The following is a 72,089-nucleotide window of genomic DNA, read 5'->3' on the forward strand; positions in this document are numbered from 1 at the left end:
TCACCATCTTATGGCACCACTTAAGTCCTAAATCTCTGCGAGGCAATAGAAACCCTTGTCCTCACCTTTTGAGACCCCGCCGCTTGATGTGTTTTGCAAAGGCAGTACCATACCTGCGACGTGTAGAAACCGAAAATCGCAGCTTGCGGTTCACGGGTTTCAAAAACGTTGCAGCACCAATTGAGAGCCTGCGGGAGGGTAATAAGGCCGTATCACATTTCGCTTGACCCATATAGACTCGCCTTGCTAAGCTAAGTCACCAGTGGTACAAATGAAATAGGTGCTTTACTTATTCCTGCTCTTGTTTAGTGAGACAGGAGGGAATAAAGAGGGAGCGTACCGAGAGTCGCAGCCGTAAAATTCCAGGATTGCACTTAAGTCTGCTTAAGAGCGGAAATGCGAAGGCCTTTCCCTATGCTCTCTTTCTCCCTCTTTTTTAAAAATCTTTTTTTTTATTTGTTTTTAACATTTTGTTCTATATTTATTTATATTTTTTCTTGTTTTCCATAAGTTCTTCTTTTTCACATCGTTGATTTCATTACATATAGGTTGCTGCTGCATTCGCATTTTGTTTTATTTACCATACAACTCATGATTGACAGTTCTTGCGGACAACTTCCGTCCACGACCCTCATGAGCCAAGAAAGGCTTACGCATTAATAATAAATATGGAGTACATTTGGGGTAGACCAATGCTGCCTAACAGTGAGCATGTTTCATATTTGCCATTTGTGCACCTGCGCATAGCTTGGTATTTGCTGTACGCTGCGCTAGACAAGCGATGATTGCGGAGTTGTGGTGAGGGTTATTCTCGTAAGGTGCGAGTGGGTGAGTAAAATAATATTAATAATAATAATTGGTTTTTTGGGGAAAGGAAACGGCGCAGTATCTGTCTCACATATCGGCGGACAAAGGAGGGAGTGAAAGAAGAAAGGAAGAAAGAGGTGCCGTAATGGAAGGCTCCGGAATGCTTTTAGACCACCTGGGAATCTTTAACGTGCACTGGCATCGCACAACACACGGGAGCCTTTGCGTTTCGCCTCCATCGGAACGCGTCCGCCACGGTTGGTTTCGAACTCGGGTGCTCCGGATCAGTAGCTAAGCGCTCTAACCACAGAGCCACCGTGGCGGGCGAGTCCATCCCGATTTTTCGTGGAATATGCGTAACGACGGCAAAGAGCTGGTTGTTTACACTCACGCAGGCACTCTCTCTCTCTTTCGCTTTTTCAGAAGTCGTTACAACATTGCGGCAATATTTATTGACTCGTTGCGTTTCCCACCGTCCCAATACTGAGCGTCCTCGGAACGCTGCTGGCCTTTTCTGGTTGCAAGTATCGTGGGCCATTTCTGATGCTTCGATTCATTGGTGGTGTACGTGAATGGTGGACTATGTCAGTGTACGCTGCCGCCTATTTCACTGTGGCTACGGCTGGCGCGCGCCGAACTCTTCTTGCCTGTGGTATAAATCGTGCGCCAAACTGCGCCATTCAATTTAGCCTGGTACACGTCGCCACCAATTAAGTATTCCTGAAAAAAGGTAAAAGGCCCGCGCAGCTGCAGAATCCAATCAAAATAATTTGGAGCTTTTGCCAACTAGAGGTGGAGGGAGCTGTCGCCCCCTAAAACTGGTGATGGCCAGTACCCGTATACTCGATGGATGGGTTCGCGATGCTCCAGCAGTCGGTCCGGTCGACGCTATTCTGGGGACGAACACAGGCAACAGGAACTCCGTGGCCTCTTTTCACTTTACAGGTTGAAGTCGTTTCACGTACCGCTGTTCGCAATATTTCAAGTATTTTGTTTTTCAGTTGTCTTATATAACGGCCCACATGGTCGTCGAAATGAGTTTGACGCATTTGAAAGCACGTTTTTGGCCACTATATAGTCTCAAATGGCGGACATGAGAAAGCGTCTAAGACATGTAACTAAAGTATAGTAGCTAATAGGAGTTTTTACCATCGCGCGGATTTCTGCTCCTGTTGTTGTGTTTTGCTTCATTTAAATAAAGTTTAGAAATTCATGCTGTGTGTGTCTGGATAGTACATTTATACTGACAATAAAACTTGCTCTTTAATATTTCTTAACACTACATCCATGGCGCCACAGCGTTCCTAGGCGTATGTTTGTAACTTAGTACAATTTGTAGGATATAGTGCAAAAGTGAAATTAGTACAGTTTGTCTCCAGCAGTATGAGAGCTTTTTTCTTTTCAATTATAACGACGTGGGCTTTTGCTAGGTCCGTCGCAGTAGTGGCTTCTGGACCCCCTTCGGACTGGCGGTGTGCGCAGGCATGACCCGACCGGTGGCCACCGAAGCCAGTGTTGTTGACGAAGCGGACAGCGTTGAGTGCAGCGCTGTGGTGAGGGTGGTTGACGTGCTCCTTGGACGTTGGCGCCGGTCTGCGCGCGTCCCGCACAGCCTGTCCCGAACCTGCACGGGACATTCATGTCACTCAGTAGCCAATAAAATCTGTAAATGATCATGATCATGGATGTATGGATGGATGGGTGGGTAGATGGATGGATGGATGGATGGATGGATGGATGGATGGATGGATGGATGGATGGATGGATGGATGGATGGATGGATGGATGGATGGATGGATGGATGGATGGATGGATGGATGGATGGATGGATGGATGGATGGATGGATGGATGGATGGATGGATGGATGGATGGATGGATGGATGGATGGATGGATGGATGGATGGATGGATGGATGGATGGATGGATGGATGGATGGATGGATGGATGGATGGATGGATGGATGGATGGATGGATGGATGGATGGATGGATGGATGGATGGATGGATGGATGGATGGATGGATGGATGGATGGATGGATGGATGGATGGATGGATGGATGGATGGATGGATGGATGGATGGATGGATGGATGGATGGATGGATGGATGGATGGATGGATGGATGGATGGATGGATGGATGGATGGATGGATGGATGGATGGATGGATGGATGGATGGATGGATGGATGGATGGATGGATGGATGGATGGATGGATGGATGGATGGATGGATGGATGGATGGATGGATGGATGGATGGATGGATGGATGGATGGGACTGAAGCCTTTAAATCTGGCGGTGGCTCAAACCACCTAGCAATGACTAATGAAATTTTACTCTTCTTGATTTTAGGATATATGCCTTTATGATACCATCCCCCTCCCAAAAAAAAAGAAAACGTTTATCCCCGCATACTTGCTAACCTCTTCCGGCCCCCTCCTCGCATGACTTCTCTTGGAATTCACTCTGTTATGCTGAACCACCATCGGCATCCTTTCCCGATCCGGAGTTCCCGGGTTCGAACCCGACCGCCCGTGTGCTGTGCGATGTCAGTGCACGTTAAAGATCCCTAGGTGGTCGAAATTATTCCGGAGCCCTCCACTACGGCGCCCCTTTCTCCCTTTCTTCTTTCACTCCCTCCTTTATCCCTTCCCTTACGGCGCGGTTCAGGTGTCCAACGATATATAAGAAACAGATACTGCGCCATTTCCTTTCCCCAAAAAAACCAATTAAAAAAATCATTTCCCCTATCCTCTCTTCCTGTCCCCTCACCTCTTTCATTTCGTTTCTCCATTCTGCTTGCTGTCCTTTATTTCCGCTGCCCCAGCTCAGGTGCTTCAGTATCGATGGCAGATGCCGGGACTAGCAAAAATCTATCCCTTTTTGTTCTTATTTTAATAAAACCACTTACTACTACTACTACTACTACTACTACTACTATTACTACTACTACTTTCCTGCCCATTACATGCCCTGGCCAAGCCCATTTCTTATTGATTTCGACTTCGGTACGTTTTGTTCTCTGAGCCGCTCTAGTATGTTCATATCTCTCGGGTTTCTCTATGCGTTCTCCTAAATTGAAGTTTAAGTCGCAGCTGGTGTTAAATTGATATTCTTGTAGAGTTCTTACTTCCCATTTTTACCACTGCAACCGTTTGCGGAAAAAGCTGCGTTTCTCCCTGCAAATTTCGGCCCATTTCCCTCGTGATTGAGGGACACGGGTGTACGACGATATGTTGGCTTGTGCGAATAAATTATCGCGTTAGAGACACAGCTACGTTTCTCGAAAAGGAAAGAGTGGAACCGTCGCCAGCGCGCGTTCCCGTAGTGGAACCGGAATGCTATCAGGGTTTTTTGCCTGTCTATTTCGGAGGTCGGGATGCACTCCACTCGCTTAAGCTACATTCAGTGACCGCGGAGCGTATTTCACCAACACTAGGCAAAACAATACCCCCTTTATTTAAAAGCAAATTTTCTCATTACCGATTACGATGAACATTAGCCGCAAAGTGCCAAATATTCTTTTAAAAAATAAAGCTTGGATAGATCATGCTTATTTTAAATCATGTCAAATTCCCTGCATATCGCCTATTATACGAAGCGCACTAACATCTCTCGTTTTAATTTTTGCTCTAAATACAGCATTATGTTCTTCGCATTATTACACAAACCACATTTCCAAAGCATTGCTAAAAGCAGGATCATAGCCTTAGCACCTCTTATGTGGAGAACATAAATAAAATTACTGTGTGCAAAAACAGTTCCCGCGAAAATGCCCAATTGCTGAGCGTCCTGCTCATAAGTCGTTGATGGAAAGCCGTTTTGTCATTAGTGGACCTAATTACGGTTTTGGGCATGCGCGCATTTCTTTCGTTTTGTGACGCTGAAAATTTAGCCTGTTTTGAACCCGTCGCGGTGGCTCAGTGGTTAGAGCGCTCGGCTACTGATTCGGAGTACCCGGGTTCGAACCCGACCGCGGAGGCCGCATTTAGATGGAGGCGGAACGCAAAAAGGCGCCCGTGTGCTGCGCGTTGTCAGTGCACGTTAAAGATCTCCACGTGGTCGAAATTAATCCGGAGCCTTCCACTGCGGCACTTCTTTCTTCCTTTCTTCTTTAAGTCCCTCCTTTAACCCTTCCCTTACTTCGCGTTTAGGGCGTCCACTGAGAATGTGAGGAAGTTACTGCGTCATTTCCCTGGCTCAACATCACTTTTCTATTTTAGCCTGTTTTGGAAATTTTTGTTTCGTAAGGGGGGGGGGGGGGGTGACTCTGCCGGAATGTAAAGGCGAAATGCTGAGAATTTGAAGCTGTTACCTACATTTCAGTCAGCTGGACATTATTTATGGGGTTAACTGCCCGCCCAACTGCTTACCAGCTGGAGATTGCTCTGTATACTCGGCCATTTTATGTAGAATTTTTCATGTAATTACCATGGTTCCAACTGCATTTGCGTTTATGCAGAGGATACATAGTGGAGGCAACACGCTAATTTATACTTGGATCTTATTGCGGCACAGGCTAAACTTGCGTGTCACTCACGTACGCACTCATCTGCAGACGTAAGGACTGCACAAAAAAAAAGACATCGCACAGCACACGGGCCTCTAGCATATCGCCTCCATCGAAATGCGACTGCCACGACCGGGATTGAACCCGTGTCTCTCTGGTCAGCAGCGGTGTACCATAACCACTGAGCCACCGCGGCGCCGATTCGGCGTTGTAATTATTATGCTAGGGCACAGGGTTTTGACAGCGCCCTCCTCTGGACTCGTGTATTTTCCGACGTACGTACTCAAAAACAGTCGCAACGAATCACTTACCATGCGAAACACACTCCTCTTGAATGTGAATGCGAAGAATATGAATGCGCCCTGCAGGCTGCAGAGCACGATGAACGGGTACCAGAGGCCGCGCACACCGCTTAGGGCAGCCGCGAAGCCAAACACCCACGTCAGCCCGAACACCACGGCAAGCTTGACGTAGAGCGTCAACCGGCTCTGCTCACTGTTGCCGCCGTTTGGCACCGACCGCCGGGCCACCTTGGTCTGCAAGGGACCACCAGTGTCGAACGTTCGTTAATACCTTTATCGTGGGGCTAGAGGTTGCGAACTTCGCACCTCGCCTGTGGTGCAAAGGGTACACGATTTGATTTGGAGGGACTTCCCAGTCGACCATCGCCAGACACGTTCATAGTCGTCGATCCAGCTAGGTTCTGTGTGGGGAAGTTCCTCCCCCATTATCTCTTGCGCCGGCTCCGGCCACCCTATCTTAAACGTTTCATCTCATCCGTGATCAGTTCAGGGCGCTCTCTTGTACGTTTGGCTTCTCCTGTGGTGCCTGTCCTCGCGTCACATTACTTCCCCTGTCCAGTCACTCGTTTTGATTTCGGCTATAACAACAAGCACTCCTCTTTGTACCCTCTTTCTCTTAACCTAATTCCTATGATTTTTTCTTTTTGTTTCCTGAAGTTCAGAACAAGTCTTTTCTGTAGTTTCAAGGTTTCTGCCCCTATTGCAGCACTGGCGGAATTAAACTTTTATAAAATTTTGCAATTAAACATTCTCGTTGTAAGCTGCTATTTACTAACTGAGAGCGCTTGCCGAGTGTACACCGACTTATCCTCGTAGTTCTCTCGCACTGCCGCGGTTTCTCACTACTACTACTGTTGATTTACATCTTAACGTTGTTCTTAATTTGGAGGGATTATGCGCTCTTTCCATACTGCTAACGGAGAAAAGTCAGCTCACTTTTTGTGTGGTTAACCCTTCCTTCATCTAGTTTTTTTCTTCGCTGTTCACATGAAAAAAAAAAGATCAGTGACGCCTAGGTGATTATTCGCTTATTTGTTTAAACATGTTTTGAAACCATGTCCTTAAGCGGCATTGGACGTCACCAGTTTCTTCAAACAGGAGATGAACTCTATTCGGGTACTTAAAAATACATGACTAAATGTCAGAAACAACAATTAAGACACTTAAGCTCCGCCTGAAGGGTATAACGTGGTTGTGTAGTTGGTTAGGCTTTCCATTCTTAGCAGTTTCACACCTTTGCACGCATTTTTGCTTTTTTTAATTGTGTGAGTTAATCAATTGACGCGCTATAAATTGTCTGAATTAGCGTAATCATGCTTTGTATTTTCATTGTCAGGATTTTGGCACCTTTGAACCCCCTTTTTCATTTCTTTATTCAATTATTTGCAGTGATTTCAATAACTCGTCGTCGCCTATCACACGCCAAGAAATCATCAATCCCTAGTACCACAAATTACCAGAATACGATTTTTTTACGCAGTCCCCGAATATTTCCGACACGCGGTGCCGACTACCACTACGCCGACGGCTTTTCGACCTAATGAGCTGTATACGATATCGCGTAATAGTGCTCTTGAAGTCCGAGGTGGGCACATTTTTCATATAGTCAGTTACGTGGGAACAGTTATAACAAGCCCTGTTCGTGAGAAACGGTTACCTGTTGAGTGGTTTGATGAATGCTGCGTGCTGTCAGTAGGAACAGAACGATGTTGGAGAGCAGCAAGAGAAGTACGGGCGCCCCGAAGAAAGCAATGAGGCTTAGTGGCCGATTGATCCAGCAGTACGGCCAGCCATACGACGGACTCCAGGGTGAGTCCGGCATAACGTACTGTAGGGTCGATGACGCCGCTATGAGTAGCGCCGGGGCGAACCAGGCGTACGCTGAGTACGCGGCAAACGCGCTCCCGGCTCGCGAGCTTCCACTGACACCCTTGCGGAAAGTACGCTGGACGTCCATAGCCATCACGTGCATCCAGAAGAACGCTGCTAGGTGGGCGGCGTGAGATACGACAGCACACACGCTGCAAACTGCCGTGCCGGGTGACAAGAAGAGTCCGCCGGCCACGAAGCTACCTTGGGCCACGAGCACCGAAAGCGCGAGGCAAAGGACCAGTCTGGACGGCCCAGTTCGCAGTTTCGGTAGCAGGGCGTACGCCATCACGTGGAACACTAGACACACCACGGAAATTAGTAGCAGGGCAGTGGACAAAACTTCTTCGAAGCCTACTGGCCTCAGAGCTGCCGGTGACGTTGACATGCACGCCATCACTGCATCGGGTCCGTCTCGGTGCCAGCGGTCTGGTTTCAGTTCTTCAGAGCCGGACGATGGAAGAATGGTCGCGCCGTCTCGCACGACGACCTGGTTGAGCCCGAGCCGAGTCCACTGGCAGTCATCGTGTCGCACGCAGACGTCGGTCGGGCAACCGATCGGCACGCACCGTTTAGCGAAGGGCTCGTAGATCTCTTCGCGACCGCAGTTGTTATCGGGAGCTTCGACTGAGAGGGCTGACGCGTGCCAGTTGCTGAAGTCCATGACGACCGCGTAAGACACGGCCCCAGGCGGACCGGCTCGGAGCGGCGGGCCGAGCTGCGCTTCCTGATCGCAGCGAAGGCTTTCCGGGTTTCGACCGTTGCAGAATGCGCAGTGCAGGTTTCTGTAGACTAGGAGCTGATGTTTGTCTTCTACCATGCTCGTGTAGCTATGGCACTTGGTTCGAACCGTTGCGTCAGCGTATTCTTCTGGGCACGTCATTACAACGCGCTTGGGTGTGCAAGACGTGACATTGAGTTTTTGTGCGAAGTCTTTCTCAAGGAGCTCCTCGATTGTGATGTAGCACCGGGCCCTGCCTGTACCGCCGCCCCAGCGGAACGTCACTGCTCGTAGGCTGTAAGAATAGCGCACGTCTGTGGCCGTTCTTTCTTCCAGTGCCTACGACAAAAAAATTTGCAAATTATAAGCTTCCCCACCTTATTTTTTGGCTCTTGCATGCAGATAAGTGCCTAAAGATATGCCGATTTTTTTAGTTCCAGGTGTCAGTGGTTTATATTGGGTCTATAGATTTAGGTTTAACGACCGAAAGCGGCTCAGGCTATGAGGGAGGCCGTAGTGGAGGGCTCCCGATAATTTCCACCACCTGGTGTTCTTTGACGTGCACTAACATCGAACAGGACAAGAGCCTCCACAATTCCACCTCTATCGAAATACGACCGCCGCTGACGGGATTGAACTCACGTCTTTTGAATGAGCAGCTGAGCACAATAACCACTTCAGCTACCGTGGCGGCTTCATTTCTAGGACAGTGCTAACTTCCTGAGAGGTGACAAGGGGAGAACCAACAAAGAAAGGTAGCGCTCCGATTTTTTGTGTATCACGTTCCATTTCTTCCCACGTTATTGTACGACTGTTAATCATATCATGGGAGCGCATGCACTAGAATTTTGAAATAAGCTATTGGAACGCATCATTTTTCCGAGAACGGTTGAGGAGCTCACTTCTCTTAATCGCTGCTCAAGTATGAAGCGAGGTTAAAAAGATCAATGTGAGGTTTTTCGCACAAATGGAATATGATGGTCATGGGCACGGGGTTAGTGACCTACTGCGGATTAATGGAGCCTGTGCGGTTACGAAGTCGTCCTCGCACACTAGGCGAGACCGCGTAGCCATTGGCGGGCTTTTTGCCTTTTCTTCGAAGAGCGATGAAGAGGTAGAGGTAGAAAAAAAAAAGCCTCGCTTCGGCCCTAACAATGACTAGTGTAGCCTATGTGAGGGCATCCTTCGAGGCAGCTTGTGTCCTTACCTTAAAGGCTTTTTCTGGAGTGCAGTTCATCAGATTCAGCTGCCAGTTGCGCAGGTCCCTCGTGTCGCCGTTGCAGGACGCGCAGTAGGCGTTCCGGTAGAGCACCCCGGAACGCCTACTTAGTACGGGCAAGTCGTCCAGGAAGGTGAGCGTCAAGTTTATCCGTTTCTCGGCCTCGCACCGGAGCTTGGTTTCGTCTTTCTCGTCGGCGGGGGTCCACCATTCCGGGCACAGCGCCACCGCCAGCAAGTCGTGCCTGAATCCAGCCGGAACGCAGGCGAGCCGCGGTCTACGCACTGGTTCCAGGAATCTGTCCGCGCAACAGTCGCCCCTCTGCAAGCACTCCTGCCGCGTCCGGCACGCGCACATGCTGGGCTGCTGCCCACTCGCGTCGCAGCGGTCTCTGCAAGTTGTGTCGTTCAGCCCCGCGGCGATCCGGTCGGAGAGGAGATCCTGAGGAGTTACCGCCTCAGCGCCGAGGGACGCAGAGGCGAAGACTAGCAGCAGCGCAACGCAGGCGCGGAGGGAGGTCCCGAGCGACCGAACTGGATGGCGGCGGCACTGACTGGCGGCCGCCATGACTGGGGTTGCGGCACGAGCTGGTTTCCTCAGAGCTCAGTGGCAGTCCAGGGCTGGGTCTTTTACGGTGGCACGGCGCAGCTTCCAGGTCTGGCGGGCTGCGCGGAGGCGATGTGTTTATTTTGCCGCCGCCGCGGTTGTTTCTGCTGCCGGAGGATTGCACCGTCGCCCGCGGTGCACATGTGGTTGCGGGTAACAGCCGCCATTGGTGCCGTCATTGCCAGCAATGATGATGCGCCGGCTTCCTAGAGGCGACTTCATTGCGGTCCCCCGGGTCGTTTCCAGCTTTTGGCCTTGTGGCCGGGCCTGCAAATAACAGGGAGGGATTGAGGAGGATATATGAGCGATGAGTGCAGCAATTGAAGATTCACTGCCGGTCCCCAACGAGGCCAGCCTCGGAAATCAGCAGCGCTTATTCTTTTCGTCCGCCAGGAAACGGCCAACTAGAACTTCGTGCCGATGCTCACGTAAAGCACGTAAAAAAATGGCATAAATGAAGTGCGGGCAGCGTGTCTGAATATAGCACAATGCGGCCGCCAAACTTTGATCGTAAAACGTGGCCGCGAGTCGTAAAGAGCGAGGCCCGTCGCATCATCGCTGCAATTGCGGCTGCTTAGAAGCGAAAGTGCGCCGTACTGCACACGATCAGCGAAAACATATCCATAGCTCCAGCTGCCGGGATGAGCATGCCGATACATAATCTCCATGGCTTGCGAAATGAAAATTATTGGTATCAAGGGGACTTCTGAGGTACAGCAGCTGTAAACTTCAAATCTCGAAACACTTAACTTACACTTAGGCGGAAACCATGACTGGAGGTTGTGGGATGTTTACGAACATTTGCGCACTACTTTGTAGCTTGCAGGCTGGACGGTTTGCGTCGTGCGTTTAATTAACTATGCCTCTGGTAGGAGTGGCGTTTGTATTTTTCGAGAGGTTTTGAGACCTTTACTAAACGGCGAATGTTGTTGCTTAACTCATGTATGTGTTTTGTCCAAGTGTACTTCCTTAGCCGCACGCCTCTATGGTGCCCGTGTGGTGGGGTTCAGGGCTCCTCTAGCTGCTTCTCGCAGCTTTTACCTGCCCTTCTCGTAACCTTTTTTTCTTGTGGAATAAATTTGATTTGAATTGATTTGATTTTCTATCAAAATATAAGATCGGTACTTTAAAGAAGGATCTGATCCTTGCCTTCCTTGTGTCGGCGGGCTAACGGAAACTGCAATAGAACTGCGAAGGGGATTGCAATTACCGGTTCATAAGCAGGCCTCTTTTGAGGCTGTATGGGTAGTGTGGCATAATCGGGGCAGCGAAGTTGAACAGACGAGCGGCCTGCTTTGGCTCACGGATCAAGGCCGTCGCGAACGTTTTGACGTCGATAAGGCAAACACTCGGCGTGTTTACTCCAGCACGATGCTGCGCACCAAGCCCAGGTCAGAAGCGAACAACTAAGTTCTTGTTTCGACAGCCAGGAACGTGTGGTCGCTGGTGAGGAGAGGGCACAGTTTATAGCAGAACGCGACATGGTTTCCTTCAGGCGAGACGAGGCATAATCTGTTTCGCATAGAGAGGGCTATACCCTTCTATTTTTGTTGTTCATGGGGGGTCCTCAGCAGGGAATGCTGCGGGTCCGAAAGGAATGCAAGTTTCCTATATATTTGCTTTCCGGATTGGGACGTCTAAACCTTGTTGCCTTTGGTAGCTGAAGTCGCTGCGCGCCTTAGTAGGCGTTCGTATCGGGAGTTCAGTTTTCTGGGCTAAAATTCTTTTTTTTTTCTTCACAAATCCTGCGTTGCGAATATTTAATGCAGTCAAACGTTAGACCCCAAAACTTGTTAGTGAATTCACAAGCACCCTTTTTTGTATATTCGCATTTACGAATGTTAGAAACTAACTAAACGAGCATTCTAAAACACTTTGGGAAAAAATGTGGAATCCCTGGTCAACGTATAAAGTCGTACCAACCGACGACTTGCAAATTCCTTGTTTCAGGAAAAAGATCTTGTGTGTTGTCAAAGGCTGCATTTTTTGCCTGTTGAATCTTTTTCTTTGTGCCGTGAGCAAAAGCGCAGGCATATTTGAAGCACGAATGATCGGCACCGGAAAAAAAGTGAGTTTTTGAGAAAGACAGGGACGATGACATATCGCCGACGGCTTAACAGGGGGAAAATGTCGATAGGTGCTCTATGACGACCCGGTGTGTTTGTATCTTTATTCGATTTGTAATATATTAGCTTGCATCTTATAATTCAAAAGAGGTGTTTGCTCTGGAGGGATTAAATATTTCTCTAGTGCTGCAAGAAATAAAGTACCTTATTGATGCCGTTGTTTGTGATACTGGGAAATGTATGCCTTCCTTCCGAACTCATCCACTTACGAGTATTATCTCGAGGAGGGTTGCGAAGTATTATAGCCCGTGCGTTGGCTGGACAACGATAGTTAGTGTTCCATTGGTATTTGAAGAGAAGGATTCATAGAATATTATCTCGAGGAGGGTTGCGAAGTATAATGGTCCGTGCATTGGCTGCTGGACAACGCTAGTTGGTGTTCCGTTGGTATTTGAAGAGAAGGATTCAGATAGTATTATCTCGAGGAGGGTTGCGAAGTATATTAGTCCGTGCATTGGCTTGGCAACGCTAGCCAGGGTTCCATTGGTATTTGAAGAGAAGGATTCATGGAGTATTATCTCGAGGAGGGTTGCGAAATATAACGGTCCGTGCATTGGCTGGACAACGCTAGTTAGTGTTCCATTGGTATTTGAAAGAAAGGGTGCATGGTTTATATGCGCTTCTGTTCATTCCATAAACTCAGTCTTATCCGAACTTTGTGGCCATGCGTTTACCTGTTTTTGTGCCAACAGTCTAATTTTCAAAATTTCCGTACATACTCCGCATACACGTGCTCTGTTTACTGAGATAGAGGCGACTTTTGCAAGTAGTAAAGTTGCTTGTGCTCCGATGTTCCCTTCTACAAGACCGCGAACAGCTCTGCCTGACGGTTTCTGATATCATGTGGTTCGCTGTCACTCTTGCAGTGGTGTTGCATGCTCAGGATGTACAGTATTTTGACATCTCAAAATATTCTTTCAATTGATCGGAACAGTCTTCGAATATTTCGTATTGATAGGAGCGCGACTAGAAGGCGTAGTTAGTATAGCGCGTTGTAAGCAGCATGTTTGGCATTGCACAGTCTAAAAATGAAGGGGAGGCTGGCGTAGCACTGGCGCCCCTGAATAATTAGAGCAACTGGCCAGTGGCGATATCAGCAAAAATACAGGCGGCCGTCGCCCAAGGTCGTCAGAACGCCTGCTCATCTCGGCCGTGCTGACTTCATAAGTGATGACGGACTTTTGAGAAAGGTTCCTACTACATCGGCAAGAATCTCTAGAACATCGTAAGAAACCTCCGCGCGTGATGTTTCTTGCATAGCTCTCCGCTATCGCCTAGCTCAGCAATCCACACCGATAACGCCGCGTGCCGTTGGTGATAACTATAGCACATAAAAAGATATCACAAAAACTTTCGCGGAAATATTGGAAAGTTGTTTTCTATGTATGCCATTTTTTTTTCTCTGCTATGCGCCTTTGGGTTTCTAAATATATTCCCTCTGCACCTAGCGCTCAGTGTGCTGCTAGTTTTTTTCTTCCTACGAAACGGCGCAACGCTGCGGACTAAGGATGCATGTGGGGTCCTTGCTCCACCAGCGCCTGCGAGAATGCGAAGACGAAAACGCACATGTGGCTCCAGGGCCGTTCAGCCGCGAAGGACACGCTGGAGTGCCGCGCCGCAACGAATCGCCAGAGCCGCATGATCTTCAATACTTGGCGCTGAGACTGCGGCCAAGTCTGCGTTGTTTCTTGTGTTCATCCTGGCCACATCAGATAATATGAGCGGAAAGTGTGTGGCAAATATGACAGTAACAATCTTCCCGTTATCGCGGTGGTGCCATCGCGTTTGTGTGTGTGTGTGTGTGTGTGTGTGTGTGTGTGTGTGTGTGTGTGTGTGTGTGTGTGTGTGTGTGTGTGTGTGTGTGTGTGTGTCGGAAAGTAGCAGTAAAGAGCGACTAAATTGCCACTCTAAGGGCCGGAATACAAAACACACACTCCGTTCAGGCACACCTGTTGCTTCTCGCGCAAGGCATGCGTCCTTTTTCCAGTTGCCGTTCGTATTGCCGCGAATCTTTGCAGTGTTTGTTTGTTCATTCTTCAAAGCTGCCGGCACGTCGCTTTGTTTGCGATGCAAGACGCGACCAGATTTATCCCGATTGTTCGCACCCAGGCGGAGCCGATTCTACTTTGTTCCAGAATGGTATAGTAGCTTCGCACGCCGTGTCTCCAAAGTTCGCTGCCAGCATTAAGTTGAGCATGGCCGAGAGCGGTGGGCATTATGTTCGATGACCGCCGAACACGCTTGTTGCTACGCCGCCGCCGAGTGATTCAGTCCACTGTGGGTGCCAGTCAGCCCAAATAGAGAGTTTTGTTTAGACGCCATTTTCGCTGTCGTTCTGCGCCCCTAAATCAGTCACCACTTGGTGACAGTATTGTGTGCACGTGTTTTGAGAAAAATCAACAGCGTTGATCTTTGCAGGTTCTGTAGAAACTTTTCTTTTTCTGTTCCGAATACAAATAATCAACCTCGCCTCGCGTAAGCGATAACGCGTTCCACGCCGTCCTGCCACTGGATAAGTACCGCCCCAAGGCCAACATTGCTGGCATCGGTGTGTATGTCGGTGGCGGCGTCTTCATCGAAATGGGCGAGTATCGGGGGGCTATGTAGACGGTTGCGGAGCTCCTGAAAAGCTTCTTCTTGGTCGCTTCCCCACAGAAAGGGTATTTCGTCTCTAGTCAGTGCTGTCAGCTATTCTGGAGAAATCGGGCACAAAGCGTCGGTAGTAAGAACAGAGGCCCAGAAAACGTCGAAGTGTTTTCTTGTCGGTTGGGCGCGGAAAACTGGAGACGGCAGCAGTCTTGTCGGGGTCCGGGAGAACGCCTTGTGCGCTGACAACATGGCCAAGGAAGCGAAGTTCCTTGAAACCAAAATGACATTTCTCGGGCTTGATCGTTAGTTGCGCGCATTTCAGGGCTCGAAGCACAATGCGCAGCCGGTCCAAGTGTTGATCGAAGGTAGGCGAGAAAATGACGACGTCGTCCAAGTACGCCAAGCAAAACTGCCACTTCAGACCGGATAAAACGGTGTCCATCATACGCTGGAACGTGGCCGGCGCCGAGCAAAGACCAAACGGGAGCACCTTGAACACGTATAAACCGTCTGGAGTCACGAAAGCCGTCTTCTCTCGGTCTCTCTGGTCCACCTCTATCTGCCAGTATCCGCTTTTGAGATCTAATGAGGAGGAAAACCTGGCGTCACGTATTTGGTCGAGGGCGTCGTCAATCCTGGGAAGCGGATAAACGTCCTTTTTGGTCACGTTGTTTAGTTTCCGGTAATCAACACAGAATCTCAAGGTGCCGTCTTTCTTTTTGACGAGGACCACGGGCGACGCCCATGGGCTTGTTGACGGCTGAATAACATCGTCTGCAAGCATTTCATCGACTTGCGTTTTAATGGCTTCGCGTTCCTTAGGAGAAACACGGTATGGGCGCTGGCATACAGGCGGCGTGGCCTCGTCTGTGATGATGCGATGCTTGGCGACAGGTGTACGACCGACCCTGGAGCTGGTGGCGAAGCAATCTGCAAAATCTGCTAGAAGAGCAGACAGAAGATTCTTCTGCTCAGGTTCCAAGTCCGGGTTGATTTTCACGGTCTGCAGGGCGTGGCATGGTGCGGCCTCGTCTTGAGGGCTGGCCCCGACGGCGCATAAATCAGGCAACACAGTAACTTGGTGAAGTAAGGCAACAGCCGTGTCCCTGGCGAGGTGCTGAACCCCGTTGGCGAAGTTCGTGAGTAGGACACTAGTACATCCGTTATGCAACTGGACGAGGCCTCGAGCGACGGCTATTCCCTTCGCGAGCAGCAGCGGGAGGTGGCTATCCGCGATAACCTCGTAATCGTGGAACAAGTCATGTCTCACGAGAGAGAACCAGGACGCTAGACCGTGGTGGCACCATCACGTCATCGTCGACTATACGCAGAGCGTTGATTCCCGGATCTCTGTCGGTATGCGCCACGGCCTGTTTCGTCGAGAACGTAATCCGGGCTTCTTTCAGATCAATGACAGCGCCGTTCGTCTGCAGAAAGTCGAGGCCCAGGATCAAGTCCCTCGAACACTCGGACAGTACCACGAATTCACAGACGTACAGAAAACCACGGATGCCGACCCTTGCAGTACACTTGCCAGCAGGGGTAATCAGGTGACTCCCAGCAGCATGAATGCTCGGCCCAGACCATCGCGTCAAAACTTTAATTCTTGGGCGAGGGCACGGCTCATTACGGAGTAATCGGCACCGGTGTCGAGTAAGGCGGAGACGTCGACTCCATCAATTGTTACGTACAAATCGGAGGTAGCGTGTCGGATGCTGTCGCTACCTGCCCCCAGCGAAATGGCGTATCGGCGTGATGGTGGCGGAGGATCTTCACATTTCCCTACAGCAGCGGCCTTGCCTCCGGAGGCCGCCGGCATTAGTTTTCCCGGCGTGGGCTGGGCGAACGGCGTCCTGAATAGCTTTGCGCTCCGCGGGGACTTGGAGAACGGTAGCGCATTGGGGACGGTGATCGAGACCCGCGGCGACCGGATGTGACGAGATTCTGCCGCTCTAATAGGTGAGAGGCTATCTCCAGTGGCATTTCGCCATTGCGAGGGCAGGGGTCGTCCGGGGCGAAACCCCGCAGGCCCACGCGGCGGTACGGGCACGCCCTATAGAGGTGACCCGCCTCGCCACAATGATAACAGAGGGGCCGACGGTCTGGGGCCCGCCACACTTGACTCTTACGCGTCCGCTCGTAGGCTGGCAGAGCGGGGTCACGAGGGGGACCCGGTGGCCGCACTGATGGAGCCGCGGCATTGATGGTGTAGCCCGACGTCGGAGCTTGACGGAGTACAGACGCGTACGTGGGTCTTGCGTCAAGCTGGAGGGGTACCTCAGATGCTTGTTGTTGGGCTGCGAGACGCACCTCGTCGCGGACGACGTCAGTCAGCGACGCGAAGGATGGCATGTTAGAAGGCGTCCGAAGGGCTTGGAGTTCCTCCCGGACGACGGAACGGATGAGTTCGCGTAAGTCGTCCGGGGCGCTTCCGAGATGCATAGAACAGGTGTCTGGCCCGAAGGCGTTGACGTCACGATTGTATTGGCGGGCTCGTTGCTGTAGAGTCTTCTCCATGGTGGCCGCCTCGCTGAGAAACTCGGCCACAGTGCGCGGTGGGCTGCGCACGAGTCCCGCGAATAGCTCCTGCTTGACACCACGCATTAAATGGCGAAGCTTCTTGTCTTCCGACATAGAGGGGTCCGCGCGCTTGAAAAGGCGGGTCATGTCCTCAAAGAACATGCGGACACTCTCGTTCGGGCGCTGGTTGCGCGAGTGTAGCGCAGCTTCAGCTCGCTCCCGGCGGTCGGCGTTTGGAAAACTGGCGAGCAGGTTGCGGCAGAAGGCCTCCCAGGATGGAAACGAAGCCTCATGGTTTTCGAACCATGTCCGCGCCGACTCTTCGAGAGCGAAATACACGTTGTGGAGCTTCCGCTCATCGCTCCACCCGTTGTAACGGGCGACACGCTCGAATGTCTCGAGCCAGTCCTCGGCGTCCTCGAACACGTCGCCATGAAAAGACGGGGGTGTTCGTGGCTGCTGGCACAGGATGTGAGCTGGGAGCCTACTCTCATTTGACATGGCAGCTGGCTCCTCCGACGTCCGAGGCTGTGTCGTCCTGGTGGCTGTCGGAAGGGGTCCGAACTCTTTGGACTCTCCTCGCAGGCGGCGGCCGCGGCGCTGGTGGACCGGGGTGAGATCCGTGATCACAGGTGGGCTGCGCGGGTCTGGAAGCGTACCCAGCACTGCCTCCACCAGATTTGTAACAAATAGTACACCAAAAGCACTCGGGGACCAAGGAGCTACACAGCCGGTAGAGCGAGCACGAGCAGGAAGAAGATTTTCTTCGTCCTCTGCTTCTATCGCCTGAGTTCCCTTCGTCCTCCTCTTCTATCACCTGTGTCAATATTAGTCTAAAAGTGATGCTGATAAGTGAACTACTAACTGGCTCTAATTTGAAGTTTATATCCCGTGATTTATAATTTGTTATCCACAGAAACAAACACTCTCAATCTCTCTTTGAGTGTGCTGTCTCAAAAACAGCACCACTCGTTTGTATTCTCCGCCCTGCAGGAAGCTCGTGGCAGTTTCATTGTGAATGATTCGACTAGGTTTATAAAGCACTTATTGATCTTATTCACCTAATTTCGTCATTTAATAGCTTCATTAATAGCTATTTGAAGTTTTTCTGTCATGGGTTCCAGTTTGAGCACTCTTTTTTCGTTTCGCGCCAGATGGTTCTGCCATAAGCGCCTTGCTTGCTCAAAATATTTGCAGAATAACATTGCTAGCAGTGCAGGAAAATTTTGTCGGAAAGTTTCTAGGTTTCGTATAAGCGCGAAGGTCTCTAAGCACCCTCTCCGTAGTCCTTATCGCTTTTTGCTGGTGTTGCTGAGCCTACCAAGTGTGGTTCCATAAACGCGCCCAAAATAATCAAAATAATGCATTTAAAAGGATATGCACCCGGCACCAAGTGCTTGTGCTTATTGGAGGGGGGTCTCCAGAGTGCCACCGGCACCACTTTTACAACGACAGTTGTTAATGGCTCGTCCGTTTATCGTGGTTAGTAGTTATATCAAACGGAGGGTGGTAGCAACGAGAAAAGAGGATGGTTACCGTCCAATGCCCGTGAGCTGGGAAATTGAAATTTGGTTTTTGGGGAAAGAAAATGGCGCAGTACCTGTCTCTCATATCTCGGTGGGCACCTGAACTGCGCCGTAAGGGAAGGGATAAAGGAGGGAGTGAAAGAAGAAAGGAAGAAGGAGGTGCGTAGTGGAGGTCTCCGGAATAATTTGGGCCACCTGGGGATCCTTAACGTGCACTGACATCGCACAGCACACGGGTGCCTTTGCGTTTCACCTCCATCGAAATGCAGCCGCTGCAGTCTTTGCAACGTCTTCTTTTTGGGCGTCGGCTTTTGTCCTTCGGTCACCAAGGAAAAATTTCGCTGCTAGTAGAGCATTTGCGAATACTACCTGTTTCTGTGCTTGCGAATACTCTATGTAAAAAAATGATGTGAAAATTAACATACCAGGCGAAAACTTGCGTTAAATTGATTGGAGGAAACAAGCGCGCTATTAAAATAGTCTCATCTGTGCGCACTAGCCCCGGCCTGGATGACCAGCGTAGTCTGGGCGACCGGACTCGGGAGATGGCTCGGGTCCACGCCTTCCCGTACTAAGGCCCATTTAAAGCGGATACTTGTTGTGGCCTCCTCCCTCTTTTTTGCACGCAGAGGCAAGCATCGCAAAGTACAGCGGCACAATACACGTTTTCTGCCCGACACTAGCCAAGGCAAATAAACTTCCCGGCATTCTTGCGGTGGATGGTGGTCTTTAAGAAACTGTCGTAGACGGTCACGCCAGCTTTCCTTCTAGGTAATACTGAGAGACAAAGGGCTCCAAACAAAGCCGGACCTCGCTGCAGCTGCAAGGGTATTAATGCCATTTTAGCTCTGAAGTAGAGCCGCATAGACCTCCAAGTTAGTTGATCACGAGAACTTCACTGGAATGTCATGGGCTGCGAAGTCGAGTTCTTGCAGACTTGTACGCGCTCCTGGACCGCGCTTTACCCCAGGGTCGCCTATTCTCTACATCTCAGTATCATGTGCTTCAGCATTTTTATCACCAGTACGTATATTATGTCGCTTTCTATGATGATGAATGTTTGCACAACAACATATTTTCTTATAATTGTGCAATGCTCGGTCTTTGCGTTGCTCTATTCTTTAAATCTGTATTCTTCCTTCTGTATTCTTTAATTCTGTTGACTACTTACCGGCGAGATTCCCAGCATCGCGCCGTGAGCGCGTGCCAATCAACATGGCATCTCTGGATGTAATCCTTGTAGCTGGTATTGTTGCATTTGTCTTTTTGTGTATTTATTTTTTCGGCGTTCTTTATTGGTAAAATTGCGTCAGCTTATCTTATGCTCCGGCCTGATTGTCGGCAGCAACCATTCAATAGCCTTCGTCGTGCTTTGCGGCTTTCTGTTTTTGTCTATGCATGATCTATTCTTTTACTCATTTTTTTATGCCGGTATTACCTTGTAATCCGGTATCTCTCGTTTATTTATGCAGTTGCTTTCTATTTTGATCGTACACTTCAAAACGACCCCTTACAAAATGCCTACCTGGAGGCAGGTATTAAATATAAGCAGCAGTAAAAGAAACCCCTCGAGCCGCCGCGGTGGCTGAGTGGTTTTGGCGCTCGGCTGCCGGCCCGAAAGACGCGGGCCGAATTTCGCTGCAGGCGAAATTCTAGAGGTCCGTGTACTGTGCGATGTCAGTCCACGTTAAAGAACCCAGGTGGTCGAAATTTCGGGAGCCCTTCACTACGGCGTCTCTCATAGCCTGAGTTGCTTTGGGACGTTAAACCCCTATAAACCAAACCAAATGAAACTCCTCCCATTGTGTACGAGAAAGAAAAGGTACGGGGCTGCAGATTCTATTTTTTCGTAGTCATGCAAATCCTTGACTTACTGAGCATATAAGTTGTTTGGATTCTGAAGAGTTGCATCTGTCCTTGATTATTTTCCTTTTATCTTTTGAGCATTAGCCGCCATGTCATCTAACTACAGCTGATTTAAACAGTTATTTTTCATCCACCATCAAGCACGTACCCAGAAAGTTCTTTCAGGTCAGAACGCTTTCGCATCTTTATGGCTTAATTATGAACCCTGGAGTGGTTCGCCTTTAGTTTTTGCAATCGAGCACTGCGTCTGAGGTGCAAGAATGGGAACGCGCAGAGATGATGCACGCGCTGTTTTGGGAAACGGGAATGCGCACTCTGTTTGTGGTGCGGCTGTGAAATATTGTGTTTGCATTTTACGAGCAACGAACGCCGAACGAAGGCGGTGCCTGCACTAGACGTCCCTCGGCAAACTAGAGCGGACCGCGAGACCTGCCCGGAGCCGTAAAGATTACGCTTTACCGCGCGTGATGCTGACCCAGGAAGAAAATCGCCGTGGTCTGCGGGGCTTGCCTCATAGATATCGCGATTGAGTTAAGGGCTTGTCACGCTTAACCTGTCGCTGGAAAGCTGCCTCGGGTGAACCGCCACTCCATGTGCTTTTTGCCAGCTTGGCTGTAGGCAGTTCAGCGGGGTACAGATGCAAATTAGGACTTAGGTGGGACGCGTCGTTAGCGACAAAGTCCGCTTCGTGAATTGTGCAGCCGTGCTACTTTCTGCCGACGGAAACTGGTCAAACGCAGTCACAATCTTGCTTAATTGCCGCCCAACAAACACAATCTTTGTTTCATCCCCTTGTCCCGATACGGTTTTCTGTGGCTGTCTTCAAGGTGGAAGTGTCCAGTTCCAGCCTCAGCGGCTACTTATCGATCTAAGCGAAATGTATCAATTATAGCCCGTAAATCTTACCATCATAACCTACCACCACAATATGCCGCCATTGAATACAACCCTTTTTGTGGAATCATAAAACTAATGCCGGGCTCACACATTGCAATACGTGATTCACCTATTCGCTCTGTCGAGCAGTAATTAAGCAATCGGTAACTGTTGCACTTTCGAATATGCCCTGTTCATTCGTCATATATGGAGGCGGGCTAGTTGTGGACGCAAGTATTTGGTGTATTCCTTGATTGTTCTGTGCTCGTTACTGCTGCAACTTAAACTGAAACGCACCCGCATGGCTTTCTTCTGGAGGATGAGAGATTCCTTGACGTCTCAAACGGATCTATGGTCGACGAAAACGTTTGGTGATATCGGTGTGTTTTTTTGGTTTCTTTGCTTCCCGAGGGCACTCGCCCCATAAACTATTGCTGCCGATTCTGTGGGTAAATGTAACCGTTCATCTGTGTTAGTATGTTGCAGTGGGATATCAGTAAGCTAAAGTGACCGCAACTGCGTGTCTTCCAGAAGTGCCTTTTATTTATTGATTTACTTAATTAATTATTTATTTATTTAGAAGAATACTGCCAGCCTGAGTGCCATGCTTCAAGCAGGAGTAGGCGACAACATCAAGAACATTCCATGCATGGTATAGTAACAAATCGCCAAAGGCAAACCAGCAGACAGTAGCAACCTGCAATTTAATGGTGGAGCAAAAACGTACAGCAGGACAAGGGGAAACCATTACAAATCAAATTAAAGTCAATCCAACTTGACGCCACCGTCTGAACAAGAAAATTAGAAGAAAGTAACGATACGGTGATCACATTTCAGTATTCCGGACAGCGCGCGAGAGAATTATGATACATTTGCACATCAGCAGATAAGGCATACCACTGGCGAGCCGTTCTTGGAAAGAATGATTGTTTAAAAATATTCTTTAACTTCTTTCGGGTGATAGGAACAGGCTTCACGCTAGTTACGGTGTCGATGTAAAGTATTTTATTAACGCCCAGCTGGTCGTGATAAAGCAAGTAAAAAGTCATCATTTGGCGGTAACGCCTTGAGACCAGGATTTGCAAGTTTCCCTCAAGTAAGCGCTGGGTTGGGTATGAGCGTCCCGGAAAGCCGGGAAGGTTCTGGAGTATCCGAGAAGGAATTCGGTGTTCGCGGCACCAGGAGTGGCGTCAATTTCAGGACTTTAAGTTCCTCAATTAACACCTTGAAGTATAAGTGCGGGTGAGAGAAACACCTTGTTGACTCACCTTTGCCGCCGCCGCTCTTACCCCTGGGACCGCCCCTTCTTTGTCGCCGTGGCCGGCGCGGTGAGCTTGCGAAGCGGCACACGTGGGATGAATCGCGCACGCATGGTTATCTCGCGCCCGAGAGGGTAGGGTGAGCGAGAGAAATGGAATCTGTGTAACCGCACTAAACGGAGAAAGCCCGACGTGAATTCGGGTCGTGTGGGCGTGATCGTGTACTCAGCGCCGATTCTTCGATATCTTTAAGCCCACTGCACTTACGTGTATGCTTTTACGTCGTACTAAATCCCAGAGTGCGACGCCGGACGCTATTCTCGCACATCAGGCCGCGTGGCGTCCGCGCTCTTCCTGCTGCCTTAACTTTTTTTTATCTCTCATTTCCCGGGCGCTGTTCTGCGGTTCCCCGACTATCGCCTCTGCATTTATCGCTGGCTAGCACGCGCACACGTTTCACGGGAGCAGTTGCGCAACTGCGCCGCCGATTCCGCTAATAGTGGGTGCTCTCCGCGTTGTGAACAGAGAGAGAAGCCCCGCGAACCCTCGCGTTTCTTGCACGCTATGAGCCTCAGCGCTGCCGGCGGTGGCGGCCTGTCGGCAGATGGTCTGGTGACGTCAGCCCCCTTCGTGAGCCCTCGGAAGACGTGGACGTGGAGCGCGCTGGTTGCTTTTGGGGCGCGGTGTGTGTCGTGTTGACAGAAGACATGGGCGAGCCCGCAGTCCGGGCTCCAAGCCGGCGCCTGCGTGATGAGGTCATCGCTCGGGAGGAAGCGGAAACGAGCCCTCCACGCGCGGTGCTCTTTTGTTTAGCGGAGGCGGAGCGGAAAAAAGAAAGAGCGGAGCGCAGAGCAACCCATTAGCATTTGTAGACGTTTGTTCAGCCTCGCCCTTCCCGCGCCTAAATATGGCTGTCCGTCGACGACCGATAGCGTGGTGTCCTCGCGGATAAGAGGTAACAAACTCGCACAATGCGACCTTCAGTGCTTGTCGAGTAGTGAAACGCGGCGTTGGACAAGTCATAACGGGCGGTGCTTCTCCAGGATGTTCGTCGATCACATCCGTCTCATCCTGAAGAGCAAGACGTGTAGGAGCGACACCTGTCTTGTCTTCTGTGGAACAATGAATTACCACATTATTTATTCGTTTTACCTGAGGGCAGAAGCGAGGGTAAACCAAGCAACGTGAAAAAGCGCGTACGTAAATGATCGATTCTACATTACAATGTTAGCTAAGAAAGAGACAATATCTTGATGCGGGCTAGTTGGCGAATCATCATGGTGAGCAGCAGCACCAATAGACAATAGAACATGTAAAATGTAGCTGTTCCTCCTGTGAAAAAATGTCCCCGTTATCTGCACATAACCTGATTATTGTTGTCGATGAGCCTATCGGGCCCACCAATGAATCGCTGGTGGAATTCGGCGCCCTTACTTGGTTAGGTCAGCGGTGCGCTTGCTTTCCACGACAAGTTGGTACATCGCCATCCTCCTGCTAAGCTCGCTGGCCCCTCCCTCCTCAGTGGTCGTCCTACTGGCTGGCCTGGCACTGGCTGTTCGCGTGCTGTCACAGGGAAAACTGCGCTCATAGTTCATTCCAGCATGCTTTAGAATAAGCGAATCGGCTCGTACAATGTCTTACAGGACGGTTGACGTAAGAACCGGGGAGCAATAGCGTATAAACACAGACGAAGTTAATGTTGCAACGAAAGAACCATTGTGTAAGCGTATTCAATGCGCGAATTCACCATTCCACAATAGCTGCCATCATAGTCCCCACATCAAGACGGCGAAACTTGCACAGGGTTCAAATGGCACATATGCTGGGCAGTTTTATGGCCGCCATTAAATGATAGTGGTAATTCGTCCTGCCCTGCAAATCATACGAAGTTCACGGAGCTTGCAAACGGGGTAGTGAGGACCGTTATCACCGCCACTTTACCGAATGTTTCCGGGATGGTGTTCATTACCCAATTCTTGGCCAAGGGTGGATGCCTCCGTATTGTTCTGCCGCACCCCGATGTATGGCGGCCACCAGTCTCTGTATTCTAAGGTGCTAGATGCATCGTTGCCTCCCAGAGCATAACTATGCCCTATGCACCTTGAAAACTCTCCCTGCCGGCTCGGCACAGTGCCGACCCCAGACTGCGTGATATTGAGGCTCTTTAACGTTCTGCACTGCCGTCACATCATCCTTCAGGAAGTTCCCATGGGCATACCACCCATACACGGTGCCAGCATTGTCTAGCATTACTATCACGTACGACCGCACGGCATATCTCACGCCTCACAATCGTCTTTCACCAGGCACCCTTCGTCTGGATCACAATGCGGCTCTCTTCCTTTTCACTCGCCAAGACGCAGGTCCCTCCTGACCACTTGTCGAATGTGGCCTTTTCTGCGTTCACTCCCAAGTCCTCGATCAGCCAGCCCGCTACTTCATGTGGCTGGAGGGTCCCCTCGTGGGCTCGTTCCAAATGAGAGTCGGATGAAGCGTAATAGTCCATGTCTGATTCCGACACTGCATGACACTCTTGCATTGGGCCTGGGGTACAAGGTTGAGGTACGATCGGGGCTGCGCGATCGGAGTGCGTTACGTTCGACGTAGTCGAAGGGCGCTGTGAACTCGCTATCGTATCCGTCTGACAACAAGGGCTTGCGGCTCGTCATAGACCGTAGTGCGTCCATTGATGTGGGCGACGATATAGGGCCGGGGTTCTGCTCGTTGTCCCCATCCCCCGCTAGATCGCGCACCCACGTTGAATGTGGGGCTGTGTCTTCGAGCACCTGCGGGTGGCCAGAGTACCGAAAAAATACTCCCAGGGCTGTGCACGTCAGGTTGAATACTGTTGAACGAGCATGCTGCGAGCCATGCAAGTGGCCCCTCGTCACGTGCGGCACTCGAATGGCATCATCTCTAGCAACATTATCCGCAGTTGGCCGACAGGCTGGCGGTACATAAGTATCTGGCCAAGGTACCTTTGTCTTGCCGGTGCTTTTGGAGCCAATTTCGGATGCGGGTGAGTGCATTTGCTCCGCCACAGACCCTCTGTCCAGGGCTTTTTTTTCTCTGGCCGCTCATTGCTTTGAGTAGCAGCCTGTCCAGTTCACCAGCGCACTGTTTCATTCCGTGCTGGTTTCGAGGGCATCTCCAAATTCTTGGCCTTCAAGCTGCCGGCCAGATTCAGCGTAATCTCATCTCTTATTGCGTCGATGAGCTGGTCTCCGCATTCTTAAGGAGGCGCGAAGGGGGGCGGGCAAACACAGTGTAGAGACCCTGCAGTGGGTTCGGTGAACTTGGTCTGACTGCTCTATCTCTTCAATGCCTGCACCGCCCTCCACAAAAACACCTCACTGTGGACAACTTCTAAACTTGTCACGTGACAAATGGCCGTGCGTAGCTGCTCCGTGATGTCCACATCAGTTGGTTGCCTAAGCATCAAGCTACAGTAGAAGGCGAGCTCGTGGTGGCAGCGCGTCTTGCAATTTTCATAGCACAGCTGGTTTAGCAGGTCAGCCTCCGAAAGTCGATGCCGCAGGTACACGCTTGGTGGTCTCACTCACGCCAACGAACTTCGTATTCAAATGCGCCCTCTGCTGTTGGCAGTCTCCGCTAGCTTTTTCTGTTGGGCGTCATCAACACCAAGCATCAAGATGAGAAACTGTCGGATATTGCATCGTTCGGACAAATTCCTTCAACAATCAGCCCACACCGATCACTCAACACTGTTCGCGGAGTAATTTTTTGATGATGACCTATAATGCCTAACCCAGACTGAACTAGTGAAAGGATTGAAAGACCAAAATGTTACTAATGCCTATATGATCAAAATAACACCCATCAACACGGAAACACCAACAAAACACATTTTCCTTACCTTTGCCTCTAGTATACTTGCCGATTCTGTGCAGGTGTAGGCTACACAGAGCTCAAACTCGGATAATACCCACCCAATCAACGCCAATCCTACAAATGCCAGAGGTACGGCCACGGTTAGCAGAGCTGCCGGAGCCAACAGACCTGCGCTAATTGTGCTTCTCAGGGCCATCGCGCTAAAAACTGATGTTCATCCACACCTTTGCATAAACTGTGAGGGCAGCCATCCGTCTTATTCACGGTCATGCCCAGCCTGGAAGAAAGAAAAGGAAGTAGTAACACTCACTAACAGTCAAAGAAAACATATCATTCAGAGAAGCGCGGAAACGACTTTCGTTAGGGCAAGACCCAACCTACTCCCCTGTGGTGCAACAGGGCACAGTATCTCTGCGGCTTTCGGTGCCTGCTCAGGTCACACACAGTGAACCTGGAACAGGGCCACCCGTGCCCCTCACTTACCTGAGCTGGGAATCTCTGGCAGAATGCTAAACTCCCTAAAAGTCTTTTTGTCTAACCGTTCAGTTAATGTCCATCTGGCTCAATCCTTACGAGGAACTTTATTGAGCAAAATGGAGTACCTCAGGGGTGTATTTTAACCTCTCCTTATTGTAAAAATGAATTCTCTTAGCAACACAATCCTTAAGTCCGTTATGTACTTTATGTAGACGATCTCCAGATAGCTTGCACATATTCCAGCTTTTCAACAAGTAAAAAAATACAGTAACCATAAACAAACTGGCGTCATGGGCAGACAGAAATGGTTTCCGGTTCTCTCCACACAAAACAGTGGCCAATTTTTCTGACCTAAACGAGGCCTACAGGCAGATCCGTCCCTACACTGGAATGAAACCGAGTTGCCCGTAAAAAATGCACACAAGTTTCTAGGCACAGTATTTGACAGAAAACTTGCTTTCCTGCCTCACATTAACGCGTTAAAAAAGAAAGCATCCCGCTCATTGAACACACTCAAACTCCTTTCATATAAACACTGGGGTTCTGAAAGGGCAAGCCTTCTACAAATTTATCGCTCTGTGGCACGATCCTGCTGATATTATGGTGGTATAGTATGTGGTTCAGCAAGACCACTGCAATTGAAACGACTACACCCAGTTCACAGATTATTTTTTCGTCTGTGAAATGGTGCATACGACGTCACCCATTTCCACTCAGTATGTAGAAACCAATGAACCACCATTTTCAGACAGAAGAAGCTTGCTTACATGCTCATAGATTCTAAAACTTCGTTCACTACCGAAACGTATCTGTTCACCAAATACTTACAATGTGCCCATCTAGAACACTGTTTAACAGCAAACCACAAATTACCAGGCCACTGCTCTTGCGTTTTCAAGAGATGTCCCACAATCTCGGCGTACTGAACACATTACCTAGCATTGCACGTTGGACGACATCCACTGCCCCCATGGTACAATTTTCCTGCAGTTTGTGATTTCACTCTTACACAGTTTCGCAAAAAGCAAACTCCACAACAACATATAACAGAAGAATTTCTTGCACTCTAGGATAAATACAATTGTTTCACTGACTTTTATTTATACTCATGATTCGAATGCGGATGCTTACGTACGAAGCGCAGTGGTACGAGGGAATGAGAAGAAAACAATAAGACTTCCACAGTGTGCATCTATCTTCACAGTCGAATGTTACGCAATTTGTGTAGCCATAGAGAAAATAGTAAATAAGAACCTAGCTAACAGTATTATCTACACAGATTCAAGAAATGCAACCACTCCGCTGCTTGGCGACATCATACACAACATTACCGCCCTAGCTCAAGGACAAAATATAAAGCTTTGCTGGGTACCGAGTCATGTCGGCATAAAAGACAACCAAAGAGCAGACCTCTGTGCTCCTGAGGCTCGTGGCAAGCAAATAAAAAAAGTGAATGTTCCCCTTAAAGATTGCATGAACTTAGTACATTGTAAACTGACGAAAAAATGGCAGTCCGCTCGAGACAATGAAACAAATAACAAATTACACTTTGTAAAACCAATTTTAGGTGAATGGAAGTCCTGCACCCAGCAGGAACGTTTCAAGGAAGTGATTATGTGCTGCCTTTTGTAGGACACACACACCTGAAACATAATTTCTACTGACAGAACAAGAGAAACCCCAATGTGAATTACGCGAAGATCAGCTAACAGTAGACCATGTTTTATTTTCTTGCAGAAAACTCGAAACACTTAGGGAAAAGCATTTTGCAGTTTTTTTAAAACGAACACATACCTTTTCACCCAACATTACTACTCTTAGGTGAAGAGGCACTTGTTGACATTTTACAGGTTTTTAAAGAAAGCAGGCGCTTTAAATAAATTGTAGGTTCGCTAATATATAGTCAATTTATAATACAAAACACTTTTTTTAACCACACCTGAGCCACTTTCTCATCTAAGAAGAAGGCTGAGGTGTCTGTTTCACTGGTCGGGAACCTCGACAGCCTTGCCCAGCCAATGATGGCCAATCAGGCTTCGTGACCTTCAAACCATTTACCATTAGTCATTATTGAAATTTTTCTCCTTGCCTTCACTAGGTACTACAGAATAACTCTTTATACCGTTTAGACCACCGTTGCGTTAGATGTGTTGTAAAAATCTGTACAAAACAACTTTTTATACCTTGTGTTTGGCGCATGATAGCCTTAGATGCTTATGCGCCACTAAACCCAACACAAAACGCACTGCTACTTGAACTCAGGCTTAATAAGGACAAACATGACAACAATGAACAAGGCGAAAAAGCTGTAAACCAGACTGGAGGTTGGGTATCCAGTTTGTGCTTTCCTAGCTATATAGCTTAAACGGTGGAATGGTTTACCTGTCTCCTGACAGCGGTGGCAGTGGTGCTGCTGCTGTATGCGGGTGGCGCTTTCATGAAGGCGGACAGCAGCACGTATATATATGAATTACTTGAAGTTTATCCTCTAGGTGCATTGCTCACGGATCACGTGTCCCCGTACTGCAATCAAGAACATTCATTACCAGCAAGGAGGAGGCGGTGAAATTTTCTATTCTCTATAACGTCACTGCGGTCCCTTCGCATGCACCTCTGGTCTGGAAACGGGCTAAAAGGCGGCCCGCTACGCCCGTGGCGCTGACCGCCTCCGCCAGCCTCTGCACACTGCTCCCTATGCCTGCAACACCGGCCTCCGCGCGCTGCCCGCGCGCGTACTCAGCTTGCTACGAAAAGTTGGCTTCTCCTCCGTGCTAAAAAGCCAAGTGGTTGAGGTAACTATACGTATCGGAGTAGCCGACAAAAAAAACGCGTTATATACGTACCGTTTCGCGCCCGATTGTTCGTCTGAATCAACTGATGTGAAGGAAAAGAAGCAAGCGGTTATTTTATGCACATTCTGTACTTTCATCAGCATACACATTCAAATAGAAAAAAAAAATGATGGGTGATTTGTGCAATGATGCCAGATGCGAATTAGGTGTGATACCATTTCGGTTTTCTCTTCGCTTCCTTCAAAGGCACAGAGCAGACAGAAGCGGAGATAATGTCACATAGAATGTCAGCACAGATAAAGTCACAGGCACAGTTGATCCAGACACCACAGACAGTCAGAAGCACAGATAATGTCACAGAAAATATCATCACAGATAAAGTCACAGGCACAGTTGGTCCAAACACAGTGTCAGACCACGGAGAGATGCATTCTTGTCGCCCCATCGCGCACTCTGCTCCACGTGAAGCTCCTTGTCCTCAGGTGTGATTAGGATGAGCTCGCCGACTGCGCACGCACACATACATGCGTCGCAACGCAAACGGGCAAAACATCGAACGTAGTTGTCTCTCCGCCGGCAATCGCGGCCAATTCACTTTTTTAAGGAAGCATGCAGCTACAGTAGAAAAGATAACTTCACGCACTCAACGTCATCAATATAAACCAGCTTATTTTCATGAAAAATAAGCTGTCAGTCGTGCCGAATGCGTCTTTCGCCGTTAATTTTATGACCCGGCCTATTGTGGCGAGGATCGTTCGTAGTCACGGTTGTCGTTTTAAATATGGTTTCGCATGTTCCAAATTCCCGTCTTTTTTCTGTCGCCTGCTAGCTACACAAGCCAAAAAACGCAGTGTAACAGGTGCATTTTGCAAGCTACACTTTTCGTTAAAAAAACAGGTACTCTTGAAGTTGTGCGGAGCTACACTATTTCAACACTAGCAAAAAAAAAAGAAACAATGGTCCATTGTGCAGCGGTGGATTATGACCGCTGCCTGCGCCACACCACGCCACATGCTAAGCGGGGCTCCCTTTTAAATTCCCACTGGGAATAAGGCTCCTGGAAGATTCGCGTAAAGTGTTACAATTACGATCTTTTAGTACTTGCTGATGGCCTTCAACGTGATGATTGTCTACCAGACCCTCGATTTCTTGAGTCGCACGGGAGGCCCCCTGCGACGGGGCAGAATGAGGACATATATACCCTGCCTGCCTTGTTCGCTTGGGCATCCGCCTCGGCTGCGGGAGCCCTTTCCTTCGGAACGCAATAACTGACAGCCAGTAGGAATGATATGTAGAAGCGTCCCGCTGACTGCGCTGCATTCCTTTGATGGCTGACACCGTCGCCCTGCAAGGCTGCCTTGAGCATTGTGGTCACACGGTGGTTTTTCTCATCCGCGAGTTGAAGAGCCCACGCTCTCATCAAAGGGTCTTAACGGACTGGGTTTATGCTTTCACTGCTAGCAATCCTTAGAATAGCGCTCATCTAGTGCGCCAAACCGCATTTCTGACAGTACTTTCAACAACACACTAGGCTAATTATATGACAGCGTATGAAATGACGATGACGCAATCGAAACTTTTGTGAGTCGTACATTAAAATCTGAATTCGTTGGCGGGAGGAAGCCTACAATTCCACATATTGCAGCCGCTGAGTTGTACAGTGAGCGAAGCCGCAGTTGTGTAAGCCTAAACATATTTCCTCGCAAATTGTATTTGGAGATGTCTTTTATTGAAGACTCACTTCTATTCCCTTTTTGTAAGTTAATCACTGTAGTTTAAATGCAAAAAGGAAGCTATTTTGCTGTTCGCACGGCACTTTATACTTTGTCGTTTATGGAAAAAACATGTATGCGGTCATCCACTTCTGCGTCTAGCTTAAACTCTGCTCCGGGCCGCCGCCTACACTGTTAGCAAAAACACACCCAAAAGGGAATACATAGCTTGTCCTCTAACGCACACCCCCAAAAGATTTTTTGCTCCATATATATTGTGACGAAGTGGTGTCTGCAATTCGGGGAGCTGAACGACAGCGATAATGGCGTATTTTACTTACTCTCCTCTTGGAGGGAGTTATTAAGGAGTGAAAAGAAAGTAAACATTTTACTCCCCATAAAAATGGTGTTTTTGTTGTTTTGTGGTAGTTTTTTATAACCAGCTGGGTGTTTTACAAGCAGCAAAGGGAGTATTATTTTGCTCATTTGCAGATTTTGTGAGTAAAGAAGGGAGTATTTCTCTGCCATTATGGAGTTTTTGTAGGCAGGCTTTGTAGCATTTTTGCGACGATTTGAAGGCTTTTTCCAGCTATTTGTAGTAGTAAATGGGTTCTGTTTTAATGCTTCATTTGGAACGAAGCATTCATTTTGAGAGTCAGAAAAAAGTTAAGATGCCACGAAAATAAATGTACATATTTAATCAATGTTGTCATTTTATACAAAGATATATAAATACTGTCCAACACTGAAGCCTACCTCGGTACCTTACCAATAGGAGAATTGTTATTCAACATATCTCTTAAAACGAAAGAAAGGTAAGCAGGAATAATGTGTAAAACATAAAATTCAGCAGGTAAATGACCATGCCTTTAGGCATGTTAACACAGTAAGTTAACACAGTAAGTTAAGGGCAGAGAAAGAAAAATAGATTGGGAATTACAATATGGCAGGTAAAAGTGACGAGTAATAACTGGAAAAGTTTGGGTTACTAGTAGCTGCTTTAGCTCTTTTCGCAAAGCCGGATACACCTCTTAAAGGGCTCGTGCAACAGATCAGCTTGACAATTTTTTTATGAAAGGCTAGAAATACGAAAGGTTATGGCAATGTTAATGAACATAGATGTCCACATGAAGCTCACCATGTTATGCTTTTGTCAAAGCAGTCTAATAGTGACTGTGACGCCACAAGTGTGTATGGTATCACATGAAGCATACAAAGACTGCAATAAAACGCCTGTTTAAACAATCATCGTCATTCCAGCTTAGAGTGTATTAAAATCGTTGGAGCAAAATGAAGTAACAAAGCAGCAGTTGCCGTTTTTGTGTACCTCACATGACCTCGTAACTGCCGACATCGAAAGCATCAGTCGCTTGCTGGAACTGAAATTGTATAAAGGAAATCACTATTTCGAATTTGCTGCGCACAGGCGAATTCCACATGCTGGTTCATGTTCATAGATGTCACATGCATAATTGTGAAGAAAAATTATGAAACAAAAAGAGGTGTCCGTACCTTTATTAAACAGTGAATATAGAAAAGCATTGACAGGCCTGTTTGCAGGATTCTGCACGTTTATTATATGAGGGAACGACACAGGATTAAAAAAAAGGTCAGAGACTTTGAGCACCAGCTTTAAAAAAATTAACAAATTCAAGTGCCTTTCCGGGGGGCTTTTTGTATGTGAGGTTTAAGAAAGCGTGCTAGAAATGCAAGTATTCGATGAGCCTTTCTGGGTAGCCAATGGGGAGAAACCACAAAGCTGTGAAAAGGCATGATACGCCAGATAATGTACTTGCGACATCAAAAAGTGGATGTCTGTCGACGTGGAGAACCATAGTCTTCTCGGAAACCACCAGGCACGGAGTCAGGCAGGGGGTCTACCTGTAAATGCAATATATCAGAAATAAACCACCAAATTAAAAAAATATAGAAGGTTGGTATCGTTGCAGAGAAGTATTCATTCTGAGTTATATCAGTGCAAAAAAAGTACACGGACACTAAATAAGGCACAGCACTCGTGTCTGATTCTCCCTTTGCATCCTTGTACATTTTGTGCTCATCACAGTTGGTACGAATGCACCGAACTATTTTTCTATGCAGTATGCATTTTAAATGCATACTCCATAGAAAGTCGTCCATGTAGTGTATCTTCTCAGTGTGTCAACCTACTGTGTGTTATTCAGCACGAGGTTTTTTAATGCAATCAGCCAAATGGCATGGCATTCTTTATTCATTGCAGGAAAAAGTTGCCGAAAGAGTAGGTACAAAAACAAACGATTTTCTCTAATGTGCACTTTTTATCAGCTTTAATTCCAGATGCTGTATACAGTCACGAGTACCTTCCAGCGAATTTGCTCCACAATCGACGTCGACACCTAGGCTCGGATGTGTGATCCATAATACGTGGGAGGACCAGGGTACTTCGCTGGATACCAACGAAGAAAATTCTGTTCGAACTCAGAACCCTGGCCTAACAGGAGAGCCGCTGCAATGACCCCACCGCCCGCACACTTCTACGAAATATGCGGATCTCGTGGGACACATGGAATCGCAAAAGAAATTTAAATGCTCCCTGTGCCCGAAGGCGTTTCAGTCGTGGTCCCACCTCAAAACGCATATGTGCTCCCACATTGGGGAAAACCACACAAGTCCAACCAGTGCAGTTTTGCAGCTCCTTCATTTATTGATCTACTTCGGCACAAGCGTGCGCACACAGGCGAAAAACCCTTCAAGTTTAACGTCTGCGCTTATTTGGCGACTCAGAAAGGGAATTTAAGGCGTCACAACGTCACGCATACAAGGTCATAAGGCATTCGCTGCGCTATCTGTTAATTCGTGTGTTGAAGTACTGATAGCCTCAAATAGCACTTGTTCGGCCACTGGAACTGAATTATTCTCAATACGCGCATGTGATGATAATGATGCTTAGAAGTTGCATGTGCCTCGCTACTTAAATAAGTATCCACTCTTTGCCCACTCGTGATGCAGATTTTGTTCGATGTACTGTGGACAACTGGTACTTTAGCAGAAACTTCTCACCGCAAGGCGATCGATATAAGACTTTTGCAGCTTCTGGTAATTAAAGTCCATCGCTTACTATTGCATGTCCTTTGTAATGTGTGTTATTTTGCCTGTAGACACAGAGACCCGCAATACAGCAGTGGTGGTGGCGAGGCTATTCTATAACCTCAACTTACTATCTGTAGACACAGTGCACCAAGTTCGTTTTTTTTGTGTGTGTGAGAACAGACAGGTGGCGTCCCCGGTGCGTAAAGACGATATCAATAAAGTGGAGACCGCGGATACCAGGGTCGTTCATCCTCCGCTCCTTCTTTCCTCGGAGGAAAATACCGGCGGTGATGGCGCGAACAATAGACGCTCATTTATGAGTGGAAGGTGACGAGCAAGATCCGCTGCATCCTCTTTAGATGTGGCAGTAAGCACGCAAAAGAAGTTTCGCCAGGATGCGCGTTCGTCGCATCCACCTTTGATGATCGTCGCATCCATCATCAAGAATTTCGCTGGCCTCGTGTTGAACCAGATAAAACGTTTGGCACATCACTGCACAGGGGGATTTCATCTTTCAGGACCCACCAAGCCTCGTTAGGTTCTCCCATCATATCAGAGGAAGCTCTTTTTGGAAATTACTATATCGCAGCACGAAGTATCTTTCTTGCCGGAAGGGCCGTGTGCATCGGATTGCTTTATTGTTCAAGGCCTCCTCCACCTGCCTTGACAGGACGATGCCTACATGAATACTTCTCGGAATACTTGCAGTCTGAAAGTCATTGAGCATCGCCACCTTGTTCTATAGTGCAGCACGCGTGCGTGCATAACACTGATCACTGCAGCCGGTGGACAGCATGCTGAGACGACTGCAATCAAGAGAAGAAAAGAAGTAAATTGCTGAACCAGTTCGCGGGGAGAGAAAACTGGTGCCTTAAAATTGCCAATTACGTTGTAATCAGGAAATTCGGCATTTTTAAATATCGGAAAGTGTGCATTCAGGTTAATGGTGTGTATATTACACGGGCTCGCCTCCAATGACCTTCTTTTGAAGCTGACTTGCACACATACCGTCGCGCCTGGCTTCCTGGTTATGCGCAACAATGAATCATGGTCTGGGCAGAACAACAAGACAAAGTTTCTGTATAGCAATGCCGAGCTGCAGTGGACATTTTAGCCTCCATGATTTCCTATACAACATCACAAGTAAGCAACAATTTTGACTGACGAGCATCGCTCCACAAGCACAGTAGCTGCGTCTTGTAAGACAAGCCGATGCTGTGGAAAATGCCAAACAATGAAAAGCGGGCAGAAAGGAGCAGCCACTCAAAATCAGTAAGCAAAACAGCTAGGCCACCAGGCAACAACCTCACTCTTGCTCTCTTTTCACCTCCCTTATTCCCCCTTCCCCATCCCCCAATTAAGGCTGGAGGGGAGAAGTGCACAAATCCTGTCGAAAACGCTCCAATGTCTGCTTTTATTGTTTTCCTTCCCAAGCCAATCTGCCCATCACTTTATATAGTTGCTCGTCGGGCTGTCTGCTGTGATACCCTCTAGGGGAGGACCAGGACTGAGTTCGAAACGTGTACCTTAATTAAATCAATCTTTCATGCACATTATCCTGATTTTCTAACATTTTGTTTCAACATCTAAATTTGTACTGTGGAGCTGCCTGCTACATCGAGTCTGCCGCAGTAAAATTTTGATGTGAAAATGAAAGCAGCACTAAAAGACGCTGGACTGCCGTGCCATCTACAATAAAGGCCTTTGCGGTTCCTGCAGATTAGATGGCACACTTGCGAATGTCGCTCACAAGATTCTTGTTGGATGATGATTTCTTAATCTTCAATATGCACTGTTGATGTGATCGATGAAAATAACAGAGACTAGTGCAGCTCCCCGCAAGAGAATCTATTTCACACTGACACCGACATTGTAAACAATAGTTGGAACGTTGCCGGTTTAAATAAATGCATACCGTGAGCTGTTCCATTGGACTGTCAGCAATTTTTCGTCATTGAGGACGCAGTGATGGCTGCTGCATCCCGAAGTTTGGCCTAATAAAAAAGTACCAGCAGGACGACGCACCGTGAGCAGATTTCGAGGACCAAAGGTTAAGCCATCAGTTACAAGTAGACACACTGAGGGAACTAGGACATGATATTTAGCCCTCGCTATTTGTCTCCGCAACGCTATAATTCATCAGCTTCAATTCATGTTTGCTGCTCATAAAGTTTTAATTTGTATTGTCTGGCACCACCCTGTCTTGGAAGGACACCACATTTGTGAATTCCATGCGGTAGCGGTAGTTTTCTCTATGAAACGGGCCGCCACATTACGCTCAGTGCACCCGAACGGGCGAGTGGGACCCAGCATGCCCCTGCCGAGTGCGGTGTCTTCACCCCTCGCCCTGAAAGCGGTGCAGGCCATCGAGGCACCCACGCCGCCTTAGGGTCACTGGAAAACACGGTATTGGAAAATACTCCGCCGTTTCGCGCAGCGCCATAGCGGGCGCCTGGGCAGCGCCTCCTCTATAGGCAACCTGCAATAGCCAGGTGACGCCGCTGTCGCGCTGCTTTCAGCGCCTGTTTTGATTTGAGGCGAAATACAAAATTTGATTCAGGCGATATACAAAAGCACCCCCGCGCTGTGCAATCACTGCATACAGTACCCCAGCCCTTCGCATCGTGCGCGCCCAGTACGAATTTGAAAATGTCTGTTGTTTTATATGGCGGATTCAAGCCTATTGATGCCATCAATCTCTAATTAAAAGAAGATATCTGATGGTACCTTTGGGTAACTGAGTGGATGTCAAAGGGAAACAAAAAAGGCAGGAGGCATCGGGAAGGTGGATGAGATTAGGAAGGTTGCGAGGACAAAGTGGCTGCAACTCAGTGGCTGCAACTCAATATTCAGGTGCCCTGAATATCCACCACCCTAAAAAAGTGACCCAGAGACTGACAAAAACAGAAACCCGCCACGGTGGCTCAGTGGCTATGGCCTTCGGGTAATGATCTCAAGGTTCCTGTTTTTGATTTGAGGCGAAATACAAAAGCACCCCCGTGCTGTGCAGTGTCTGCATACTGTACCCCAGGTGGTCTAATTAATTTGCAACCCTCCACTACAGCATCCCGCAATACCCCGTGTGTTGGTTTGGGTTGTTAAACCCCAGAATATACAGTCTTTATGGATTGACAAAAAGTGGCTGAACGTGGCTTGTAAAAACGTGACCAACAAAACCAGTGTGTATCTCTCGTAGCCTTAGTAGTTTTTGGACGTTAAACCCTACAAAATCAATCAAAGCAGGGCGTCATTAAACAAAAAAAAATAATTGGGAGGAAAAAAGATAAACACACTAATTACAATTAATAAGTGGAGGCTCGAGATTTGCTAGTACACACCACTTGTGAAACACATCTGTCATTAGCGGAATTAGCTCAACTGGCACCCTGTTTTTTTTAAATGTTGTGCATTTTAATCCTTTGGATCATTCGCTCGACATGAATCCTCACTTGTGCCACATTATACGTGTCCCTGACCTCTTGTGCGGTGAACTGAGGGACTTGTAAAAATGGAGGCATCACAAGCACAGAATTTCGTGTTCCCAAAACTGTGCGGATTCCAAGGAATCCTTTGCTAGAATTAAATCGCCAGCCTCAACCAAGTCAAGAAAGCCGGAATCAACAGTGATGTGGGTGTAGGACATCCTGCCTACATAAGCATTTGAATGAATATAAATTGCTCCAGATGGCAATATGCCAACCAGAAATTCAGTGTGTATCCAGCATTGTACATGGAATACACAGTTCTCTGTTGCTGAATTGTTGGTGGCTATAGCCTCAGTGCTAACTTTTGTGCAGTCAATAATCATAGTGCAGCGAGGATAGTTTGCTTTGAAGAAAGTTGGCATTTTACATTGAATAACTCTTGTTGGTGTACGGAATAGCCATTGTTTTGTAACAAATGCAAGTTTTTAAAACGCTGTTGAAGTGCCGTGATGCTGAGGTTTCATTTAGTTAAATAAGCTGGCCAATCACGAATAGCTAATACCGAGCTTGAGCTGCATTAAGAAAATGAGGAGCCTATTTTCTTTCGGAACATCACACTTCCGCTCACGAGATATGGGAAGCATGCTTAGCAATAGTGAAAAAACCACACAGCTGACACTGCACAAATCTTTAAGAGCACCCGAAGACTGTTCAATGCTGTCATAACTAGCAAAGTAGCTTTTCCGGTGATCTGGTCCGCTGAAGGTGCTGGTAACAGCTGGCTTATGCTGCACTTCACAGTCACGGGTCTCACGATGTGTGATCTGGGTCGACACGTCACACCCTTGGGCACAGAAAATTAACACAGAAAAGCTGCCACTGCCAGCACTTTCGGGGTCTTTTTGAGTTTCCTGGAACAAATTTCAAAGTGAATAAGAGATTACAATGCCATTACAATGTCCATACAAAAAAAAACGATTGTAACAAGTGTTATTCTTTGTAGCTTATGTTGTAAATGTCCTTGCTGGCCCACAGATAAAAAAATTGCCTCTTGCATTCTGCGTCACATTACGTGGAGGAAGACGATGTGCCGCAATTGCCAGAACTCTACGCCAGTACTCTGGAAATATTGCCTTTCCTAACTCGTCATGCACAGAGACAGAAAGCATGATGCAAAATATTAAAGCACAGCTGAGTCAAGAAAGAAAGCTATATGTGAATAAGTTTCATAATTCAGAAATATTTTTTACTTGAGCACCGCACATTTGCAGCCCTCATGCATATGTTCCTAATTTCCCAGAAAATTACTAATTTTCGCCTCCCTCAGTCAGCTCATATTTCAAAACATTTGGTCATTTATGTACTGCTCCTGACCTGGTAATGAACAAAACCAAAAACATGTGGTCCTCAACAGCTAAAAAAAATCTTCACTGTGGCGCCACATTTCCGAGACCTAGCATAAAGTAGATAGATAAAGAGGAGGAGGGAAAGGCAGGGATGTTACCCAGAAAGGGGTTCCGGTTGGCTACCCTGCACTGGGGAAGAGGGTTTAGGGGACTAAAAGGAAAGAGAGAAGGGAAAAAAGGCATAACACACGCACAACGCTGTCACAATTTGTCACTCAATCCAGTCGCTCTCAAGTAGGCAAAGAGTGCCTTGTGTGCCTTGAGGGCAGTCGACTGCTCTGGCCACGGACCGAGGGTCTTTTCCTCTGTTAATGGGCGAGGATCGAGGCGGTCCATGGCGCAACACAGTGTATGTCTTGCACTCGCAAATGCAGGGCACTCACAGAGATGAGCGATTGTCTCCTCACAACCACAGCTTTCACAGGCAGGACTGTCGGCCATCCCCATCCGGAAAGCATAGTAATTGGTAAATGCAACACCGATCCATAAACGGCATAACAATGTTGCGTCGCGACGTTCTAAGTTACGTGGAAGACGAAGGCGCAGTTCAGGGTCCAGTGCCCTGAGGCGGAGGTTGCAAAACTCCCGTGTTCCACGCTGAAAGTTTGAGCTCCAGCGCCAAAGGGCGAAGCCCACACGCAGCGTCAGGTCTTGATATTGGGATCCTCACTGGAAGTCCGTCGTTGTGAACACAGCGAGCAGCCGCATCGGCCTGGTGATTACCGTTAATACCACAGTGTCCTGGCAGCCATTGAAAAATTATGTCATGACCTTTGGAAACGGTGCCGTGGTACAGTAGACGGATCTCAGCAACAAGTTGCTCCTGCGACCCACGGCGTAGCGCAGCTTGCAGGGCTTGAAGGGATGCTTTAGAGTCGGTGAAAACCGTCCAGTCATGTGGAGGTTCTTGACTGATGAACTCAATCGCAGCTCGTAAGGCTGCGAGTTCCGCACCAGTTCAAGATGTCGGATAGGTCGTCTTCACTTTCATGAAGATGTATCTGGCCGGTATCACCACCGACCCCGCAGAACTGGTCGAGTGAACTGATCCATCTGTGTAAATATGTATGCCGTGACTGTGGTAAGAATGCAGGTGATTCAATGTCAGTTGTTTTAGAGCGGGCAGTGATACACCAGCTTTCTTTGTAATGCCAGGAATATAGAGGTGAACCCGAGGTTCATGAAGACTCCATAAGGGTGAGCACGGTCTTGACGCAGGGGTGAACTGCGATGGAAGATATGCGCGATGGGCTTCAATGACTTTGGCGAATGCAGTACGCGGCCTAATTATTGGGAGTGTTGCGAGGTGATGACAGGGAACCCGTGTGAGGTGCCGAATATGTGTTCTCATGGTGTCAACAGCTATGTATGCAGTAACAGGATGTTCCCGGGCAACAAGGACAGTTGCTGCTGTTGATGCAGATTTAGGCAGTCCAAGACAGATACGGAGAGCTTGCGCTTGCACACTTTGAAGAGTCTTGATATTTGTCTTTCTAATGGAACTTAATATCGGAAGACTGTACCGCATGTAGCCCAGAAATAGCGAACGGTACAGTTGTAGCATCGAGCGCACTGATGCGCCACAGGACTTTCCGCCGAGGGAGGAGAGGACGTGAACAATCGAAATTTAGTCTCTTTCTCATGTCGTAGATATGTGGACTCCACAAGAGGTTCCTGTCGATGACAACACCAAGGAATCTGTGGCTTCCCTCATAGGAAATGGCTTCGCCATTGATGCGAATGGTGTAAAGTACTGCAGGAAAACGAGGAAGTTGCACTTAATATGATGCTGGAAATGTTCTCTTGGTGCTAAGAGCATATATATTGCTGCAAACGCAGCGCTTGTGCTGCCAAACTGCAGTGAAACGTTCCTGACAGGACATCGAAGCTCGCTACAAAAGCAACTGCTGAATGGATTTCAGCTGCAGCACAGAGGAAGTCGAGGCCATTCCAAGGTTCTCCACCGGATGTGTCCAGCTCAGCTGGGCTAGATGTAGGGGAATGGCCATCGTCAGTGGCACATGCTACGACTTCTTGTTCTTGTGGACCTGCGGTAGCCGGCACTGCAGATCTTTTCATCCACCTGCAAAAACCATTGGAAATCCAGATATGAGGGGTCTTTTCTATTCAACATGCATGCATACGTTTAGCTCTAATGCAAAGAAAAACATGAGTCACAATCTCGTATGAAGTAAATAAATATGAACAAGCTACCTGTTAAATCTTGACAACTGGCCAGCAGAATCCGTCGACCGTTTCCTGTACACAGGTGGGAAGATTGTCGGGAGATAACCGGGATGCGTTTCAATGGTACTCTTTTCACCATTGTCAAAGTGCTTTCAACATATTCTTGTGTTGTCATTTGGGCCCCAGTTGGAGAAGTCTTCACCACTGAAATATAATGCAACCAAAATTGACCCACAGCACTGCAAAAGCAATTTACCCCTCTAGACAAAGCAAACAAATCTGCGCGAGACGCTTAGACACATAAGGGAACGACAAACGGGAGGTGGGACTTGAATTAATAACTTGCGATTCGCCTCGCGAGGCGTGCTGCTAAGTTAATTCAAGGTACCTCGATACGTACGCGCTAACGTTGTGCGTACGTACTTGAGTACCGGCATAGGACAAAACCGTGACCAAGAGCCCCGCTTTCGAACACGACGAATCTCAATTTCAAGACCGTTATTCTGACAGAACCACAAAAACGGCTCCTTTGCACGGGAGCGCGACCGCAATTCGACGATACCAAGTGAGAGAACTACTAGCGGCGAATTTAATAAATGCCCAACATTATAGCTTCATTAAGCCTCTCCGAATTTATGCTTTTTTTTCCTTATCTTCACACGAATAATAACATCAGCGCAACTGACTTGACACGACGCACTGCGACGACCCACTTCAGTCGCCGGGTTGACCTGTACGACCTTGCAGGAAAACGAAACAGCTTCACGTCTCCGTTCCCTCCTCGGCTATGGCAGTCCTTCACGCAACAGTATCTCCGGTTAGTTTTTTTTCCGAGTACGACCGACATCCATAGTGTTGGATGGCCGAGGTAAAGCTTCAAGAAAATCCGCAAAGCTCGCTGTTGGCGCCTTTCTCGACAAGCGGAGCCGGCCGGGCCACGCAGAGCTGCCTACTCAGTGCTGTCCCTTTCGACCACGAGACGGCGCCACATGTACAGGAAAACTTCACCCTCGCACGCAGGCTGCCGGAGCGCTCCTATTCTCGACACCAGTCGCCATCTGTAGGCGCGCGCGGCACGTTGGACTGCGGGCGGGTGGCTGGCGCCTGTGGCGCGTAAACTGCGTGTTTGCGTGTTCTTCGCTTCCGTCGCTGATGCGCTCTATTGTGGAAGGTGATCCACATTAATTGGATGTCCTGGTAGCCGCGGCTGGTGAGCCGGCGGAACGAGCTGTCGACGTTGCTGGCCAGGCCGGTTGCCGAAAGCGTTGTTCTCCGCGAGCAAGGTCGCGCTCCCAGCTTCGTTTTCGTCAGCCGCGGCTACCCTATCACCTAACGTATGTGGGTGTGTGCTGGGCATCACTACTCAGATTTCTCCAGGCCGTTCTACGGTTATCTGACACACATTGTTACATATTGTTACACACATATCCGAGGGTAGTCAACCAGATAGGGTACGGATTCGAAACAAGCACATTGCGCTGGCGTGTAGTTTGTTGCCGTCTTTTACGTACGTTACCATCTATGATAATCTTATGCATCAGGATGTATATTTATTGATTTGACTCGATGGTGCAGTGATGTGCAAGCTGTAACGGGATCGGCCAGCTGCAGACCAAAGCTTGTCCAGGCGAAGCGCGTGTTTTCGATAAGCAGTACGTCTTCGACATCCGTGCATGGGGATGTAAGCACGACCGCTACCAATTTAAGTTGCTCTTTCCACATCTAGCTCAGAGGGATCAGCGGGTAAAGGGCTGACCGTAGTATCTCTCTGCTGTTAATTGGTACCTGCTTGAATCACAGCAATATATGCACGATTTTATTACATTATATGACACTTGGCCAAGCGGCTACGCGACGCTGTCACACGCGCCGAGAGCTTCCGAATAAAATAAACGCGACTTCAGGCAGCAGAATCTGTGAAAGCTGGCCTCTGTGCCGATATTGATTCAGTCTTTCAATATTGATTCAAAATACGTTTTTGTGCGCCAGATAGCATAAATTATGACTAAAACTGTTTTCTGTTAGCCCTGTCGCTCAGTTGAGCTCACAACAATAAATTGCTGATGTAACTGGCGCACCATGTAGCTGTCGACAAGAAAGCCCTATTTGTGGTGGATGCTTTATGGCCGGCAGGAAGGATTAAGAGCCCATTAGAGCTGAAATTGCATGCTAGCCGTGCACATAATGCTTGATACTGACCAAAAAAGTTTTTTCTGCGATGGAGCACCAACACGGTAGCGATATAAACGCGAGCGCGTGCTAAGCGCCAGCACAATTATCGTGAAAGCCGAACTAAATGTCATCAATTTTTATCCTTTTGATAACGCAAAGACTTCCTGCAATACAACCACGCTGTGGAAGTATGCTGGGCAAGGTTATTATAGCGCCCGCAGGGCAGTAATTCACGGCTATATGCAGGCGCTGCCCGCGGAGCTGCCGCCGACCCGCAGTCCCCAGTGAAACGCCCGCACCGCGGCGCGCCAGTCGGCGGAAAATGGACGCGCCCTAGAGCGGCTCGGGATTCTGGTCTATACTTTTCGTGCCTGGGCGAACGCTCTCCTCAGGCCGTCGGACGCCGGCTCCGCCACAGCTCGCGGCTGCCGCATGGCGGCGCTGTGCGAGTAGAATACGTCAGGCACGTAGGGTGCCTCCGCTCTCCTCGAGAATACGAAGCTGTCCTGGCGCTTATCGCCCGCGCGCAGTACGAATCTTGCTTTCGTGTTTAATTGCATTCATGGTTTTCTGAGGCTTTTGCAGGTGCGTATTCCGCATGCAATCTCTCCGACTGCACTTCCAGTGCGAAACTTGCGTTCGTATTTGATTGTATTCGTGTTTTAACGGCGACGTGTCGCAGAAAAGTCGGTGTCGTCGGCGGCGTTGGCCGTGAGCGAAAAATGGCGCAGTATGTGTCACATCTCGGTGGACACCTCAACCGCGCCGTAATGGAAGGGATTTTCCTTCCCTTACGGCCCGGTTCGGATGTCCACCGAGATATGTGAGACAGGCGTCCATTTCTTAAATTCTCCAACGGGCCACGCATCGCGCCGAACGGGCGATGGCGTTCCGTGGACCTACCGACTGACCCTAACCAACTATATTGTAACGACAAGTGGTCAGACTGGGTTCAGCCAACTGGTGGAAACTCGGCTGATATCTGAAGCACAAAACTTGGACAATTCAGAGTGAAAGGTATGCTTGCTCATTGTTGACGAGATAAGGGTAAAGGAGAAGCTGCAATACCATAAGGAACGTGACTGCTTTGTCGGGCAAGTGGACAATGGGCTGGAAGAGCAAAATGCCGACCTTGCCTTATCCAACTCTTTCTGTGCGTTGTCCTCTGTGGATTGCCAACACAATACTATTTTAGAAGAGGACTAACTTGGCCCCAAATGCACAATTGGATGATTTTTGTCATGCGAAAAGTGGAAGCCTGTGGGTTTAGGATTGTTCGCCTTGTGATTGACAGTCATAAGGTGAATGTGAATTGCATGAAACTGCTTGGAAATGGTGTGCTTACCTACCGGATCGAACACCCCTGCGACCGCAACAGGCTGTTTTATATCAGCTTTGATCCGTGCCACGTGATGAAGAAGGTGAAGTCACAGTGTCTGTCGCGTCAGCTGGCCCGAAAGATGAGATTTCTGCCTCTCACGTAAAAGACCTGTTCGAGCTGCAGAAAGGCTTGTCTGTAAAGCCTGTTCGGTAATTGAGCAGGAGGCACGTCTATCCGACCAGCATAGAAAAGATGAACGTGGCAAGAGCTGTCCAGCTCATGTCTCCAGTATCATCGCTGCCTTGGAGCACCTCAAGGATCAGGTTGGGCACACTTGTGCCGTGTCATTTTCAGCTGCAGGCCAAACATTTACGTTCATGAAGAACGTTGATCTGTGGTTCGTACTTCACGGTATCATCAAAACGACGCAGCACATACACCACCATTTTTCGGATGCTCGTCAATTCGACGACAGTGCAGATCCGCGGCTTGAATAGCTTGAAGTCACTTTCCTTATGCATTTAGAAGGGCTAAAAAAAGGTGTGGGCATTCCCGTGAATTTCTAACCGACGAAACGTATCAGGCGATTCTGATCACTACCTATTCCACAGTGGCGCGTGTCAAATATCTGCTGACAGCTCTTTTTCGTCCCTATCCGAAAATTCAACAGCGATCCAATTGAATCCCTGTTTGGTAGTCTACGAATGTCGTCCGGGTGCAACGACATGTTGGATGTTCGGCCTGCCCTGTAAGGCCTTGAAAGGCTACTGAAGACCGGGATCGTTGCGTCTAATTCAGCATCCAATATTGCCAACAAGGAATGTGCTTCGATGTCAACTCATACCCGCTGATCTCCTTTCTTCTTTGCAACCAACTTCTACTTGAGCTCTGGCCTAGGAAACTATTGCTCCGGCGCAGTGAGAGGCATAGGAGGGGCACCGATTGTAGTTTGCTACAGCGCGCCTCCACCACCAAGCCCTCGCGTGTTCTGCAGAGAAGTGAGCTTCTCTTACGCGTTCCGCCCATTATTAAATGCCGGTCGGATGGGCGCTTCCGATAAAACAGAGCTGCCGAGACACCTAGCGCCACTGTTTTGTATAACGATTCGGCCACTGTAGCAATGTCTTCTGATTAAGTTCCGAGACTGAGTCCATTAAAAATGCGTTTAACATTGAAATCATTTGTGCAGAACCTCTTCGAAATAGTCTCCCTTGCAGCATATGCACAGCTTCAAGCGCTTCTTGAGGTCTTGGAAACAACTGCCAAGCGCTTCTTTTGGCAGGGTGCCAGCTCCTTTGTCGTGGCATCTTGAATGGCCTCCACGCTCCCCATCCAGCGACCTTTTAGGGCTCTCTTCACGCGAGGAAACAGGAAAAAATCGCATGGGAAGAGGTCAGGCGAGTGTGGCGGATGGGGAAGTGCAGTAACGTTGTGCTTGGCGAGAAATTTTGTCACGTTCAGAGCAGTGTGCGGCCTTGCATTATCGTGGAGAAGGCTCCATTGTCCAGATGCCCATAAGTCATGGCGATGACGACACAGTGCATCATGCATGTGTTGGAGCACGCGGATATAAAACTCCTGATTCACCGTCTGGCCTTGCGGGACGAACTCGTGGTGTATGGCACCTCAGGCATCGAAAAAAAAACGATCAGCATCGTCTTTGTTTTGGTCTTCTGTCGCCGCACCTTTCTCGACGCCGGAAAGATTGTGGACCGCCATTCGGCGCTCTGCCTCTTTGTTCGAGGATCGTATTGAAAACACCATGTCTCGCCTCCAGCAATGATGATGTCGACGAATGCAGCATCCTCCTCTGCCTCGGATAGCAAATCAGCGCTTTATGATGCCGGCGTGTCCTTCTGGTCCTGTGTGAGGGAGTGCGGCACAATTCTGGCGTTCAGCTTTCGTTTCCACAAGTTCTCACGCAAAATTTGGTTGCATGTTGTCTTACTAATGTCGAGAGCATCTGACAGCAAGCGGACTGTAATGGTGCGGTATTGCGGTACGATATACCTGATCCGAGCCACGTTGGTTTCATTCCATGAGGTTAAAGGGCGCCCCTGCCTCGTGCTGTCTTCCATTGACATTCTCCCCGAAACGAACCTTTGTGCCACTCGAAAACTCGCGCCCGCGATAATGTCTCGTTGCCGTAAAGGTCACGAAGGAGCTCATACATGTGTGTGGCTGTCTTGCCAAGCTTCACACAGAATTTTATGTTTACACGCTGTTCGAGGTGGACGTCCATCTCTCCACATTCGCTAACAGTAGAATGCGCGGACTAGTGGCAACGTATTTTTCTTCATGCAGTGCCATCTATCGGCTGTTCCAGCAATTAACATAAAGAGCCCAGGTTAGCCCGAAAAGATGGAGCTACACACATGCACCAACATTTGTTTTGGGGAATCATTTCTAGGGAAGAAAATAGATGTCTCGAAACTTTACGGACAAAGGTTATATATTCTCGTGCAGTGGAGCAGATTACCTAAGATGAGTTCTTTAGTGGTGAGGACAAGGGTTCTCCTTACCTGATACGTGTTTTTAACTTGAAAGGTGACATAAATGCTCCACTACACGACACAAGAAGTGAACCAAAAACGGTGCATGCATTCTGCGGAATCGTCAATGTCACACAATGTTGGCTGCTTCTGCTGCTTTCACGTATAAATCGATAAGTTCGCCTATTAATCGATGCCACTCTTCATGCTCTTAAGAAGGAATAAACGACAAGGAAACACACGCACAAGTGGAACACTGGATAAATGCAACCCACTTGGAGCTCGCAAACAATTGCTGCTAAAGTGAAAAAGTGTAGAAGTGCGGAGGGTAGGATAAAACTGAAAAAAAATTCACTTGTTGGATTTCGACCAATCTAGAATGCGGAAATATTTAAATTTTTTCTGATCACTCACAAGGTTTAGGTTTATGCGGGTTTAACTTGGGTTTAACGTCCCAAAGCGACTCAGGCTGTGAGGGACGCCATAGTGCAGGGCTCCGTAAATTTCGACCACCTGGGGTTCTTAAAGGTGCGCTGACATCCCACAGTACACGGGCCTCTAGAATATCGCCTCCATCGGAATTCGACCACCACGGCCGGGATCGAACCCGCCCGCATCTTTCGGGTGAGCAGCCACCACTGAGCCACCACGGCGACTCGCACACTTTTTCTCTCATTAGAAGGGTAACGAGAGCCAAGTTTACAAAATCAGAAAACAAGGTGTAACTCTGATTTCTCTTGGGCTTGCCCACAGTTGCATATTTGGCGTAAAAATAATGTCGGCAGCAAAACTATTTATTTTGCAGAGCTGCTCTTACGTTACAACAAGAAGACAACACAAAATTGCACATGGTATTTTTTATAGAACACCAGTATTCTTCACTTGGTGCTTTCTTTACTTTATGTGACGCCCACGATTTCTCCCTCTCGTGTTAAATTTGCAGTTTTCATTTCATTTATTTATTTCAAGTTGCGCGATGGCCGATGCAGAGGGCGTTAGGGGATTGAGCGTTTACAAAATTGTCCTTACGATTATTTTTGAGTGTGAAGACATGGAAACCACGAGCAATAGTGTTTGGTCACCTTTTTTGCTTCGGTAGCGGTTGATAGGGACCCCTTTCACAAGATGTGTTCGAAACAGGCCCGCGTACAATGGTACACGATGAAGTCCAGATCCGTTCCAGACACCTTGAAGTGTTTCAATTGTGGGGTTATAATAGAGGCTGCAAACGTTTTCCCCGCTTAGCTGCGGATGACGTAGTTCAAAACCGCTTCACTCCACCCCGCGATCACGTAGGCGGGCCTTGGTCTGAGGGAAACAAAGGAACGACACTCTCGCTGACACAAAGAGGCATGTATTAATGCGAAGGTATTGTGCGGTTATGTCCCGTCAGCAAGAAGTGTGCGCAAATTTTGTCCCCACGATTATGTCGTTCCGCGGAGATAAATGTGCAGAAGTTTGATTCTGTTAGCTATGCGTGAGTACATCCTGAAATGGGAAAAATTTAGTTGATGAACTCTATTTAGTTAATTAAATTGAATTAATGCAAATAAACGCTGTGTTTTAAGCAGGTTTTGTGTGACTGATTCCGTGAAAAACTATGTATATGCGTGAGAAGGCTTGCTTAGTATAAGCACAAATAAATAAATTAAAAAGGAAAACAAATAAAATTATTACATAGCAATATTTCAAATAGTTTGGTTTATGGGGGTTTAGCGTCCCAAAGCGACTTAGGCTTATGAGAGACGCCGTAGTGAAGGGCTCCGGAAATTTCGACCACCAGGGGTTCTTTAACGTGCACTGACATCGCACAGTACCCGGGCCTCTAGAATTTCGCCTTCATCGAAATTCGACCGCCGCGGCCGGGATCGAACCCGCGTCTCTCGGGCCAGCAGCCGAGCGCCATAACCACTCAGCCACCGCGGCGGCCAATATTTCAAATAAGAAAACTAAAAAATAATAAAACGAAATGTGGAGGGAGAAAGAGATGAATGGGAAAAGCTTTCGCATTTCCGCTCTTTTGCACACTTAAGTGCAATCCTGTGTTTTTTTTTTTTTGCTAAATATAACGCCAGCTAGCAACAAAATACGCTAAGCAACTGAGGTCGCCCGGCTCACCAGCACGGTTATGAGGGAACGGTCGCCCACGCTAAGGCAAGGGAGAAGCTCCACAGGCAGGACGGGAATGTTCCAAGTTCCAACCAAGCTAGAATTAAAGTGTCCACGACCTTCCAGCGCTCTATATAGCGACACGTCCTCGGTGAGCTAGTAGAAAAGAGCTGCGCTCTATACAACTGATTAATCAAAGCCTGGGGCTTATTTTCAGGGGCTAAAGAACGGTTAGTATGGCGACGAGCACTGCTCACACCCAGCATGAAGGAAACCGGTGACTGTAGGAATCACTATTTGATAAAGTAGACAGCTATCTCATCTGCTGCTTACAAAAGAAGCAGTGCTAGAAATCATGCCTCATATGCAGGGCGTCCCAGCTAACTTAAGCCAGGGTTTTAAAATACGCCGAGGCACTCTTAAGAAGACGCGACCAAATGCATGCTGCTGTCTATTGTATGTTGTAAGTCACACTAACTTTTTGTTGTGTTTAATTGCATAATTAGTCGAGATTAATTAACCAACATCGCAAGCAACGAATAGAGGCGCAAAAGTCCAATGATAAAGCTGTAGAGCGGTCCGCGAAACGTCCAACTCAACAGTTTCCAAATTTCCATCTATTACGTATCGGCTTTATTCCGCTCATTGTAGATGCCCGTGACATGCGCGCTTGCGCGCCGCGATTGCATTGCTCTCAAACGTACTGTGTAGGAACAAACGTATCATTTATCCCGGCGTGCTGCCGTTTAAAAGGTGACAGGGCAGCGACGCAGCAGCTGGCTGTGCGATATAGGCCAACGGTATGCTTCTCTTGTGGCGCTTGATAGTGATAAGCCTACATAGTCCTCATCGCTAGCGCTCGCGTATATCGCGCAGCCTGCGTCGCAGCCCTAACACCTTTATAAGTAGAAGCACGACGGGCTAGATGATATGTTCGTTTCTACACGGAACGTTTGAGAGCACTGCAATCACGGCGCGCAAGCGGGCATTTCACGTGGTATTTTTTGTATTTCGCGGGCACCTGCAGAGACTTAAAAAAAAAGCCGATTCGTAATAGATGGAAAGTTAGAAACTGTTCATTTGGACATTTCGCGGAACGTTCTACAACTTTCCCATTGGGCGTTTTCGCCTATCTTCGTTGCTTGCGAAGTTGGTTAATTAATCTCGACTAATTATGAAATTAGGCACAATAAAAAATGGTGTGAGCTGCTCCATGGTGTGAGCGCTCACACAGAGCGCTGGTGTGAGCGCTCTGTACTATCTTCTCCTTCTTCTTCCTTTTTGTGTTCGCGCTGCTGATACATATGGATCTTATCCATACAATAGCCAGGAACATGCATTTGGTCGCACTGTCTTATAGTACAGCGGCATATTTTTAAGCCCTGGCTAAAGTTAGCTGGGAATGCATGTATAAGAAAAGCTCTAAGTATATAGCCAATCAAGTGAGTCAATATACACGAACCGTCGCGCACCGGTAATTTCTAGCGCAGCAGGCAAGCCGCCACATCGTCCATATGCCTGCGTGGGGACGTCTTTGCGACCCGAAAAATTGGATACCGCCGGCGACAGTGACACAGCAATCCTCAGCTTTACCGGGCGAAGGGCGCGGAGCAAGATCTCCCGCTTGGCAAGCCTCTTTGGCGGCGAGGTGGCGGTTGAAAGATTAGTTGGGGCTGGGGCGAGTCCAGGATGGATGGATGGATGGATGGATGGATGGATGGATGGATGGATGGATGGATGGATGGATGGATGGATGGATGGATGGATGGATGGATGGATGGATGGATGGATGGACGGACGGACGGACGGACGGACGGACGGACGGACGGACGGACGGACGGACGGACGGACGGACGGACGGACGGACGGACGGACGGACGGACGGACGGACGGACGGACGGACGGACGGACGGACGGACGGACGGACGGACGGACGGACGGACGGACGGACGGACGGACGGACGGACGGACGGACGGACGAACGAACGAACGAACGAACGAACGAACGAACGAACGAATGAATGAATGAATGAATGAATGAATGAATGAATGGATGGATGGATGGATGGATGGATGGATGGATGGATGGATGGATGGACGGACGGACGGACGGACGGACGGACGGATGGATGGATGGAAGAGGCTGAACCCTTTAAATCGGGCGGTGGCTCAAGCCACCTAGCCATGACATGAAATTTTACTCTTGTCTTGATTTGAGCCACCAATCAGGTAATCTTCGCTTGATTACTTCTACCCGCCTTAAATCTACTTTCCCTTCACTGCCCTTAAACCCCAATGCCTTGGTTAAATCAGCCCCGCTGCTTTCCACTGTGGGGTTAAGCCCTTTACAGAAAAGTATCAAGTGTTCAGCCGTTTCCTCCTCCTCTCCGCACACAACGCACAACGCGTCTATCTCGTGGTACCTGACTCTATACGTCTTAATCCGCAAAACTCACGTTCTGGCCTCAAACAAAAAGGGCTTCCCCTACAATTATGATAGATATTTCCTTTGGCAATTTCCTGCTTAAGGATCCTGTATGTTTGTTCCCAGTGCTGATTTCGTCAGCATCCCTGTTTTCCACACAGATCTATCTGTCTGGAAAACCTTTTTCTTGACCGATAATTGCTGATTTTCCCCCTACTGCTGTCCAGATATATTTGCTTGTCAATGTTCTAGTTAGCTTTCTCCATTTCGTGTCAACATTCCTTATGTACAGGTATCTGAAAACTTTCCTAGCCCACTTCTTTTCCCCCATATTTCTCAATCGCTCCTCAAATGCTATTTTACTGGTAGCTTCTCTGCTCTCGAACGATGCCCATCCGTTATCACCCTGTACCCCCTGATTTGGTGTATTGCCATGTGCTCCCAAAGCTAGCCTCCCTAATCCGCGTTGTTTGATTTGTAACCTTGCTTGAACATCTGGTCTCATGCACAGAATCTCATTGCCGAAAGTCAGGCTAGCAACCATCACCCCTTTCCAGTTCCCTCTTACCGCTTCATACCTATTGTAATTCCACAGTGCCCTATTTTTCATAGCAGCTGCATTCCTACTAGCTTTATTCATTACATATTTTTCATGCTCTGTCAGATACTCCGCACCGTTATTTATCCACACCCCAATATACTTGTACTCATCCACTACTTCTAGCGTGAACTCCTTTTTTCTATACTTGTCGACCTCATCATTAAATATCATGACTGCAGATTTTTCTTACTGAACTTGAAACCTTATCTATCTCCCTCTGTACCACATATGTCTATCAACTTCTGCATATCTTCCTTGTTGTCAGCCATTAACACTATATCATCCGCGTATATTAGTCCCGGTAATGACAGCTTAATTCATTCCGTTTGCTTGAAAAAAGAAAGGTTGAAGCCTAGTCCGCTCCTCTCTAGGTTGGTCTCCAACCCTTGCAGGTTGGAGGTCGCCTCCAGTCGGGGGCGACCTCTTGAGCTCGCATGATGAAAGCAGTGTTGGCTGTAACGCGTTACAAGTAACGGCGTGACGGGTAACGCGTTACTTTTTTCGGTAACTTAGTAACGTACTCGTTACCATTTCCGAAGTGTAACGGGTAACGTACTTACGTTAACATTTTTCGGTAACGTGATGTGTTACGTTACTAGTTACTTTTTGTTCCAATTGTCCCCTACTACGTCCCTTATTTAGAAAAACAAGCGCAGATCACCTAAAGTGATGTTGCAAATAAACAAAAATGTGCAGGTGCTCTCGATGACCCTTGTTGCGGCTCGCGTGCTGGCCCGAAAACACCTGCCATTGACGATGCACCCAACTAAAAAAAAAAGTGAGAATAGCCATAGAGCACGAAACACGTGCACGAACACGCATTTACACACTCGACTTCACCTACTTCCCCGTCCAAAACCACTCACACACACACAACTCTCTAAGAGTGGAAGCATGCCCAGCATTTTGGAGCATCACATTTTTCAGAATTCTTTTAAATTCGTTTATTGTTAAACGATGTTTACTTTGCGAAGTTAGAATTGATGATGGAGTGTCAATTTGTGTTTAATGTCACATTCAGAAATGACTTCACCATGTGCCACAGGGTTAGAAGCCATCACGTGTAACTCTACAGGCAACTTTAGGGCACTATAACATTGCTAATCTCCTGCACATTTGTTCAAAGTATTCTCGTTAAATCAGGGTTTTGCGTAAAATTGTTGTTTGGGCTAGAAGTTTCATGTGGAATATGAGCTTTATAAAATTGTTATCGTGAGTTATTAGGGCGAAGACGCACAAAATAACATTTATCGCCATGAAGCAACGGCAAAGTAACGTGAGGTACTTTTTTCGGTAACGGTAGCGTTAACGCGTTATCTTTTTTGTAGGTAACGTAGGGTAGTAACGCGTTCCTCTTTGTGTAACGAGTAACGTATTTAGTCACTTTTTTTCGGTAACGCCTACAACACTGGATGAAAGCCAGTTGCGTTGTTTTTCTTCAACTGGCCAAGCTCTTGTCCCATTCCTCCGCCGTGGGAGCTGGTAATGCCCTAGCAAACCCCCTCCGACGACACTCTTTGGTGGCGAAAACGCCTTGGCGTCTGTGCAGTGGCGTCATCTCGCGCCGCTCGGTACGATCAAAAAGCGCATCGAACGCAAGCGAGCGATTGGACAGGCTGCAGTCTAGAGTGGACGCGCATGCGCAATTCGACATCTTGACACCTGTTTGCCCTGCAGCTGATAGCGCTCACCCGTGTTTTCAGTCCGGAGCCGTAGACCATTTTATTCTGTCAGAGACGGTACTTGCAGTTCAAGGGGCCAATCGTGGAGCGATTGGCCCCACTCTGTCGAAGATATAGATTAATAGGGAAATAGGATTTGGCCCCAGCCCAGCTGCCTTGTGTTCACACGCTGAAGCGAATTCCAGCCTCTGTCGGTGCTGCTTATCTGTCGGATGTGGGCTTCTCTGCCGCAGCTCACTTATAGATTCCTGCTTTTTTTAAGCGAAATTTATTGCCCCAGGGCAGCAATGATTGTTGAAGGTGTGATGAATGATGCAGTAGAGATTAAATGAATGGAAAAAGGTTAGCTGATTTGAGGAAGTCCAGTAGAGAACCACGGTAAGGTCCCTGCGTCGAGGCAATGTATGAAGCAGGGTTGCTTGGTGAAAGACCTGCTACCATCAGGTGCCGGATTCTGGTAGGCTTGAGACCTGGGCAGTCCCACAGTAAGTGATGAATGTCGGCCTTAATGTCCTCGTGTTTACATATCGGACACCCTGGCCGAGGAAACAATTCTTGGTACTGAGGCCACTTCCGAGTGATGGCTGGTGTGAGGGCAACCCCGACCCGGATCCTCCTAAGCGCAACCTCCTCTGCACGGGTAAGACCGCGGGGGAGGGTTACCGCACACGGAGGGATGAGAGCACGTGTGCGGCGCCGGAGGGGTTCCTTTCTTGATGAAAGGAGGGTAAAATTGTCCAAATGAAGGAGCCGAGACGGTGATGAGTTTGCATTCGCAAGGCGGGTCGCTAAATCTGCCTGACTTTGATAGGTCAGCAGCTCCCGTGGGACCCACTCAATACGTACTGGCTGCGGGATGCGTGCCGCGAGCCGGTGAATGTCCTGACATATCGTGGGACAGCGGCTAACACGTCGTAGCAACCGGACAACTTGAAGGGCGTCAGTGCGAATGACAACGCGGGCCGCAGGGAGCATAGTTATGTCGGCCACGGAGCAGAGTGCTTCTTGAACTGCAACGAGCTCAGCACAAAAGGACGAAGGGGGTTCCGTAAGCTGAAACCAAGAGATTTGATTCAGGGCAGGTGTGCACGATAGCTGTTGTTGCTTTGCAGTCTTGTATGCTTGCGTCTACGTAGACAACAATGGATCCTCCATGCAGGCAGGCATCTTGTTCCTCAAATTTCTGGCGAAGCAATGATGCCGAATTATCAGGTGTTATCTGTTGGCTTGTTGTCGCTGAGCTGTACAAACTTCCATGGAGGAAGAACTGGCGTTGGCGGCTGTAAAATGGAGTGTGACGTTGCATAATCGTCAGTGCATGCGCGGAGTGCGATAGACTAGCCTTATGGCTGCGCGCTTCCCGGCGCTGCTGCACCAGCTCATCAATGGTATTGAGCTGCGCATTCTTTTGTAAAGCTATGACAGGTGTGATGCGTGGAAGGCACGTAATGGTCCTCATAGCCTCTCGGTTCACGGCGATCCCATTGGGCTCTTGTAAGATGTTGAAACTGGGCTTGATAAACAATACGAGGCTTCAGAACTGCCCTCACCAATTGCCGTGCAACGAACGAGCCTGCGCCACCAGTTTTAGGGGCAATTCTTCTAATCAAACCCAAAATCTGAATAGCTTGCTTTTTTGCCCGCGAAAGCCAAGCAGTTGCTGATCCTGATTGGCGAATCATTAAGCCAAGGATTCTTCTTCTATTAGATTCCTGCTTCCTTCAGGTATCATCGAATGGTGTCGCACAAGAAATAATACCGAACTCCTCCCTAATTATTTACCTCTGAGGAAAGGATGCGCTACTGCAGCTGTTACAATTAGCCGGTTTTCATCTATTTGAGTTACCCTTTTCCTGCAGCGGCGTAGGGCGAGTTACGCCCATCACTGCCGATTTACATACTGCTGTTCGGCGGCGGGCTTCTTTTGCACGCCTTCTACGAATAAGCAAGCGATGTATCTTCTTTGGGCCTCAGGAGTATGAGCCAGCATTGTCACAGAATGATTTCACGTGTGAATAAATACATGTTTTTGTCTCGGACTTAAGCCACGAACAGCAAGTGCGGGTTTCAACAAATATTTATCACAGATCTTTTAGTGAACAAAAATAGTTGATACTCAGTTCGCACCACCAGCTAAAGCGTAACTTATATTACGACAGTCAAGTGCGCCGCGCAAGGGAGCTTGTCAACTTCGTCATCCAAAGGTTTCAGTGGAAGCAGACAGGTTGCGATAGCCAGGCCGCGTTGGCCGCTGTAGCGATATGGTAGATGTCAACGAAGGCACGTCCGAAGGATGCAAGCAAAAGCACAGTTGCGCGGAAAGAACAGTCATGCGCATAGCGCGGTTTGCGCTGCACTGCCGTCAGGGACGACGACGGGCTTCGTGACGGCAGGTGGCGCAGCAAAGCAGTTTTTGATTGTGCCACGCCTCCGTACACTTTTGCTGCAGACAGCGCTTTGGCAGATGGATGCGAAAGCTTGGACGTTCCGGTCCTGTAGGGCCAGCGGAAGCTGAATGACCAGCTCGGGACACTCAAGGTAAGACGCCTCGACAGCTATGCCTTTTTGTTATCCGGTTTAACCTCGACTGCGGCCGTTTGACAGGCAGTTAAGCGTGTGACATGCGAAGAGTGTGAAACAGAAAGGCTGGATGATTTTTTCGCTTTGCTACCGTTTCTATGAAATGTTTCTGCTTGGCTCCTCGGTGCTACTTCCCGTGGTCGCTCCAGCGTCCTCTTGATCGCTCTTCGTTACATACTTTGCGCAAGACAGGCGCTAGGCAGCTACCCTGCTTTGTCGTCGTCTCACGGTTCACGAGAAGCAGCCTCATGTAGCGATATTTTAACTTAAGGAAAGCATTCCCTGAAGTATTGTTTTTAGGATGCTGGCTTCGTTAAACTTATTTCACACTGGGAAGGAAGCTGTTCACCATCTTCAGTAAGGGCGTCAAAAGATAAGGGGAAGAACGGTGGATGGAATCGGCAGGAATGTCTACTCACTAGATGTCGGGAGAGTAATGACAAGAGCTGCATAGTACAGTCATAAAATTTATGAGCGTGAACACGGGAAAGCGTGCCGAACTGTACAATCAGCGCAGTCTAGCGCACGCTGGCAGTAATTTCGCGAACGAGATATTCGCGGCTAAGGCTGTTAGATTAGCGGATGCACTCCCTGCCACCAATGCGGTCTGTTGTCCCTTCTAGACCCGCAATCTGCTTCGTTAGCTATCTGCAACACGTGGTGATAACAGGTCAAGAAAGGCGCACTGATATGAATCCTACATGCCGAGCGCGTAACGATAAGAATACTGACGTGCTGTCCAACTCTGGAGTTTTTGTGCTTTTGTTTACAGCGCAGCTCTTATGCGCCCGTCCTTTGGATTAACCGCGCCGCCGTCGGCGTTCCCGGTGTAACCGAGCGAAAGGGCCCGTGCAGCTAAAAACGGCCGAAAGAAGAGCTCTGCGTCGCTCGCTGGTTGAGACGTTTGTGATTGGTTGAATTTCTTGATCATAAAATAGAACACACATGCTTTGATAACGCTGATACAGTTTTGCGTAAAAAAAACATTCCTTGAGCGGTTTTCGTTCACTTCTTCGGGAGCCACACCATGGCGCGTGTACCCGACGAAGAGCGACGGCACATCATTGACCTAGCGTTGAAAGAATACAGCCAACGGTCTATTGCGGCCATGACCGGCCGACCGCTCAAGACTGTCAACAGAAGGAAGAATCGTCGATGCTCCACACCGGCGCCGACCAAGAGCAACGACGGAAGAGGAGGATCAATTGATCATTGCGGCTGTGGCAGATGATCCTTTTCAGACGGCGAATGAAATCATGGAAAATACCGGAGTCAATGCCCACCAAGCCACTGTGCGGAACCGGCTGAAAGAAGCGGGCTTGCACAGTCGCGTCGCCGCACAGAAGCCCTTCCTCAACAGTACGCACAAGACCAAGCGACTCCAGTTTGCAGAACAACACGCGTCCTGGACGTCTGATTAGTGGAAAAGAGTAATATTTACAGATGAATCCACCTTTTCCACCAAACAAGCCCAAAGGAAGAGTCTGGCGGCTAGAAAACGAGAGGTGATGCTTGCATTTGTATTTTATTTCCCGTTGAGTAGTCTCAATAGAATTATCCTAAATGTAGGAGGAGGAAGAGGAGAAAAGCTTCACGCAATCAATGGCTTCTTAATTAACGATGTCGACTGCAGCTCGAAATTGAAACCTTCGGCTGCAAATGCTAGAATGAGTTTAGTGTTCGCCAGTCTCATTCAAGAAGCTTTATATCCTCTTTGCACATTTGTGCTTATTGTCCGTGCGCGCACTCTTTATTTGCAGGCACCATCCGACCAATATTCAAAGCGTAGCCGCAAGCGGCCGCACAACAGTAAATACCTGGGGAGCCCTCTCGCATCTCGGACTGGGACCGCTGGTCCGTATCGAGGGCCACTTGATATCCGCCCGTTACAGCGAACTTCTAAAGGACGTTATGCTGCCTTACGCTCGCCAAGGACCCTTTCCCAACGGCAGTTTCATCTTTCAACAGGACCTTTCCCCTATACACACGTCTCGCCGTGTCAAGGAGCTGCTGGAAGACGAAAGTGTAGAGGTCCTGCAGTGGGCTCCAAAAAGTCCTGACCTGAATATTGTAGAGAATGTTTGGGGGCGGATGAAGCAACGCTTGGTGCGGCGTCCACTTCAAAGTACTACAATGCTGACGGCCTTTGGCAAGCGGTGCAAGAAGAATGGGAGCGGCTCCGTGAAGATGGCGCATTTGTTGCCTCCCTCTACTCTTCTTTACCGAAGAGGATGGCTGATGTCATTCGCCTAAAAGGCTATGCTACTCGCTACTAGAAGCAGGCGAAAATGTTCACAGTTACCTTAAGTGCAGGATGCTTTCCACAGTTCTCACTGTAGTGCGAGTAGCAGTTGATTTTTGCTAAATTCTTCTTTCTCCTCCACTCTCAATAAAATGATTCTCCAAAAAGCAAACTGTGCAGTGCTTGTGTTTTGTCTTTGACATATATGCACGCAAACTACATTCACTAGTGTTTTACTTGAAAACATATCTGTATATATAAAATATATTCACACATAAGAGAACGAAAAACGTGAGCGTCTTTGCAGACTTAGCTTATGATCAATTTTTCACACAACTGAGGCCACTACAATGCGAAATATTGAGAGAAGCAGCAATGGCATTCCTCGAGATGTCAAAACGTATCTTTAGTTGTAGTAGTGCATGACTGTTGAAGGCGCCACCTCGGTGAAACCACTGGTAAAGGTTATTTTAAAGCGTAATTTTATTATTTTCTTTTCGCACCCGGAAAGTCGATCTGCAATTATACGGTACCGTACTCCACTGTTCAGAATATCTGAGTGGCGATGAAATGGTAATAACATCAAAATGACCATATGCATAGGTTTCCTTGCCATTGGTTACAAATTCGCACGCCCAAGATCCAGGCACTCCTTTTGGAAAGGAACACATGTTGCTTTAGCGGCTGGGAACCCGCATCAAATTATCGCTTTGCGCATGCATGGGAAAGTGACAGCCGCTTAGTGCCCGCGCCTTTGTTATCAGTTATCCGTTATCGCTGTGCAAAGTAGACAGTGAGCCGGAGCTGGCTGGGAGTGCATCCGCTGATCTAACAGCCTTAGCCGCGAATATCTCGTTCGCGAAGTTACTGCGAGCGTGCGCTAGACTGCGCTGATTGTACAGTTCGGCACGCTTTCCCGTGTTCACGCTCATAAATTTTATGACTGTATACGAGCTCCGTGTAGTGAACGTGTGTGGCGCTGCCGCCGTTTATTCAGCTGAAATCTGTTACGCGGGTCTATTCCCCGAGTGCTCGCCGAAAATACAACCTTTTATCGTAGAAGTTTTGCTTTGTCGCAATATCAGCGGACCAATGACTTCACGACTGGTTTGGGGCAGGAACTTGAGCTCTCTGCGTGAATCTGTGCTTAGTTTATTTGAGTGTCGGACTTGCCGATTCGAGAATTCACGCTGGCCAACGAGCCGATGCGCCCAAGGGCGACCTTGGCCTTTTTTTGTGGTGAGGTCACCGCCTTCCGTATGCACTCTTTTTAAAGTGAAAGCTTTACTACTCCCTTCCGTAGCTCCTCCGACGTCTGCGCTCGTTTGGCCTTGAACCGACCTTGAACCACAGGACAGTTATGACGTCACCCAGCCGCCGCCGAAACCGAGCGCTCGCCTGGGTTTCTATATTTCGTCCGCGTTCATTGTGTGTTCGTTGGCGTTGACAACGTTCTAGACTCGGATGAACCTGATGAAAGGAAGGGCGCATAACCGGTTCCCTGGGTCAGTGGACGCCTCAATCGCACTCTGAGGTACAAGTGCACAAAAAGTAAAACAGCACTCGAGCGGTGGCCAAAACTGCATGCCAGCACGCTCTATCAGCTGAAACGTACGAAAGAGCGAGGGTGCGTTTGCACATCCGGCTGACTAATCTCGATGATCTGATGCTCCCCTCAAGCCGGGTCGAGCGAAGCCGCGCCGCTAACATCACTGCTCGCCAGGGGCGCTTTCTGTTAAGCAGAATGGAAAGTTGGGGTAGTTTGAAACTGTCCATGATGAAAATGGAGGCAAAAACCAAACGGAGACACAGAAAGAAGACAACAGGACGAGCGCCTTATTCACAGCTGGTTTATTTAGAAGGAATCAAACCCTTAAAGGGGCTGAGAAAGGGCGTCTCAACAAAGATGCGATGTGCCTAGGATGCTCAAGGACGCCGCTTCACTATCCTTCAGCAAAAATTTTTTTAGATGCGTTTTTTAGAAGCTGAGTTGTCTGTAGTGAAAATTTGAATTTCCGCGTCTTAGCGCCTTTCTCTCTCCTCTCGTCACATTTTGCACGCTGAAATGACGGCGCTCCTCCGCCGGCTGCCGAAGCGCGCGAACCAATGCTAGCAGTCCGCTGCTGACGTAACGAGCGCGGTTTCGGGCGAAAGCCCAGCACCGCAGGTCGCCGGTAGGGGCGGAAGCGTGAGTTTTAAAAATTTTATTGTAAATCATTAGCTCGCTTTTAAGGGCTTGTACGCGGTATGAACGCTCGTTGGCCTGTACTCTACTCTACATAATGCGAGCATTTTGTAGACAATCTCACCCTTTTCAGAAACCCTCTCAATACAAAACGATACTAAAGGCAGCGACAAGAACGTAGTTAACAAACCGGGGTTTAAAAAGGAAACAGAGAAGGCGAAAACGTAAAACCTACGCAAATAGCCTATTTCCTTCTTAGATAGTGAGAGCGAAGGCTTGCTGACGCTGTTTCCATGCGAGGCTATGTGGAATGGTTCCATCACCTCTCTGGTTCCCTGTTGCGGGTGACGGTGCAACATCTGAGTGGCCTCAAAGAGAGGACGGCAGTTCTAGCATTCTCGGAGATTTTCACGCAGCCCAGACGAACATTAATTTTTGTGCTCTCTAAGGGGAATGTTAAAACACCGCCCGGTTTGGCCTATGTACACTAACCCACAGAAGAATGGAATTTTTTATGCACCACACCAGTTTGACATCGCACAAATTTCACTCTGTGCTTCACTTTGCTGGAACGCGAACTACTATCAACACTTTCCGCCTTTCTTTGCCCAATACGACAGTCTTCCTAATCTCAGGGGTCCAGATAGAGCTACTCCGACATATCTTTTTGCAACATGCCTTAACCCATGAGATAGGCGGTTCATTTAAAGCACGGCAGCCCGCTTTTTCGAGTTCGCTGCAGTTAGGAATGAGCGGCCTTTGACCCACGCCATTAACTTCATAGAGGGCTAGGAAATGACATTGCTAGGATAGCCTGCTTTTGTCAACTTGGGCATTGAAGCTGTCGCATAGAACACGAAGGCAAGATTTTGTTAGGCTCGAATTGAGAAAACGACCAGCTATTTCGTTCTTCATTAGTTTACAGTGTTCGGAATTGCGGTTAAGCAATGGTTGCTTTCACCCAGGGCAGCGTTTGTTGTTTGCCCGCTGCGTACAGACAAGTTGACCTTAGGCGGCGTGCGCTTTCCGTTCCGTAAGGAATGGCACCATTTTCAATCAGCGTGACCGCTGTGGCTCCCGCTTCACTTGACGGCGAGTTTGTTGCGCTATGGAGCATAAAAGCTTCTGCATCGGTTGAGAAAGTGCGGTCAAAATTTTGCTTGGCTAAAGTGGGTTTAGCGTCCCAAAGCGACTCCGGCCATGAGAGACGCCGTAGTGAAGGGCTCCACAAATTTCGACCACCTGGGGTTCTTTAACGTGCGCTGACATCGCACAATGCACGGGCCTCTAGAATTTCGCCTCCATCGAAATTCGACCGCCGTGGTCGGGTTCGAAGCCGCGTCTTTGGGGTCAACACCCGAGCACCATAACCTCTGAGCCACCCCGGCGGCCGCCCAGCCAGAGGGAACGCATGAAAAATGAGAATAGCATGCATTTATTGGCTCCGTTTTCTTTATGATCCAAACAGATACTAAACGGCATAGCAAGCAAGGCAATTGAAGGCCACTTGCTTCATCACGAATTGGCTTTCTTACACTGGAGAAAAAAGCTGCCGCGGAAGCTGAGTGGTTATGGCGCTGGGCTGCTGGCCCGAAAGACGCGGGTTCGATCTCGGCCGCGGCGGCCGAATCTGGATGGAGGCGAAATTCTTAAGCCCGCGTACTGTGTGATGTCAGTGCTCGTTAAAGAACCCCACGTGGTGGAAATTTCCGTAGCCCTTCACTATACGGCGTTTCTCATAGCCTGAGCCGCTTTGGGACGTTAAACCGCCATGGACCATAAACCAAGCACAACACGCCACCAACTCGCCGCCAAGTGAAGCGCGAACCACGGCGGTCACGCAGACTGAAAATGGCGCCATTCCTGACAAAGAAGAAAGCGTACCGATGGTCAGTTTTTGAGCACGATTCAGGAAAACAATAAACCCATCCACTAAGCACTGAAAGCACTTATGGCGAGTAGTGATGTTGGAGGCGCTGCTTCGCAGTTGGCGGCGATAACGCGAGCATAGACGATCGAGATGGTTCAGCCGGATGTGACGATGCCCCTTCGCTCTCTGCTGCACATTAGCTGATAGAGCGCGCTGTCATGCAGTTTTCCCCGGTGTCGCCACTTCTCGCATGCTCCTGTTTTACTTTTGATACACATGTACAGGTGCGGCCAAAATATTACGGAGCATGCTTCGGCGATTGAAAGTTTTTCTCACGTGTTCTGCAGAGGAGTGTCTTCTGTTTATACGCAAACGCGCCAGTGACGTGTGCTAAGTTGTATAAGAGTACCTCCCAATTTTCGGTAGGTAAGATGTGGCGACAGTTGGAATCACCGAAGCGTGCTCCGTAATATTATGGCCGGGACTGTAGGTGGCGGTGGTGAGAGATGTGGGCTGCATGCGTTAGCGCTGGCAACGTTGTGGCAGACAAGCGGCACTGCAGCAGTAGGCCGCAGCGTTCATTGGGTGACCAACCTCTTGCGATCAGCCATTCATTTAACTGCCGCGTGCTAGGGTGACAGGGTGGACGCGCTGCCTATCCAGTCTGCGGAACGCACTCAACGTTACAGACGCCAAGCCGCGTCTACTTGCCCGATTCACCACAGCTTTCGCTCTCTAACTAGGCTCAAGACTAGGTAAACCGTAGCTAATTTTTCGTGGTTGTTCCCATCGGATTATTAAAGCAATATTGCAGATTAATTTCATGACCCTGCTTTCAAATTGTGTTTTTTTTTCAAAGTTTACTGAGTGCCCCTCTTTACGGGGCTTTAAGCAGGAAGTTTGTTCTTCTGTGGTGCTTTTGACAGTTAGATTTTTTAACGAGTACTTACTTTCTGTTTCAATAGTCTGTACAGGGTTTTGAAAACGACGCTCTTTCCGCCGCCATTGCATTGTTGTGAGTACTTTATCCTCAAGGGTCATGATGTGTTAAGACGAGTGTGCAAGATGCCGCTTCCTCGCATGGAAACTTTTTTCTACACATGGCACACCGAAGCTCTAGCTGTTAACACGTGGGTCCATAGGAAAACACTTCTGTGCCTTCTGTTAACTTCCGGTCGTCTGTGCGGTGTACCTGACACCATCGAGCAGTGTTTCCTAAACTGCAAGGATGCGATTTTGTTTTTCGATATTTTGCATAGGACGCTAAAGGAAGACTGCTTTTTGAATTCCTACAATGTTCGTTACATTCCGGCTACTCAACCTTATTAGCAACCATGACTTGTTTTTCCCCATTGGACTTGATAGCCTGTGGAAAACGCGCATGCTTGACCCCAACGCTGATCGTCTTATTTCACCCAGAAGCCATCTCAGTCGAGTGCTGCTCCAACTCGGGGACATTTATGATGAGAGGGACTTTCTACCTGACTGACTTCTCCTGTTGATGCGGTGTCTATCTTTTGCCGCTCTTTTAATTATTTTTTTTCTAGCTACTGCAGTGCCGTCACTAGCTGTGTGCTTTCTGAATAATCTATATAACCCCGTGTAGTAAATACTATGCTGAAAAAAGAAACGGTCCCGGCTAGCTCAGTTGGTAGAGAAACTGCTCAGATGACGCGGTCGTCGTGGGTTCGAACCCCAGACCTGAACATTTTTTAACTACGAACCCGGGACCCGGGAAACGTGTTCCTGATCCGGGTTTTGAATCCGGGACCACCGCGTCATCTGCGCAGTCACTCTACCAACTGGGCTGGCCGGACCTTTATTTATTTTGGCTGTTCTCTGCAGTGTCTTTAGATGCTGTTCAGCTTTCTTTCTTCTCTAGCCATACGGCTGCGCTATGGTGGATGTCGATGAGTTATAAATCTCTAATTCGAAAATTTGTATATTCACGGACCCGTACTTCGAAAATCTGTGCCAAATGAATTGTTAGTCATACGGGTACGTGAGTCTTCGTGATATGCAACTTGCAAGGTAGAATCCTCTGCCTGTTGTTTCGTCACTGCTTTACAGCGCAGAAACAAAGTAAAAAAAGTTGGCGCGACAGAGAAGATACAAATGTGTTCTTTTTCAGCTATCTAAGACTCCTGAAAATTTGATTCCAGTTCTGAAATACGTTTAACATCTGATCACAGGCTTGTAATAACGCATATGTTCTACTGTTAAGGATGTGTAAAGGTCGCGTCCACTTCGACAGGGAAGTGTAGAGGCAGCTTCAAAAGTTCCCATGCCCTTTTGGTTTTGACAGCCGTGCGGTGCGGACGCTTGTTTCGGTGCTCTTCGGATTACGCGTGGTGACCAGGACCGGACGGACGGACGACTGCGAGAGCGCGGTGGCTACGTCAGACAGATAAGTTGTTTCCTTTAATATTTTGAGAGTTTAGATTTAGGCTAGCTTTAGATCTAGGCTAGTTAGGTGAACTGATCGTGAAAGAGCTAACGACCGGTTCTCTTCCGGCCGGCAGCTATAGAGCTGCAGCGCTCATTTGTGAGTTAACTAGTTTAGACAGGTAGTTATCTGTTTTCTAGGTGACCGGATTTTGTGGTAGGCAGACGTTTATTTGAACACGTGCTTGCGGGTGGTTTTTTTAGCGTGTAGATATTCTAGCAATTTGTGGTAGCAATAATCGAGTGCTGCTAAGATGGTCAAGCAACTGAAGGTTAAATGCAAGGAGTGTGAGGCGTCGGTGAATTTGAAGGAAACGCGGTTCGAATCTGTAGTGGAGGCCTAAGGCGCGGATTTTATTTCAAAATGCTGCGTACTAAGTGCACGCCTGGACAGGGCTGACGAAGCGAACACCAACCTAGCGTTACGTATGGATGTTCTAGAAAGAGAGCTACACGTAGAGAGGGCAGAGAAGCGGAAACTTCAAGAACAGCTTGCTTAGGCACAAATTGGAACAGTTGGAGGCAAAAATGGCTGGCACCGCCAAGCGAAGCCACATTGGCGAACATTCCAGTGCCAGCCACGTGGATGGAGCCTGCGCTGGTATGGACAGCGATAAGAAGGTTGGTCAGGCAGGTTTAGACAGGAACAGCTACGCACACGTGGCAGCTAGGAAGTCTGGTGACGATGGAGAGAAGGGGAAGAAGCTAACCCCAAGCAATGAGGACATAGTCGCAGATAAGAGGTAGCAAAATCCTGAGGTTTGGAGGGAGGAAGAGAATACCCTGGTGCATATCGGTGGTGATTCAAATATGAGAGGGTGCAAAATAACTAATGGAGCATGTAAAGGGTGCTAAGCGGGTAGCAGTCGGGGCATTCCCAGGCAGGCCAGTGGACGCAGTACTGAGAGACACCAAAACCGAACTTTCTGAGAACGTTGCAGATCACAATTTGGTAGTGGTAGCAGCTGGGCTAAATGATGTCCTGAATGGTGAACCCGCAAAAGTAGCGAAAGATTAGCGGAGCGAGTTTGATTATTTAAGGGTGATAGCACAGCAAGTGCAGATCGTGGTGTGCGCAGTGTGGGGGGTGCAAGGATGGAACGGAGAAGTTACCAAGGGCGTTGTGGCTGTTAACCGAAAGGTAATGAAGTTGAGCCAGGGGAAAGGCTTTGAAGTGGCAGATATAAACAGGTAAGTGCACAGAGCAGCCTTTGGTGTAAGCTTTACACAAGATGGCATCCATTTTAGTGGAAGGCTAGGAGCAGAGATCGGCTGGTGCCTGGCAAGCCGGGCAGTAGCTTTTTAGGGGGTCGACCGCGGCTCATGGCGTTGGGGTAGGTAGAAGCAAAGTAGAACGTGCAAGAAATAGCGGCTTACGCCAGCAAAATGGCCACTATGAGGTCCGGGAAAAAACTACAACAAGAAATTTAACACCAGGAACCGGTACATAATATCAGGTAAATAGAACAGCAGTTAAAAGGATTAAGTAGGTGTATAGGCGCTATGCGAGTCATATCTCAGGGATCTAGAAGATCCAACAGAACAAGAGAGAGGAAGGGAGGAGGGGTAGGTATGCTAATACATCAAGGAACAAACTGGCAAAGAATAAAGTCAACTTGCAAAGAACATGTCTGGGTATCGGGTACAATTGCCGGTAAAAGGACATGGCTGGGAGTAGTTTATTTAGGGATAGGGGACAAATGCAGGCAAGAGAACACGGATCTAGTTAAGTGTCGCAATCACGATATAAAGCAGTTTGGAGACGGTGCCGCTATCATTCTGCTGGGTGACATTAATGGTCACATCGAGGATGTGGATGGACACAGATTGTGACGGACGCCGCCTTCGTGGCTCAGTGGTTATGGTGCTCGGCTGCTGAACCGAAAGACGCAGGTTCGATCCCGGCTGCGGCGGTGGAATTTTGATGGATGCGAAATTCTTGAGGCCCGTGTACTGTGTGATGTCAGTGCACGTTAAAGGAACCCAGGTGGTCGAAATTTTCAGAACCATTCACTACGGCTTCCTCATAGCCTGAGTCGCTTCGGGACGTTAAACCCCATAAACCAAACCAAACCAGATTTTAACGGGAAGTTAATGCTAGACTTCTGTGAGCGACACAACCTAGTTATTGTAAATGGTGAAACTAAGTGTGATGCACAAATAACGTAGGAATCCCGTAACAGGAAAACGACGATGACTACGGCTTAATGTCGGAGGGAATGTATAGCAAGCTAGAAATAATGGAAATAGACGAAGAGGGGAAGTACAGCCTCGCAATTGATCATAAGCGTATTGTCTACACTTGGCAGCCCTGCTCGCAATAGAAATGCAGAGAAGTCAAAAAAAGAACGCAAAATTAAATGACGAACAAACAGCGCTTATAGCAGCCGGAATAGAGGAAGCAATAAAGAAACGTCCCATGGAAAAGTGGGATTACAATTAGTTAAATCTACTCATTAGTACACAAATAAAAGAAGTAAAAGAAGTAAACCGCTGGAGAGGAAAGAGGAAGCCACGAAGTTTGTGGAAAAGGAAATAGGGGAGGCCATCGAACAACGACGGTTGACATCACGGCAACAGAGAAGCAAAAAGGGAGCAGTTGTCTGAAGAAGAAATAGGCCAAAAGAAACAGAAAGGGCAGCTCCTCGTCCAGGCTGAAATAAAGCAGTCCTCTGATCGCCGGCTGGCTGAAATTTGCGATGCAACTAAAGGGGGGCCAAGAAAATTCTGGAACCATATAAGCTGGCTGGGCAAAGCGAATCACAGAAAGCAGGAGCAGATTCACGATGCCGAAGGAAAATGTTTAGAGAGAGATGACGCTGTGAACTACATTGCATCAGTTATAGTTGAGTCATTTAAGTAAGACCATAAAGTAATCACCCCAAATGAGGGAGCAACACAAGAACGCACAATAGAAAACAGCGTGGAACTGGCGAATCTTAACTGGAAAAAGGCGGAAGCAAACATTCCAAGGTGTACGTCAGCAGGGATCAACGAAATTCCAATCAAGCTAATTAATTAACTTGGCCCAAGAGGCAAGGAAACGCTGATAAAACTATTGGAGGCAGTCATAACGAATGAGCAAATTCCGCACAGCTGGAAACAGAGTAAAAGTAATTTGATTCATTAAGGAAATGGCAATAAGACGAACATAAAATCCTTCCGACCGATTACAATAACATCAGTTACATACAGGCTGACAGTGCATGCGGTGAAATTAAAAAGGCAGTCATGGGTATAAAGTAATAGAATACTCGGAGAACTTCGAAATGGGTTCGGAAGGGGTAGGGGCTTAGATGGTAGCCGCTTAGATGGTTCATGCTTGCCCAGTGCATAGAAATAGCTAAGGCAGAAAACAGATTTCTGTATTTAGCCTTCCTTGACATAAGCGGTGCATACGACAACGTGAACAGGAAACTCCTGTGGAACATATTAAAAGATGAAGGTACCAGTCAAGAGGTAATTGACTTTATACAGGAAATATTTCGACAAAATAAAGTTGAAATTACATGGGAAGGAATTAAGAGTACAACTGTCGACGTACACAAAGGATTAACGCAAGGTTGGCGTTTATCACCGCTGCTGCTCATGCATTATATTATACGTATGGAAAAAAAGGCTACAAGGAAGCATTCTAGGTTATAATCTGTTGTACAGATTAGGTGGAAAGGTTGTTCAGCAACAACTACCGGGTTTAATGTATGCGGACGATATTGTACTCTTAGCAGGTAGTCAGGAAGATTTGCAAACTCTCGTTAATTGGTGTGGAGACGGAGACAATTATGTGAAATATTAACAGCTTTAGACGACATACGTAACCAGCACAATAGAAACGCAGTAATATAGACTCCAGAAGTGCCATGAATGCAATTAACTCGAAACATAGATCCCAAAATCCCCTTTTGCTCTATATCCTGCACAAACTGCATCGGCTTGTGATACGCGGGTACAATGTACATTTATGCTGGGTTCCAAGCCATGTTGAGATTCCGGGAAACGAGCTCGCAGATTCCGTGGCAGGAAATGCAACCAAAAGCGACGTCTACAAAATGAAGATTCCCTACCAGGACTTTAAAGGAACAATTAAGCTAGCGCTGAAATCTAAATGGCAGGTTGAATGGAACCATGAACAAAATAATAAAATGTACCTCATAAAGCCAAACAGAAAAGAAGGGAAGGATTGCCATCACAAAAACCGATTTTATGAAGTCTTACATTCAAGACTTCGAATCGAACACACACGCTTTACCCACAATTATTTACTCACGGGAGCAGAACCACCAGAATGCGAGCACTGCAGTTGCCTGCTTTCAGTCATTCACATCCTTTTAACCTGCCCGTTGTATGAAACGCATCGTCATACTCATTTTGCAAACATTTACAAATATCACGTACCAATCCATCCATCTCTTCTGTTAGGTGATGAACCTACGGTACCATTCGACAAAGTTATGGAGTTTTTAAATATCAACGGACTTTAAAAGTTTTTATAGTTTTTTCATATCACATCATCTAAAGGGTACCCTGTCACGGATAAGGTGGCGTCGTAGCCACGCACGGTGGGAGGCAACTCCTCGCCCTCTTGCTCTTGGCAGTGCCCTACATTCAGCCTCTATTTCATTCTATTTTTACCGCAATGATTGTACCACATTTTAAATAATGATATTTAGATCTTGCGATTTTGTTGCAGCTATTTACACTGGAGTTTTAGTCTTTGATTTGTTTATTGCGCGCAGCGTTTTACAATTACATCATTTTTGCTGGTAAACTCGATCTAAATAAACATTGTTTTGGCGCTCTTTGGCCTTAGTCGCCCTTGCGATTCTCTCAACTAAAAGGCCGACGACATCACCTCATGGTAGACTGGAAGCTCCATAGGAGAAGCGCAAAATGTTTTCTAATTGGGAATTGTTACCACCTCTGACTTGACCAATAGGGGACTTAAGTGCTCCCCGCTCAAATCCAAACTGCTCATGACTAGACCGCTTCCTCGAGATCCACACTTACACCTCTGAAATTATGAAGACAGCATACCACTGGTAAATACTCAGTTCTTTGGAGGACTCGCTGGATGCAACCTTCACTCAGCTTGTAGACAAGCAAACAAAACTAATCGCGAGCCTTACACGCAGAGTGGCTGCACAGAGCTACGGGCTGTCGGAGAGGAAAAGCCTTAATATGACTCGTCCTCATGACCAGTCGCTTGACTAATTACCTTCCTCATCACTTGCTCAACAAAACATTATTAGAAAGACGAACGCCTCAGCTTTCCGTACACCACAATCATTTATCACAAATACTGTAGCCGTGGCCTCATCGTTTGAGCATACGCCTCGCATGCTTTAGGTGCGGGGTTCGATCCTGAGTGCCGCCTGGGACCCACCGGTAATAAAGTAGGTCCAAGCTTTCCCTTGCCTGGTGCTCGGTCTCTTTAAGGTAAAATGCTTGAGAGATTGCGTCTTCGAGCCCACCGTGAGCAGCAGAAAAAACCTTGTGCCATGGCACTCTTTTGCCACGGATGCTCTCGCGCATCTTGGAACTACTCGAAACTCAACAAAGCAACAAGTTACTTCGACTAACCGGCACTGAAACCGGCGAACGCGTTCTACGGCGTCTTGACCTCAGGCCACCACCTGCTCACCTGCCCCTAATTATCAGACAATCCCTCCTGACATCCATAGCCAACTGCGCATGAAACCTCTACCCATGCTCGAGCTGAATATTACACTAAACACTTTTGAGAGAGAGACCCGACGTCGTCTACGTGGACGCTGCTCAGCGCACCCTACCGGGGCTATTGTCGCCGCCTGCGAGGATCGATGGCACCATTGGGGCCGCACCCACCATCCACGCCAACAACCCTACTGCGGCCATATCCTTCGCGGTCATACACGCTACACAAGCTCCCAACATCACGGACACCTGTGCCGACTCCCAACCTGCGTACCGTCACTATCAGCAAAGCATTATCACACCAACTGCCCTAGACATTCTAGCGGCCCAGGCATAGATTACTCACGTGGATTCCGGGGCATGCCTAGATCCCGGTAATCAGCGCGTTCATGCATTGGCTCGAGATTTATCCCTCTGGGCCTCTGAAGATTGGACACCCAAGCCGGAGGTAACCTCGCGGGCTGCACTCATATACCACCAAATCGGCACTAATTAAAACACAGCCGCTTCACACTGCCACCATCTCACATTACACTAGATTCAAAATACAGTGCATGTGGCGGCAACTGAAGACAAAC

General features: G+C 48.2%; 1 protein-coding gene across 1 annotated transcript; it reads right to left on the minus strand.

Moving 5' to 3' along the window:
* Positions 1-264: 264 nt before the first annotated feature.
* LOC144101646 (uncharacterized) lies at positions 265-23,422 on the minus strand. Its single transcript, XM_077634783.1, has 5 exons — positions 22,804-23,422; positions 9,415-10,299; positions 7,275-8,546; positions 5,627-5,851; positions 265-2,431 (listed from the first exon to the last, which is right to left on the minus strand). Exons 2-5 carry the CDS (start codon positions 9,991-9,993, stop codon positions 2,234-2,236), a joined length of 2,274 nt encoding a protein of 757 aa, XP_077490909.1. The 5' UTR covers positions 9,994-10,299; positions 22,804-23,422; the 3' UTR covers positions 265-2,233.
* Between the last annotated feature and the right edge of the window lie 48,667 nt (positions 23,423-72,089).

The sequence above is a fragment of the Amblyomma americanum genome, chromosome 8, assembly GCF_052857255.1.
Source record: "Amblyomma americanum isolate KBUSLIRL-KWMA chromosome 8, ASM5285725v1, whole genome shotgun sequence".
Lineage (NCBI taxonomy): Eukaryota > Metazoa > Arthropoda > Arachnida > Ixodida > Ixodidae > Amblyomma > Amblyomma americanum.

Excerpts from the sequence above, each read along its gene's own strand:
- LOC144101646 (XM_077634783.1), bottom strand. The coding sequence starts at position 9,993 with ATGGCGGCCGCCAGTCAGTGCCGCCGCCATCCAGTTCGGTCGCTCGGG. Across the intron at positions 8,547-9,414 it reads CTCCAGAAAAAGCCTTTAAG|GCACTGGAAGAAAGAACGGC; the intron begins GTAAGGACACAA and ends TTTTTGTCGTAG. Across the intron at positions 2,432-5,626 it reads AGAGGAGTGTGTTTCGCATG|GTTCGGGACAGGCTGTGCGG; the intron begins GTAAGTGATTCG and ends TGTCCCGTGCAG.